Source organism: Numenius arquata, chromosome 10 (genome assembly GCF_964106895.1).
Source record: "Numenius arquata chromosome 10, bNumArq3.hap1.1, whole genome shotgun sequence".
In the NCBI taxonomy this organism is placed as follows: Eukaryota; Metazoa; Chordata; class Aves; order Charadriiformes; family Scolopacidae; genus Numenius; species Numenius arquata.
The window spans coordinates 49,095,115-49,151,806 of NC_133585.1; the positions used below are offsets into that span (position 1 = coordinate 49,095,115).

The 56,692-nt window shown below is 39.7% G+C and overlaps 2 protein-coding genes across 4 annotated transcripts; one reads left to right on the top strand and one right to left on the bottom strand.

The window, feature by feature from the left end:
• The first annotated feature begins 707 nt into the window (after positions 1 to 707).
• PCM1 (pericentriolar material 1) lies at positions 708 to 40,251 on the top strand. Of its 3 annotated transcripts, XM_074154832.1 has the most exons (38): positions 708 to 826; positions 1,413 to 1,658; positions 2,805 to 3,077; positions 3,635 to 3,805; positions 3,986 to 4,105; positions 7,510 to 7,687; positions 10,030 to 10,139; positions 10,546 to 10,762; positions 11,685 to 11,868; positions 12,168 to 12,344; positions 13,048 to 13,205; positions 13,416 to 13,630; positions 14,450 to 14,604; positions 14,686 to 14,815; positions 15,527 to 15,661; positions 17,156 to 17,346; positions 17,933 to 18,127; positions 19,072 to 19,294; positions 19,411 to 19,556; positions 20,518 to 20,711; positions 22,019 to 22,211; positions 23,693 to 24,039; positions 24,558 to 24,716; positions 26,770 to 26,942; positions 27,027 to 27,155; positions 27,732 to 27,852; positions 28,168 to 28,269; positions 28,544 to 28,677; positions 29,514 to 29,648; positions 31,162 to 31,359; positions 33,640 to 33,699; positions 35,321 to 35,459; positions 36,191 to 36,339; positions 37,293 to 37,368; positions 38,378 to 38,631; positions 38,853 to 38,945; positions 39,064 to 39,187; positions 39,906 to 40,251. In XM_074154832.1, the coding sequence occupies exons 1-38, from the start codon at positions 731 to 733 to the stop codon at positions 39,929 to 39,931; spliced, it is 6,126 nt and encodes a 2,041-aa protein (XP_074010933.1). In that variant the 5' UTR covers positions 708 to 730; the 3' UTR covers positions 39,932 to 40,251. The 3 variants fall into 3 exon arrangements, with proteins under 3 accessions (XP_074010933.1, XP_074010934.1, XP_074010936.1); XM_074154833.1 differs by lacking the exons at positions 3,635 to 3,805; positions 3,986 to 4,105; positions 33,640 to 33,699 and adding an exon at positions 17,670 to 17,672 and having other exon boundaries at positions 2,904 to 3,077; positions 11,670 to 11,868; positions 14,686 to 14,819; ... (2 more) ...; positions 23,681 to 24,039; positions 28,168 to 28,305; XM_074154835.1 differs by lacking the exons at positions 3,635 to 3,805; positions 3,986 to 4,105; positions 28,168 to 28,269; positions 33,640 to 33,699 and having other exon boundaries at positions 11,670 to 11,868; positions 22,019 to 22,202; positions 23,681 to 24,039.
• Positions 40,252 to 42,763: 2,512 nt separating this feature from the next.
• On the bottom strand, positions 42,764 to 46,388 carry LOC141469392 (general transcription factor IIE subunit 1-like). The gene is made up of 4 exons (XM_074154905.1): positions 45,886 to 46,388; positions 44,272 to 44,473; positions 43,559 to 43,785; positions 42,764 to 43,155 (listed from the first exon to the last, which is right to left on the bottom strand). Exons 1-4 carry the CDS (start codon positions 46,331 to 46,333, stop codon positions 42,764 to 42,766), a joined length of 1,269 nt encoding a protein of 422 aa, XP_074011006.1. The 5' UTR covers positions 46,334 to 46,388.
• Between the last annotated feature and the right edge of the window lie 10,304 nt (positions 46,389 to 56,692).

The window sequence follows — 56,692 nt, forward strand, 5'->3', positions numbered from 1 at the left end:
GACTAGAAGTGAAAACAAAGACTTTTAACATACCGATTGCTTTATGCTGCACAGAATGTCACTATTAGAGAGCAGCAAAGCTCCAGGAAACCCAAATTATTTTGTTTGGTTTTGCTAGAAGCTGGAATGTAAGTGGCATGGCATTCACTGCTTAAATAACTTAACCTGTAGTAAAGAAAGTGAAGACCCTTTTACTGATGTCTGTTTTCTGTGCCTTCAGTGCTCAGTTCTCAGCATTTTAGTATTGAAATAAATGTGAAAGTTTGACATAGTAGGTCTCCAAGGTCACTTACTGTATCAAATGGACATCACCCTGGACCTGAAAGTGCAGGCTTGATGAATCGCAAAACAGTCTTTCCAAGCACTGGGTAGTGTGTTGTAAAGTGAGGAAAATTGAGAGCCTCAAAAAAAAAAAATATATATTTCTTTACTTTCTAAGAGCAGGGATTAAAAAAAAAAAGGTAAAAAAACCTCAAACAAACCCACAGCTACTTCTTGTTTAATTTTTAATGCCATTATCTATGTTCTTCTCACTGTTACATTTTTAGTAACACAGTTTAGTAAACAGGGGGTTTAGTTTCCTAAACCAGCCTTGTGTTTGCGTTTTCTAATCAATATGTAGTTGTCATCTCAGATTATGAATCTTTAAAATATGCTACATAAACTGATTTTTAATACAACACATTTCTTTCAACTATTTTTTTTAGATTCTTTTTATTGATTGCTTGTCATGGCAACAGGAGGTGGTCCCTTTGAAGAAGGTATGAATGATCAGGACTTGCCTAGCTGGAGCAATGAGAGCCTTGATGACCGGCTGAACAACACGGTATAATTCATCTTATCTTTCAGTTGCCATTTTATGCTGTACGTTAAAATTACCAGGTAGATTCTGTTAGTGGCAGGTAACAATGCAAAACCCTAAGCCTTGTCAGTACAGCTTTGCAGGTAAGTATCTGTAAAACCAATAAAAATAATTGAGATAAATGTAAGCAAGCAATGAGTGTAATTCAGAGTCTGTAGATGTATTTATGGGAAGTGTTTTGTGTAAATAAAGCAGCTAGACACAAAAGTGTTGTAGGTGTCATGAAACTGAAAACTCTAATTTCAGATGAAGCTAAAATTGTATTTTTCTTCTTTGCTGAAGACTCTTCAGCAGTTTAGAACTTTTAAAATTAATGTAATGCATAGTTGGATGAAATGAGTTTAAATTTTCCTGACAAGCTATTTTTAATTTAGGCAGTGGAGAAAATTATATCTTGTAATGTGATGTTTGCTCTAGAAAGCTTAGTGCATATTTTGATATCACTTCTAAAATGAAAGTAAACTCTCTTTCACTGAATTAAAACATTTACTTTTTATCTATGTGGATAACAAATATGATGGTTTTTTTCTTCCTTCTCCTTCCCCTTAAGGACTGGGGAGGTCAACAGAAAAAAGCAAACAGATCTTCAGAAAAAAACAAGAAAAAGCTTGGTGGGGAAGCGGAAACAAGGCTGACTAATGATATATCTCCAGAATCCTCACCTGGAATGGGGCGACGGAAGACCAGAACTCCTCATAGTTTTCCTCATGCTCGATACATGACCCAGATGTCTGTTCCAGAGCAGGCTGAACTAGAAAGGCTTAAGCAAAGAATAAACTTCAGTGATCTGGATCAGGTTTGTGTGTGAATGCTCGCTCCTGCTATAAATGTGATGACAACATTTATTCAGCTATCTTTTAATAATTTGACAGATGAATAAAGAAAGCTTTCATAAAAAATTAAGGTTAAAAAAAAGAGTTTATAGGTGCCATGGGAGCCAAATCATAATTGGTTTTAAACTTGAGAAGATTATGGAAAGTTCAGGACCAGGGCTTTCCTGTGCTTAGAGTATGCTAGCTCTCTTCGCTTTCTTTCTCTCAATCATTAACAAATTCCTGTGTCCTCAGATCGGTATTTCTTACTCATTGTACTTGTCTGCCACTTGAAAATATCTGTTACCTTATTTTGAAAGTCTGTTTTTGAAGTGCCAGTTTGTGATCCTGAATGTTGTTATCCTTGTGGATTAAGTAAAAGACTAGCATTAAAAAGTACTGCTCAGTAGAGTGTGGAGAAATGTGTGGCATGAATTTTTGAGACCTAACTGCTTCTTTGGGAATACAGCACACTCATCCTTCCCTTGTCCAAAACAATCGAAAGTATGAGGGATTAATTCTTTGGTAACAAAGCGTATATTTGTGCTAACAGTTTCAGAATAGAGGCTTGTTAATCTTTGCCAAAGTCTGTTGTTGACTTGTTTGGGTTGTGAAGATTCTTTCAAATGCGATTCATTGCTTTGACTTAGAATATAAAGACTGGGCATAACTTCTTCCCCAAATGTACGTTACGGCAACAAGTTGCTATTCATAAGGTTCTAAGGAAAAGCTGAAGTTAGGAGATTACATATTCTGCAAGTGAATATATTGCCCTTTTATTATTGTTATTCTCCCAAATATACCTGGAGAAGTAGGATGCCTTTCGCTATAGTAAAGGTGGAGGCCACAGCAAGGATGAGGAACTAAGCTCTGAGGAACTGCAGAACGCTTTTGCTTCTCAGCTGTTCTGGGATAACAGGAGGGTGGGCTTACTTTCTGAAGACTACGTGGGGAAAATCATCGGCGCTGTCTTTAGCTTTTGGCTAGTCAGTGACTAATAAGGTAACTTTAAAGTTGGTCTAATAATACTGCAGAACTGGTAGTCCAAGCAGTGAAACTAATCAGTGTTGAGAATATATTGGAGGGAAAAAAAACCCCACAATTGTTCTTTTTTTTGTTTTTGTTTATAGAGAAGCATTGGAAGTGATTCTCAAGGCAGGGCAACAGCTGCTAACAACAAACGTCAACTTAATGAAAACAAAAAGCCATTCAACTTCCTGTCACTGCAGATAAACACTAACAAAAGTAAAGATCCTGCCTCAGGTTCCCAAAAAAAGGAAAGTGGGGTAACAGTGCAATGTAAAGAGTTGTTTGGAGCTGCTCTAAGCAAGGATTTCTTACAAAATTGTCAAGTCTCTGCTCAAGAAGATGGAAGGAGAGAACCAGCTATGGATAGTAGCCAGGTATTTACATGGCCTCTAAAGTCTACAGAATATTGACTCTTAGAAAGCTTTTATTTACCTTGAGACTTTTCACTGCTTTTTTCTAAATTTCTGAGAAGTATAACTATTAAATCTTTACTGGAAATGGTTATCTTCCCACTGTTCTAAAAGGCAACTTGATGAAAATGTGAAACCAAACTTAATCATGTATTCTTTAGAAAGCTGCTTATTGGTAACAGAAGCAGTATTAATTTTCAACTTAGAGGTTGGTTCTCTTTTATATGGTTCCAGAAGATGCTCTCACAGTTTAATATTTTTATATATTAATGAGTTCAATTGTCTTTTAGCCTATGTCGACAAGAAGCGCCGTGCTTCAGCCCTGCAAATTCACGCATGCATAAATCTATGCTTATAAAAGCTGTTGACTTTTAACCACTTGCAGAAGTGTGCTTATAGGATTGAAAGTACTAGTATGTCACCCTTTAATTACTACTTTGCTGTTGCTGTCACCATGTCTTGTGTCTTAAATACACTAAAGCTGTAGCTGAATGCATTCAGTAATTTCAGTGTCTTTACAGATTGTGAGCAGACTAGTTCAGATTCGCGACTATATTGCTAAGGCCAGCTCCATGCGGGATGATCTTGTAGAGAAAAATGAAAGATCGGCCAATGTTGAGCGTTTATCACACCTTATAGATCACCTTAAAGAGCAGGAGAAATCCTATCTGAAATTTTTGCAAAAGATGCTTGTAAGTTTAAGAACATAATACATTTTTTTCTGTTTCGTAAGCCTTTTTTAGGAGTTGACCATTGATGTTTTGATGGTGCTACTGGGGGTGTTGATTTTGTTTGATATGTAGTACCTTCCATAGTTCATTTTTACTGCCCCCTTTATATAGCTTTTGATTTATGCCAATGAAATATTTCAGGCTAGAGAAAATGAGGAGGATGATGATGTTCGGACTATAGATTCAGCTGTGGGATCTGGTTCTGTAGGTGAGAGCACATCGCTAAACATTGATGTGCAGTCTGAGGCTTCAGATACCACGGTAAGCTTCCTTTAAGTAATTAAGGTGCTAGAAATGAAGACTTTGTTTAGTTTTGATAGTGATAGTGAATGTTGTGATAGTGTCATAATCTGCAGTTCAATTAAAAAATAGTAAATCTCCAAACACACCATTCAGGAGGTGTTTATGCAATGCATGTGTGGATTTATTTTTTTTTTTTTAATATGGGAAAAAAAATGATGATTCTGTCACAATATAGCTTGATTAGTTTTCTTAAAAATCTTCAGTCTTTCTTCAAAGCAGGATGAAAGGTTAAAAGTTTAGTTTAGCAGAGCATGCACTGTATTAATGTAGGAAGGGATAGTTTGGTATACAATTTTTCATCTATAAGTTCGTTTCTGTTAGTGGGGAAAACTTGGTGGTGTTGGGTGAGGAGAGGGTTAGAAATGAGTCATTAGTGGGCCATTGCCCAAGCATTTTTCTAGTGATATGATGGTATTAACCTAACACAGAAGTTTCTCTTCATTTTTGGAGAGATGAGCACCTTTTACAAAATGTATTCTGAATTATGTTCTGAGATACACAGTCAGTCTTCCTTTTTATTTATAAAAGCTTTTAAATGAACATGGTAAACAATTCTTGTAGTAGATACAAAAGCATTTTAATAACAACTTATATTTTACGTCTTCCAATACCAATATACTGAGAAAAGGTACTAGATAGCTCAGTTACTACTATGAATGTTCTACAGATGAGGAGAGTTTACACGCTTAGACGTAAAACAGCAGTTAAAACATTAAGAAGTATTTGTAATTATTTTTAGCTTTGTAAGAACTTTTTCTATCCCTGTAAGAAAATAAAGGGATAGACGTGGAAGATGTACATTTAACTTAAAAAAAGAAATATATTGAAAAATGCAGAAAAAGACCGGTACAGTTTTTAAGTAGTATGCATGTAAACTTGCATTTTTCTTCTTGCCTTTTTTGTTTTTGCAAAATGAGGTTTAATTTTGATGTTTGGTTCTTCATTTTGCATCTGTTAACATGCAGCTTGAATATATTATATGCAGAATGAATACGTCTAGTCTTAGAAGGTTGATTGCTGTCTAGAGCCTTATTGTTATGAAAATTCTAGGAATGACTAAAAATGTCTTTGCTCTTTAGTAGATTTTATTTGATATTTGTTTTGATTATTTGACAAGATACAAGTGGGTAGGTTTGTAACTTAAAAATGCATGCTAAGTTGGAGCACATGTTCAAAATCTAACCTACTAAACTATTTAATAAAGGAGGTATCTTTTAGTTTGAGCATTCGGCCCCGCATTGAGGACAAACTAGGGAATTCAGCTTCACAAGAACAGGTTACAGACATTGATGTTACAGCAAGCCCGAAAGGGAAAAGTGACAGAGCTGCTCTGAATGACAGGGAAATCTGGCCTTGTAGGATTAATAGCCAAGAACATGGATTGACTTCAAAGGTACACTTCAAAATATTATTTTAGCCTCAAATAGGGTTTATACATGCTGATTTTGTTTTTTTTTTTTCTCCTGTTAACTGCTTCAAATGTATTTGTTACTTACGCTGAATGTTCCCATTTGGCCTGTTTGTATCCCGCTGTCTTTTCATTTAATGAATCTTCTTTGCTTAGAGTTGTTTTTTTTTATCTTGAAATGGAAATGTTTGACAACTTTCTCTTCTGAAATGTCAACATTGACAGAGAAAGTACAACATGTAACAGTGCAGCAGGTGTTCTGATTTTATGTAGATGATCCTTCTGGTTTTACTGTTCTCTTTCTGGGAAAACACTGTGACTTTCAGACACTAATAGTCTGCCAATGCAAATTTAAGCTAATACCACATAGAAAAAATAAGTTAGAGGATAGTAGCCTTAACTTGTTCCACAAGTGGTTGGGGTTTTTTTTATAGCTATTTATATAAATAGTTGGTGGGAAGAGGGAAGACTAAGGGGCTTGGAGTCTAAAACTTCTTTCGTTATTTGTTACCAGCTTTTTCTATGGCTTTGCCTCTTACTCTGATTAAAAACAAGAAAAAAGTCTTAAGTTTGATTATTTTTTTTTCCATAAAATTATATTTTTTTCTGTAAAACAAAAGGCTTAAATGTTTTGTCAAGGTTATTAGTCTAAATGTAGAACTAAGCTTGAAAACTTTGTTGTTTGATTTTAATGAACTCAAGCAAATCTGGTACTTTAGGTAAAGCTTGGTTTAGTTAATAGGTGAGCGAGACTGAGATGCATCCCCTTTTTCCCCTTTCTGCCCCTCATTCCTTCCTGTGTTGATTTCATTGTGTACTTTATTCTGCTCTACTACATATATAAAAGATGAAAAATTAACAGGAATAGTCAGTGCCAGCTGCAGTATGTGTTTTAGTGACATTTTGAGAAGTTTAGAATTCTGGATGCGCTCTCCTTTCTCTGCTGGAAAGTTGAGCATTCCCTGGTACCCAGAACTAGTTAATAAGATGTGTTCTTCTATTCTGACATTTGGTGCAGAATTTTTGAACTGAGAATTTTGTAGTTCAGGAACTCAGCACTATGTAGAGAGAATATGATAATTTTAAGTTAGTAATGTTCTTTTTAAATACTTGTCAACTCTAACAAAAAGGAGGCAAATTTTTCCGTGGTTTCATCCGCATAGTGTGATAATCCAACTTCAGACAGGATCAGGATCTTAACTGGATGTCTCATTAAAATACTTAATTTGCTAACAGTCCTCGAATAAAAGTTTTGAGACAAATCTCCAGCTTTTAATGAGGAAAATAACTTAGTTTTTATATATATTTTAACTGTCCAACATGCTTTGGGCAGTTCATGTTCCTTCAGATCTAATTCCATGTGTTTGAAAATATGGTATAGAGGGGGTTCTGTGCGTGGTTTTGTTTTGACACTGGTTTACCTAAATCTGGTATATTCTAGAACTTATGGCACAATTATAGCCTACAAAACTAAACACGTTCTAGGTTAGAGGAGTATAACTGCCCAAAACACTCTGCTGAAAACTTAGAAATTTTAGGCCAGTAAATCAATCTAGATCTTGTATTATGTATAGCTCCATGATACTATGCCTTATCTTGCTTAGCTTTACCAGTCTTATAGCTTCACGTGCTCTTCTATGAATTTAAGATTCAAATGCCAGAGGGATGCTTGGGTTAGTCTTTGGGGCACGTTAGGGCGGCTGAGTGGATAAGAAAACTTAACCCCCAGGAGTGGTAAGCATGAACCTTGGTGGTACAGGCTTTTCCCTACTGGATATCTAAAATTTTTAGACTGAAAAGGACTACCGGAAAGGTGAAGGTGTTTCATTTTCACCTTTTTAGACTAACTAGGCTGTTTGAATCTATTAAAGTCCTGATTGTTTTGAAACTTTTATCACTAGTGCTCAACAAATAAACTGTCATGATTATGGTAATGTTCTTCCATATCTTGCAGGCCAGAGATCCTCAACAGGAAGCTAAAGAGGAGTTGGAGAACTTGAAGAAGCAGCATGATTTATTGAAAAGGATGTTACAACAGCAGGAGCAATTAAAGGCTCTTCAAGGAAGACAGGCAGCTCTTCTTGTTTTGCAGCATAAAGCAGAACAAGCAATTGCTGTCATGGATGATTCCGGTACGTGGAATGGCTGTCTCGTCAATAGCATGTTAGCATGCTGATTGAATTATTAAAGCTGGAGTTGTGGAATAGGCATTAAAAAGTCTTTTTTTTATAATGCACTTTTAAAAAATATACTGCAAGGCTTCTATTTCTTAAAAGAGTTTAGAGTGTAACCTTGTGCAATGAATTGTCAGTTAAAAACTACACAGCTGATCTGTGGTTTACTTTTAAAATCCTAAAATTATGGATTTTTCTCCTAAAAATTGGTCTGCTACCTCAGATTAGGAGTCTGTCTCTCCTCTGCATCACTGTACCAGGCCTTTGAAGGGAAGAATCGGAGTTGGGGGATACAGAGTGTTCTCTCCCTTTCTGCGTCTTTCTGGCTGTAGGCAGTTGGTAGTGTGAGGTTTTGTTTGCTTTTTCATGGGATTCTTTGGGGTTTTTTTCAGTGGCTGGTTGCTTGCCAGTTTAATAGCCACTGTTAGATTAATGGTTTATCCAATAAAAGAACGGAGGAAGTTGCTAAAGCAGTTATGGAAGTAAATATGAAACTAGAACCCTGAAATTCTATGTGTGTAAATTCAGAGCATGGTTCTGATAATAGAGCACCACCATTATGTGTTAGCCTTCAGTTTAAAAGCATTCTTCTAATTAATTTTCATATATTCCCAATTTTTCAAAAACTACCTTTGGGACAGAGACTTCTTTTTGATAGCTCCTTAAAGGTTGTCAGCAGAATTGTTTTCTCAAGAATTCAGTCTTGAAAGGGATATGGTTGGCCTTGATTTGTGTGCTGTTGACATGTGAATTATCTGTTGTTTGTTGGAAACTCATCCTGCCCTTCACCCCTCCCTGAATCCTGTTCAGTTTTCTTTGGAAAAGGGGTACAGTTATGTGTGCGGTCGTAGGGAATGACATTTTTGCACCCAGCAGGTTCAGATTCACTCTGTGTTACTGTTCCATGACTCTTCCCCATGTTGCCTTGGGAAGGATTAGAGGGCATATGGGATAGCAGTTCTTATTACAGTTAGTTTTTGTATTTAAAATTGCTTAATTTATAGAAATATAAGCTATATTTACAAAAAGTCTCCCTTTAAGGTTCTTTGCTCTGATGAGCTCCTCTTTCTGCTTTTTCTTCTGTCCTAGATTCAATAGACTATAGGAAAGAAGATGGAACTAGTTAAGAAAACTTTAAATTTTAGTGTAGGGGGGAGAAGCTGGTAGGTAGAGAGCTTCTAGAAAGCTACTGCAGGAGCAAAAGCAGCAGGTGCCATCTAAAGGTGTTTCTTTGTTTCTCAAATGGTTTCCAGTAGTTGCTTTTCTCCTGTCTGCTCTGCAGCAGTAACGCTGTGATGGAATCTGCTTTCTCTTCTTTCCTCAAATATATAAAACTTCATCTTGATGAGGAATGTTCTGATGACGTAGGTAGAAGATAGGATTACTTATGATAAATTAGAACTACTTTGGGTTTTTTTTAATTCTTTGGTGGTGTTTTTATTTGTTTCACATTTCCATTTATGTCACTCTTAATGACAGTTTCTTACTGCTGTTTGTGTTGACTGACTTAAGGATGTGGTATGTGCTAGAACTGTAGGGCAGGAAATGTAAAGATTCAAATCCAACATAGGGCAAAATAAGTGGTTTTAAATTTGAAAATAGTAAAACTTATTGTGACTAAATCCAGTAAAAAAGCCGTGATCTATGGGGAAAATAGATAGTATTTGTGCTTGATTTTTCTTACGAAGTATTGGTTCATGTTGGCGGAAAATATTTGGATCTCTCAACTGCCAGTTCCATATCTTAGTACTGTTTGAATCTGAGTTTTTGAGGGCGGAGGAGAGCTTTCTTTTTAATGTATTCTTCTCATAAAGCTTTTTGAAGGACAAAGCCCCAAGACTGCAGCTGTAAAGATTATAACTTATACCAAGATAAAAGCTTGCCGTCTTGTTAATTTGTTATTTTAAGGAAGTAAAATTACATGAACTGCTCTTGGTTTGGCTGTACTAAGTTAACAACCATTTTGTTTTTAACAAGAAAAATGTTTCCATCAACTCTAGGCAACTTGGTTGTTTTCATTTTGCTCTCGCCTTTTTAGCAAAACACAGAATGGACTTGAAAATCCTTTTGTGTGGTTCTGCAGAAAGGAGCTGTGAGTGGCTTGGTAGCATTTCTGTAATGGAAGTAATCTTTCAAGTGTAAAGTTGGTGGGAAGGACACAACATTAAAAATAATTACTGTATTTTAAGGGGTGCAGTATATTGATGTTCTTGTTATACCAGAAATTTTCATCAAATAGCCTTTATTTCATCACTGTGGAAAAGTATTTACATTTTCTCCTCCTTCGTCTGCATGCCCAGTTGTCACAGAGACTACAGGTAGTGTTTCAGGAGTAAGCCTCACATCAGAACTGAATGAAGAATTGAATGACTTAATTCAGCGCTTTCATAACCAGCTTCATGATTCTCAGGTCAGTCCTTGCATTGTGTAAGTTTTGTCACTTTCTGTTTTTCATGTTCTTTTGAACAGTGCAGTTTAATGTTTGTCTTGCTTATTTGTGGGCGTTTGCTAGTGGAGTAATTAGGATTTTCCCAAACTTGAAAGACTATTATTTTTCTGAAGACTTGCCATCTGACTGATCTATACTTTCTACCTCTCAGTTTTCCATGAAAGTCCAGAGAGGTAGTTTCTATATTGCAATAGAATTACATGTTAACTCAATATATAGTTGGGATATCATGAGAGTGTTTTCAGTATCAGTTTCCCTGTGTAATGTTCTTTGTTCTGGTGTTGAGCCTAACAAGCCTACAAGAGGGATTTTTGTATATGTGGCTTTTTTCATAGTAGTCTGAATAAAATGAAATTACTCTTTTTAGACACAATCTGTGCCAGACAACAGAAGGCAAGCAGAAAGTCTTTCGCTCACCAGAGAGATTTCCCAAAGCAGAAACTCTTCTGTGTCTGAACACTTGTCAGAGGAGAAGGCACAGCTTTTTAACAAGATGCGAATGTTGCAGGGAAAAAAGCAAAAAATGGACAAACTGTTAGGAGAACTTCACACGCTTCGTGACCAACATCTGAATAACTCTTCCTGTAAGTAAACATAGGCAGAATTGTATCTTTTCAAGAATACAGCTTTTTTTTTTTTAATGTGACTGTTTGTAACAGGGTCTTTCAGCTTGCAACTGGTTAATGAAATGCAGGTGATAAAGCTGTGCTGGGACAATATTATATAAATGTTTTTTAGTGCTTTATAAGTTCCTGGGTTAATGGAGAGCTCTACAAGTAATGATGATGAGTGTTTTTGCTTAAAATCTTTATGTGGGCCTACTTGCTGCTCTTGCTTTCTATTTCTAGAAATACATTTGTACTGGTGAAGTTTATCCTATAGCTGGAAATTTCTCAAGAGTGATCACAGCGTATTCTGGTTAACACTAAGAATTGAGGCACTTGAAGCATGGTCCTGGAGAAGGGCAGACTGATTTAATAGTTACATTGCTATAGCCCCATCTTTTGACATGTACTTAACGCATATTATATAAGCATGTTTGGATATGCTTTTGCATAGCTGAAAAAAGCAAACATCAAATCTCAAATCTGCGTTCTATAGCATATGGGTGCAGGAGCTTAGCAGAGGCAAAAAATGATAGAATTTTTATCATGTTGAAATGTTAAATTTCAAAAAAAGCAATTCAGCCATAAATAAAACCTTAAAATAACTCTTTGGGCAGATTCAGAGCATGAAAGCTTCCACTTCTGAAGTGTGCTAAAGCTAAAAGGAACTGACTGAAGTCTAGTTTGCAAAAGCTACTTTTTACTCTGCCTGTTGGCATTGCATGCCATGAAACTTAAGACAAAAGCATTTGGTCTTCTAAGAAGAGAAGTTATTAACTGCTGTTTTCTATGTTGGTAATATTTTCTGTAGTTATATTTTAATGTAATTCAGTTTAGCAGGTTCCTTTTGGGAGTTGTTCTTACAAGCTATATGTCTTTTCTGTAGTTTTTCCTGCTTCAGGTTCTCCTCAAAGGAGTATTGATCAACGAAGTACAACTTCAGCTGCTTCTGGTCCAGTGGGCATAGTTACTGTTGTCAATGGCGAATCAAATAGCCTGGCATCTGCTCCTTATCCTCCTGATTCCCTGGTTTCTCAGAACGAGAGTGAAGAGGATGACAATCTAAATCCAACAGAAAAGCTTCAGTAAAAGTTCTTTCATTTTATTTTCACAATGTGCTTTAGTGATTTTGAGTGTTATAAGTTTGACGTTAAGAAACCATTTCATATTTTAATCTACTCAATTTAGTATTATAGACCATTTAGTAAATGGTCCAAGGTAGTTAAATGAGTTCAGAGCTTCAAGCCAAAGGTTCTTACAGCTAGAAAAAAGTCGGTAAACTTTAAGAGCTTTACATTATTTATATATATAATTTTCAACGTGATTTGATTAATATGACAAAACACATAGCATATTCTTTTTTTTTTTTTTTTTCTCTCCTCAGGAAGTTAAATGAAGTTCGTAAGAGGCTGAATGAGTTACGTGAGTTAGTTCACTACTATGAGCAAACGTCTGATATGATGACAGATGCTGTGAACGAAAACACTAAGGAAGAGGAAGAAACAGAAGAATCGGAAAGTGATTCTGAACATGAGGATCCACAGCCTGTTACAAATATTAGGTTGTCATACTTTTTGTCCTCCTAAATCTTTGTAGTTAAGTTGTAACAGGTTTCGGTCAACCAGAAGTAACTTAATTCTGTGAGAACATTAACTTTCCAAAATTTTTAATTTGAAGTAGTGTTCTTATGCAGACGATTCATTATAATCTTTTCTTGGTAACTTATTTATATAGCAAATGTAGATTAGATTGACTGTTTAGAAAATGGCTATAAGAGGCTACAAAATCTGTGGTTCCTTTGGGTTTAAGCACTGAATTATGTGTAGGGAATTCCACTAGAAGGTTAACAGGCCTAGACTAGGGAATGGGCATAAAAACAAACTTCAGTTTAGAGAGGCATTTAGAGCTATAGTCTAATAGGGCAACTGTGTGCATCTAAGCTTCTTCAATGTGCAGAAATGAATGCTAATTTAGCTATGAATCAGACAAAGCTTTCATAATATAGACATATACCTTGAGAACCTTTTATATTGTTGTAGATCTAGCAGGGGATAATTCATAACTGCTTCTGATTGCTTAAAAAAAAAATTCTATTGGAGAGATGAATATAGAGAAATACCAAATATCTGGACTATTTTATATGAGGTTGACTTTTTTTTTTTTTAAAGGGTCAGGACACATTCCTATAAAAGCCAGTTAATAAAATGACTGCAGCAAAATTCCATTGACATAAAAGTTAACATGAGTAATGTATTTTACCCTAGGAACCCTCAAGGAATGAGTAGTTGGAGTGAAATAAATAGCAACTCAAATGTACAGTGTGGAACTAATAACAGAGATGGAAGACATCTTAATACAGACTGTGAAATAAATAACCGATCTGCTGCTAATATAAGGACTCTAAAAATGTCTTCTACTCTAGGTATGTTCTAAAATCTTCTAATAATTTTAAGTCTTAGTGCAAATAATTCTGATCGCTGCACATTTGGGAAAACCTTGTTTGATGAGCAAAATGTTCAAGTGCCTAATCATGAAGCTGATGTTTTTCTAATGTCCAGTAATTACACTGGACTTCAGAAGTTTAATAATGTGTCATTGGTACTGTTTTGTTTCTTCCTCTCCCCCCTTCCAGACTGTCATAACAGGGAGGATGACAAAGATATCGACCTACCCCAAGGGGAAGACGACGAAGTGGAAGACGATAGAGTTAGTGAAGATTCCGTATCTAGCCATAGAAGTAGCCTGGGTGATGCTGCTGGAGACGCCGAGTTTGAGCAGAAGATCAATAGGCTTATAGCTGCCAAACAGAAACTGAGACAGTTACAAAACCTTGCTGCTATGGTGCAGGTATTTTATGAGTATAAATCTGCACAGAAATATAGCATTCATTATTTCCTGTGATGTATAACTTTTAATAGGGAAAAACACTATTTAGAGTAACATTTAAAAAGCTCATTTTTAGGCTGGGAAAAAGAGATTCTGTGTGATTTTTCTGCAGTCAGGGGTGATACTTCTGAAGTTCAAATCTGGAATTTTCTTGGGGGATGCTAAACTAACAGAAGAATAGTCTTAATACTTGGCACTGGATTATGAAATATGAACCATTAAGTCTAATACTTTTTTAAAATAATACTGCTCTGCATTTTTAAGCTTATAATGTATATTCATCAGTTATAGGTTTTGAATCCTAGGTTTTGCAACATTGTTCAGTCAATTGAGGAAAAATTACTTGGTTTCGATCAAAATCTTCAGATGTTGCAATATGTTTGAGTTCGGGTATTTTGGTTTGGGTTTAAGGGGGTGTTGTTGGTTTTTTGGAGTTTTTCTTTAGGCTTGAGGGCCAGCTATGAGTTGCAGTATTTTTATTTTAGAATATCTCATGCTAATTTAGTGACGTTTACTAAAACATCTTTTTATCAATCTAATGTCCCTACAGAGTGTTTACATTTGAGCACCATCTGATTCAGTGTCTGTGTACTGAATACACATAGGTCTATCAGAAACGTAAAGGCTTTATGTGAGAACTCTAAAATCAATCTTAATTAGAACTAAAGATAAAGCTATTCAGACTGCTTAGTTTTGAAAAATTAGTTTGGCAAACTAAACTTGTTACATTTTATGTATCAACTTGATAAGGGCCTAACTGCCTTTCTGACATCCTTTCAGGATGATGATCCAGAACCTCAAGCAACAATTGCAAATGCATCGAATGTTGGTGACTTGTTTTTGGGTGAGATGGAAGAGACAAAGCAACAACCAAACAATGTCCGAGCCAGCACCAACAAGTTACAAAAGGGTGCGGGACTGAATGAAAAAGCAAGGTATGCCTTTGTCAAAGGATAGTAGAATCATGCTTTAGGCAACTTCTTGCCAAGTAATATGCAGTTAACTTATTTACGCAGAGAGAAGTTTTACGAAGCTAAACTTCAGCAGCAGCAACGGGAGCTCAAGCAGTTGCAAGAAGAAAGAAGAAAACTGATTGAAATTCAGGAAAAAATTCAAGTGTTACAGAAAGCTTGTCCTGACCTTCAAGTAGGTAGAAAGTATTTCTTTGCTTTCCTAAGCTGTTGAGCAACAAACCAAAATATTTTTCTCACCATTTTTTCACTATAGAAATTGGTAAGAACTTAAAATGGGTAATCTTTGTATACTGTAAGCAGCTGGTCTTCTAAGCCTAGAGAAGAACTCCGGTTACCTCACTCCACTGTAGGTTCTTGCTCAGCGATTGCTGCATCAAGCTCCAGTTTCACTGAATTTTGTTCTCAAAAGCCTTGTTCTAAATTCTTCAAAGACAGAGAACCTTGTGTCTTATCTTTAGCCTGAAATTTTTCTCTCCATACGTACTCTAGCCACTTCACTCTTCACTCCTCTTGGTAGTCACTTGCAAGGTCTGGTACTTTGAAACAACATTGTATCTCGTAAACGAGATCAACGCTTTCTTTGTATTCAAACTTAATTGCACAATATTGTACTGTTTCTCATACTCTTTGAACTTTTTTTTCTATGAAGTGAGCAGTAAAGTATCAATACTGTGCATCTACAGCATTATAGAATAGTATATTACATAAAAATAAGTTTTGTTGATTCCTGTCTAAGTCCTGAAATAGTATTTGATTTGAAAATCTCTTTTCAATGAATACTAATTCTCCTATCTCATAAAACCTGAATGGTGTTGGGTTTTAACAGCGGGTAAATTATAGAAAGCTACTGTACTCTATTTTGCCATTTTGCTTTCTCTTCCAGTTGTCAGCTGGCCTGGGCAACTGCCCAGCGAACAGGCAGATTTCACCAGCAACCTCAACTCCAGGCATGAATGAGTGTAATGCAGCTGGCAAGCCTTTGCTTGAATTTGATGAATCTGTACCAGTAGGCAATGAGGTATTTCATACTTGATATTCTGTGACATAAGTTTAAAAAGGAAAAAAGTCTAGGTAACTTGGACACTTTTTAAAGTATTTAGCGTGGGAGTGGAGCAGTAGCCATTTTAGCAAAGTATGTATAACTACTTTGTTTCGTTTCTGAAAGAAGTGAATACTGACCCGAACTGACAAAGATCTTCCCCAAATACAGCAGTTGTTGCCAAATATTAATGTGGAAGTTGGAAGAATTTTGAATTTGTACTGTGAACATTTGATAGTGTATACCCCAGGCAAGTCATCCATGAAGAAAATGATGGCCGTATTTGAAATCTAGTTTCTTCTGTGCATCTTCTTTCCTCTCATCCTCCAAAATACATGCTTTAAATAATGATCTGGATATTGCTTTCTGAAAATTTTGCTAGCATTTGTAGGTGTGGAGGGATATGTGATGAAGAGCGTTTCCTGGCTAGACTTGACATATGAAACAAGTATCTGAAAAATACCGTTTTAAATAAACTTTGTGAGTTGCATCAGCGTTCTTGTGAATTTTTCTTTAGCAACTCAGGTGAGGACGATTGGGCAATGCCTGTACCGTTGTCATTAAAAGAGAACTTTTCCTTCACCAAGAAGAGAATTTCAGAACTTTGCCATCTTCCAAATAAGCATTATAGGACAGCTTGTCCCTTTTCACTAAATAAAGGTCTGAATTCTTCCTGCTAAAAAGAAACGGTCTCTAAAATGAATGTGCTGATGCAATTGCTAACACTCTACAAACAGCCTGGGTTACTAATTATCTAAATAGGTATGGGGTTTTGTTGGAAAACTTCTTAGCTCCAGCACCACCAACTAGTTCAGTTGCTTTCAGGCTTGAGTACATTGTCACCTGCCTGCCTCCGTTAAGTCTGTGATTGCCAGTCTAGTTCACTTAAACAATTGGTTTTGTATGTTACACTTTTTCTATGTTTGTGAAAGTATCTTGCCATTTATACTTTCACTGTATCTAATTTAAGGTAGAAAAAGGCCTCTTTCTACCTGTACGTTTCCTTTTATGTGCTCTTCTTTTAAATCACGGCTTCCTTAAATCCTGTTCAAATGTACACTGCAACTTTCTGCAGGTTGCAGAACATCCTTGTTGTATCCTCTACTTTATTATTAAAGAAATACTTGGCACAGTTTTCAGATTTCTCCAGAGGGTAGTATTCTGTCATGCTTCTTCAAGAGCTAACAATGCATAAATTATGTGATAAAACAATGTTGAATGAAACATGCACTGCTTTTCTTAAAAAATCCTGTCCTGTAATGTTTAATTCCTTCTTAGATTTTGCAGTATTTGGGATAAATAGTAAACATGGGATGTATTTTGCACCTTTCTGTACTGTAACTTCAGTTACAATGCAATACAAATACCTGAACAAAAAGGTATCAGTGTAGTATCAAATACTGACATTTTAATGTGCTTTAGATTGTATTTATTTTGTTTATAGTCTAATGTCTTCCATTTTACTGCAAATAGTTATGGTCTGAGATGCGAAGACACGAGATTTTAAGAGAAGAATTGCGACAGAGGAGAAAGCAACTTGAAGCTTTAATGGCTGAACATCAGAGGAGGAGAGAGCTCGCAGAAACCATATCTACTGTTGCTGCATCTGTTAAAAGCGAAGGATCAGAAGCTCAGCGAACTCCACAGCAGAGCAGGACTGAAAAGTAAGAATATGAGTCACTGTGTGTTAGTCAGTGGGCGCTTCTGTTGTTTAGTGAGGTGTCAGTCTTGGAGCAGTTTCCTGTTTTCACTGAATGTGATGATATAACAGAGCAGTAAATTAATTTCTTGACTTCCAAGTGACTGTAAGATGGCAACTTGCCAGTTTTATGGGCTTTCCCAGAGTATTTAGTCTCCCCTGCTCCATAAATGGTGAAAAATCACCTAGGGAGAGGAGAATGTGTGGAAAATGCCAAATGCTCTGAGTAATTTTTCTTCATCTCTACACCAGTTATAACAGTAGTAAAGTAATAATTTTCCAAAACAGTAAGTAATTTTATTTAACTGTCCCAGTATCAGAAGAATACTCTTTTCATTTTGCACTGCTGATAAAATGTTTAAATTAGTTTTGTTGCAGCTTGATTAATTGGAGATGGACAGACTTGTAATTGTGAACAGATGGTTTTATTAATTTGTTATAAACCCAAAAAAACCAACCAACCCTTCCTTTCCCAAACATTCCTCTTTTTTTTAATCTTTTTTCCTTTTTTCCTTTTTTTTTTCCTTTTTTTTTTTTCCTTCGTTCACTAGGACAATGGCAACCTGGGGAGGTTCTACCCAGTGTGCACTAGATGAAGAGGATGGAGATGAAGATGGTTATCCCTCTGATGGAGCTGGTCAGGCAGAAGAAGAGGAAGAAGATGCATCAAGTTTGAATGACAGTTTCTCTGTTTATCCTAATAACATACCAGAAAATGCATATTTTGTTAAAGAAAACAAGGATAGGTTGGTGCCATTACTTATTGATCTGTTGCTCGTCAGAGTATATTTGGAAGGGGTGGGAGAACCATTGCATTAACTCCGAGACGTCCTTTTACAGCAAAATGAAATTTTTTTCTGCTTGCTAGGGAGCAGTGTGCAGTGGCGCGTTCTTGTCCGAGTCTCTGTAGCTGAAATGTGTATGATTAATTTGATTATTTCATCTGTTTTCGGCCATATTGAATGTCTGCCACTGAGCTCTCCAGTTGTCTTGCAGGAGCTCTGTATGTTCCCATGTTCTTTTAATCAGTTTAAAAGATAATCTATATGAAACTTTTGTCATGATATTGATCAGTCTCTTCAAAAAAAGTAATTCAGAGAATTAAACTAACTCTGAAATTTTTGCTTTTAAATTGTTGACTTTTGCAGCTTTGAAAACTGTTCCTTATTAGATGTTTTAATGAACATGAATATTTTTAATATTTAATATACCTGATTGATTTCCTTAAGAAAAGGAGTAAGCTTTCTGTGACTAAATGAAAATGCCATGTTAAATGTAATGTATCTCTCTTTAATTGATTTCTTCTGTTTTTGATACCAAAATAACTTTAGTAGATAGTGGCCTTCTAGTCAGGAGCTGGGCTGCTTAATCCTTAGTGTATTACATTGGTGGCTTCTATTTTCATCTGAATACATATTATATATCAGTAATGGATGATACTAAAAATAAGACTCAGAAATATCCTCAGCAATTCTTTTTTCGACAGAGGTGGTTGGGTGGGTGGCTGTTACTTTCCGTTTGTTTAGGATAACGTTAGACTGACAAAATCACATGGGTGATTACCTCACACACTGAAATGGCCTGTGACATGTTGAGGAGCCGGTGTAATTCGAGTAACGGAAGTATCATTAGAAGAAGCTGTTTGAAATGTGAGCTTTTGTCCTCATTCTTCCTATTTTTCCCCACCCAGGTGGAAAAATTGCCGTCCTCTTTCAGCAGATGGGAATTATCGTCCATTGTCTAAGGCCAGGCAACAGCAAAACATAAGTATGCGACGTCAGGAAAACCTTCGGTGGATGTCCGAACTTTCATATGTGGAAGAAAAGGAACAATGGCAGGAGCAGATTAATCAGTTGAAGAAACAGCATGAATTTAGTGTCAGCATTTGTCAAACTTTGATGCAGGATCAGCAGGTAGATGTGAAGAACAGTTATTTTGCTGTTCTTTTTTTTTTTTTTTCCCTAAATATTTCCAGCAATAACTTCTGGTTTTGGTAATTTGGTCACTGTCATGTATTTTCTTTCCACAGACCCTCTCTTGTCTTCTACAGACTTTGCTTACAGGCCCGTACAGTATGATGCCAAATAATGTTGCATCTTCACAAGTACATCTTATTATGCATCAGTTAAACCAGTGTTACACTCAGCTGACTTGGCAGCAGAATAATGTCCAAAGGTTTGTTGGCTGTATTAGTGTTTGGCTGGAATTTGAAATGTTTCAGTAGCAGAGAACGTGGTTATGTGAATAAAAGATTACAGGTAATGGTTAAATATGAGATCATTGAACTTCTGAATCGATTACAAGCTTTTGAAATTGTATACAGTATTTTTGGTTGGTATTTTCACCACTGCTTTATTGCCTTTGAGGTGGTTCATTTTGAGTAATCTTTAGTGAAGAGAACCAGAAGTTGGCATCTCTACCAAAAATTCTCTTGCAGTAACTTCATTTGGCTTTTTTGGTTTAAACTTGCTTTCCTTGAATATGCTTTTATGTCTGTAGTCTTCGCTAGACTACCTGGCAAGAGTCTGGGTTCTAATGCTTTTATGGAAAGATGGTGCAAAAACTTTTTGTCCTTTCTTAGTGTTATCAGTCAGAACTTATGCTTACTTCCGCTCCATTTGGATTTACTTTTACCTTCTGAATAAGGATTTTTTTGTTTTTTTTTTAAAAAAAAAAAAGAAGGTAATAGTCATTTTAATTCATTGCATGAAAGCTCAAGGTTTTCAGCTTTGTTTTATATTTGGTAAGCGATATATAGTTACTGGCCTCTAATACAATATTTTAAAGTAGTTTCAATGCCACTTCTGCAACTATTTTGTGTCTTTGAGTGTTTCTATTTAAGTTTCCTTTTCAACCTGCTTATTTTTTTAGTATCTGGGATGTTTAACTTCTCTAAACATGACCACTGGTACAGAGCAGTTGATTTTAAAACTCTTCCTGTCTGCTGCTCAAGATTAAATACAAGTTGTTTTTTCTTGAGGTTTTTCTTTTTACTAGCTAAATGGAGTAGTTCTTTATGTACGTTACATGGGGCAGGTGAAATAATATGAATCTCAAATTACTTGAGTATAAATTTACAGCTTTCCCTTAGCATTCTTTTTTTTTTCCCAAGTGCTTATTTTTCCTTGTTTTCAAGGTTGAAACAAATGTTAAATGATCTTATGCGCCAGCAAGAAGAGCAACAGTGTCAAGAAAAGCCATCCAGAAAGGAGAGAGGCAGCAGTGCACCACCACCCCCATCTCCTGTTTTCTGTCCGTTCAGCTTTCCTCCGCAACCCGTAAACCTCTTTAATGTACCAGGATTCACGAATTTTTCTTCCTTTGCTCCAGGTGAGTATTACTGAAGATGTGAAAAGTAAGATGAGTTTTGAAAATTTCCATTCCCACATTTAGTTGAAATCTTAATGTGAACTTGCTGGAACTCTGTGACTTTGCCTTTATATTAAAATGGTCTTAAACAGTACTCGAATGAGTCTGTATTATCCTAGCAGAAGTTTGTTAATGTTTATTGCTGAGCAGTTGTAGATTTTGACTTCAGTAGGAAAAGCAAGACTTTCTCAATAAGAAGTTGGGTTATAGTCAAAAATACCCACGATAAAGTTAACATTTTAAATGTTCTTCATCGAACATGAAAAGTAATGTTTGAAACATTTTACATACCTTCAGCAATCACTTAGAACATTACTAAGTGAACCTTCTAATTTTAAGGTAGCGCTCGGTAAATATTTCTTTTCATTAGAACTTTCAGCGCTCAGTTTTGTTTGAAATGCCTGGAGGGTGTTGCTAATTTTTGCTCCCATCAGAGGTACAGGGTGACTGTTGGCTTGGATACAGCGTTCCTAATCTCATTACCAGTAACCTGGTAATACCAGGTATTACCAGTAACCTGGTGTCCTTGTCCATAGCGGGGTGGTTGGAACTGGATGATCTTTAAGGTCCCTTCCAGCCCAAACCGTTCTGCGATTACCAAATCTACTTTTACTGTTGAATTTGAAATGGGAGAAAATACAGTATTTTACTATATCACTAAAAGTTGTTAAAGCTGGCTTAATATATTTCAGCTTTTTGAGGAAAACAGGAAAATAGAATAGATGTAGATTGTAGCTTCCAGATTCTAAAGTTTTCTGTGAAGGATATATTTCAAATTACAGAGAACCTACACAGAAGGATAGTTATGTTCAATTTCCCACTACTGTAAAGGTTCTAAAGTTAAAATAAGTATTAGGAATTTATGACTTCTTTAGCCCTGTGAATACTTGTATAATTGGAACTTCCGTGTTGGTTTGGTCGTTAAAAGTATTGGTAAGTTCTTCATGCAGACAGAACTCTACCTTTTTTTGGAATTGATGTCATTTTTACCTTCACTTTCAGGAGCTTTTTATTGAGGGGTCTTAAAGTACCTTTGTCTCTTCACTGATGGGATTGTAGTGGCATGTGTAGTATCCAGCAATGTTTGAAACCTGCTTTTAAAATAAATTCTGATTATTGCAGTACTTCCAGGATGAAAACAGTTTTTGCTTGCTTCCCCCCTGTATCTTTGCTTTATAAATTTGTTGCCGCACAATATGTCTCAAATTTTACTTTTATCACACAGGTAAATGAGGTAGTATCTCATGACTCTCTTTTTTATTTTGTAGGTATTAACTATAATCCAGTGTTCCCTTCTGGTTTTGGAGATTTTGCACACAATATTTCCCCACACAGCAGTGAGCAGCAGCAGCAGCAACATCCTCTAGATCATAATGTTTCTGGGAAAACTGAGTATATGTCATTCCCCAAACCTTTTGAAAGCAGTTCCTCTAATGGAGCAGAAAAACAAAGGTATTTAATGTCACAGTGCAGCTCTCCTTTAATCGTTTTTCGTCCCCTTTCTGAGGCTTGTGGGAATTCATCATTCTTTTAGGGAGTTTATTGTAGTGGAATTGCCAAATGAGCTTTACTTTTGCAGTTTCTAGTTTAATTTTTTTACTTTTTTTTGCACTAAAGTGTTCTGCTTTTCTGTATGTTAACTAGTGTATCGTTTCATGGATATTTTAAGATTGTATATACTGTTGGAGTGGTTTTGTGATACTTTTTGTAAATGGAGGAAGATTTCATTTCCATCTTTCGTAAAACAGCTCAGTTTCAAAGAATCATGGAACAGTTTGGGTTGGAAGGGACCTTTAAAGGTCATCTAGTCCAACCCTCTTGTAATAAGCAGGGACATCTTCAACTAAATCAATTTGCTCAGAGCCCTGTCCAACCTGACCTTGAATGTTTCCAGAGATGGGGCATCTACTACCTCTCTGGGCGACTTGGGCCAGTGTTTCACCACGTTCACAGTAAAATATTTCTTCTTTATATCTAATCTAAGTCTCCCCTTTCAGTTTGAAGCCATTACCCCTCATCCTATCGCTCCACTCCTTGATAGAGTCCCTCCCCATCTTTCCTGTAGCCCCTTTACGTACTGGAAGGGGCTATAAGGTCTCCCCGGAGTCTTCTCTTCTCCAGGCTGAACAACCCCAATTCTCTTAGCCTGTCCTCACGGCAGAGATGCTCCAGCCCTCCGAGCATCTTTGTGGCCTCCTGTGGACTTGCTCCAACAGGGACCTGAGGGCTCCAGAGCTGGACGCAGTACTCCAGGTGGGGTAGAATCCCCTCCCTCGCCCTGCTGGCCACGCTGCTTTTGATGCAGCCCAGGATGCTGTTGCCTTTCTGGGCTGCAAGTGCATATTGCTGGGACATGCCCAGCTTTTCATCCACCAACACCTTCAGGTCCTTCTTGGCAGGGCTGTTCTCTATCCCTTCACCCCCCAGCCTGGGTTGATGCTGGAGGTTGCCTCAGCCCAGGTGCAGGACCCTGCACTTGGCCTTGTTGAACCTCATGAGGTTTGCATGGATCCACTTGTTGAGCCTGTCCAGATCGCTCTGGATGGCATCCTGACCCTCAGGTGTGTCAACTGTTGGAATAACTACAGGATATAATTTCAGTGAATGCTTAGTTTTTGTGCCACAGTAGATTGTAATGAATGTTGCTTTAAGAAATGTTCTGTCCTATGCCACTATGTGAGCACAACAATGGCTGCATAAGTGTATTCAGGTTGAAGACATTCACATTTATTGCTGATTCCAGACATCTTCTGTTTTCCATTTGCAAGGATTCTCACTGTATGATTATTTTTTTTTCCAATGGTCAGTTGATGACTAAGTAACTAGGGCAGGTAACTTGCATTATGGATAAAGGTATTTGCCTGGTAATACATCCTTCTTCTATCTAAGAGACTGGGTTATATATTGTGGTGTTTCCTTTTTTCTGACAGAAAGAGTCATAGACAACCTGAAGACGAAATGGAAAAAAGATCAACTTGGCTTAATGATAGCCAGGAAGTGAAAAAAGATGATCAGTCTCAGCTGAAAGCAGGTTTTGCAGCTTCAGTGCAAAACGTTGCTTCCGGTCATAAAAATCAGCCTGACGTGAGCAGGAGAAGAGAGTTTGATGAAGAGTCTTTGGAGAGTTTCAGCAGCATGCCTGATCCAATAGACCCCACTACTGTGACAAAGACATTCAAATCTAGAAAAGCATCAGCACAAGCCAGCTTGGCGTCAAAAGACAAAACACCCAAATCAAAGAATAAAAGAAAGAGTTCTTCTCAGCTAAAAGGCAGAATTAAAAATACTGGTAGGTTGTAAAGTAGTCTTAGATACGGCGGCAAACTCAGCTTGGATTATAATCCAAGAATTTACTCTCCATAAATGGTACCTATAGTAATGAAGATAAGTAATTGAAATACAAATTCATTTTACATAACATATGTAAGGTTTTTTAGTATTTCAGTAAATAAAAAGCATAACTGATGAGGACATCATGGTTTGAATGGATAGTGGATGCAGATAGACTTAAGATTTGGAGTAAACACCAGGAAAATCTTCCTCTTCATTACGTTTTCATGTTCAAACCGGGTGACTTGCTGAAAGATGTGCTTCAGTGAAATATGAATGAGAAGAGAGGGACAGTGCACGTATAGTACTGTTGGGGTCACTGAGGATTTAGGGCTACTGTATGGCTTCAGTGTACAGAAGAAAATTTTTGGCTTATAAGAGCATCTTTGAGATTGCCCTTGAATAAATTTTGAAAAGTAATAAAACATTTTGTACGCTGTTTTTTTTTTATTTCTTCCTTTCCTTCTCTCCCATTAGGTTATGAAAGTGCAAGCGCTTCTAGTGTGTGTGAGCCCTGCAAGAGCAGTAAAAGCAGACACTCTGAAGAGGTGGTTCATGCAAAGGTGTTCAGCAAAAGGAATCGGGAACAGTTGGAAAAAATAATTAAATACAGTAGATCTACAGAAATGTCTTCAGGTATTCTTTTCTGAATGTCACTAGTTATTTTGTGAACTTCTCTGGGTAAAAGACCTCCAGACTTAGTTGCTAGTGTATTATTTAAAAGCAGTGTACTATGACAAGGAGACAATACGGAATATTTAGCATCTGGATTTTGCTTTTTAATTTCTAAGGAAGCATAAAAGTTTGTAAAAAGTTGGGTATTGATTGCTTTTGGGTGTTTTCTGTAGATTAGGTACTTGATTAAAATAATTTAGAAGCAAACCTGTTACTGTAAAAGAAACAAAAATCTCGCCAACCAAAACCGTCACCCATTTGTTGGTGGTTTTGTGGGAAGTAACTGCACAACAGGTGACACTGTTTAGTGTTTAAACTACATTCCCTACTGCGTACATTTTCTTTCTGTTCATGCTTAAAGGAGCTCTATCAAATACCATTCAAATTCAGTCTTATAACATCACATAAACCCTTACATTTTTGCCATCTGCACTGCTTTTCTTGCGTCTAGATCATAAAAATATTCTCTTCTATGTCTTTTTAGGTTCTGCCAGTACCTTTGTTTTGTTTGAAAGATGCAGAGATTTTAGTCACTGTAGCACGATGTACAGCTTTGTCGATGTAGCTGTGTCCATACTAAGAGCTGTTTATTGACGTAATAAACTGTTAACCAGTCAACTTCTCGCAATAAGCAGCTTTGCTGTGGTTTGGATCACTAAAGCAGTTTTCCTCCTGCTGTTTTGTATAGACCCTGTCTTTATTTCTGGTGCGCATTTTTTGTGTTTATCACTGTCTATCCCCACTTTCCTACAGCGCATGCTAGGAGAATTCTGCAGCAGTCTAACAGAAATGCATGCATTGAAGTGCCAGGTAATGCATTCACTGCTCAGCTTCAACAATGTCCTACTACTTTTATTTTTTTCCTCTTAGCTTTGGGCCTATAACTCAGACTGTTTAGCAGATGTTCAAACTCGGCATTATTGCAGCACCTTCTCTATAAGCAAGGCAAGAGAAAGATGCTTGTAGTTTGCCCGAAATGCAATGATACAAACTCTTTTGAATTGTAGTTGTGAAGAATGTGTTTATCATGTTTTTAGTCACAATTACAAGTGGAAAATAGGCAGGTAGATGCTATAAAAAAATTCAGTAGGCATTTTTATTATGTTTAAAAGCTACTGTTATGTTTTATTAATGGAGGAGGGAAGCAATTTCTAGTGACTTATTCAAGGTTCAAAAAGCTTACCTCTACGCTTAAAAATAGTGGTAGACTATTTGCAGATAATGAAATTGCACGGTAACATTTGCTGTATCGCTAATAATTTTATTAACTTGAATACTAACAAATATGCATCTGTTAAACTAAGCTGAGTTTTCCAAATGTAACTTTTTTCCATTCAACACTTGCCAAAATACGTATGTAATAACTGTTGTGATGCAAGGATAATCCTTAATTTTCAAAGGAATGGGAGATTCATAGGGGAACACATTGGCTTCTCATACATATGTAATAGGGCTTAAGGGTAAGAGGTTTTATGTGAGTCTCAGAAGTGATATTAGACATGTATGAGAACGTAGGATTTACGCTTGGGGGGGAGGGGTGGGAAGCAGTGCCTTTCTTGAATTCAGTCTAGAGCTTTCTTAATGTTGTTGCTTGTGTTGCAAGAATATGGACTACTTGCATTATGTAAACTTGAGACCTTTGGCTATCTCATTTGAAAGATCTTAAAACTCAATTTTTGGTGTTGAATACCTATTCTGAAAGCAACACTGTGTGTGCAATATTCTCTTTAGTAAATACTTTCTAAAGGTATTGTTCAGAATTGTAAAGAAAATAATTTCTGTGAATGCTTTACATTTTATTTCATATGTGAAGGATTGCATGAAGTGTTATTTCAGAATGTTTACATCTTCGTTGCCCTTCAGCAGATGAGTAAGCTTTAAAAAAACAGCTATATAATGGAAGCTACAATAATTGAGAGATGATTTGGGTACCTGTAACTTGCATACCAAATAAACAGCTTGCTTTCAACTGGCTGCATGTCAAGGACTTAACGAGTTCCTTTTTTTTCTGCAGAAACTGGTAGTGATCTTTCTATGTTTGAAGCTTTACGAGACACAATTTATTCTGAAGTGGCAACACTTATTTCTCAAAATGAGTCTCGTCCTCACTTTCTTATTGAACTTTTCCATGAGCTTCAGCTGCTAAACACAGATTACCTGAGGCAAAGGGCTCTATATGCTTTGCAGGTACGCATGACATTTTTGATCTTGTGTGTGAATCAAACAAATCTTAGATCCTTTTTTACAGTATAGATTTATTATCTTTTCCAGGATATAGTGACCAGACATATATCTGAGAACAACGAAAAAGGCAAGTGCACAAAATCACTGAATTCTGCCACGTGGATGGCATCAAATTCTGAACTCACTCCCAGTGAAAGCCTTGCTTCTACAGATGATGTAAGTTTTCAAGTTCAGATGCTAATTTCCTGTCAAGTTTTCCTATCTTTTCAACTTACGTGCATGTGTAACGTGTACCGAAATATTCATACTAGCGATCAAATTTTTCTAAAATTCATATCAACTTACATGGACTTTTCTAAACAAAGAAATGCAAGAGAATATTAATGCAAAGGGGATTAAACACACTAGGATTCTCGATGCTGGAAATGAGTGTGTCAGGGAGGAACAGAATGTGGACAGAGACACAGATTGGAAACTGATACTCAAAAAGAGTCAAAATCCTCTTGTGAGTAAGGTCAGGGCAAGTATTGATCACAGGATTCCCAAGGAATTTTTGCTTTTTTGTATTTAAGAAATCAGTGATACCTCTGTACAGTTTCTTACATATTTTATAGTTGAAGTATTTGAGACAAACATGGTAGAATCACCTGATGGATTTATACCCTGAAAGTAAGGTTATTTCCCAGTCAAGCAGCCCAGTGACAGGTCTTGATACCACAGCTGGCTTGGTCACACATCTGTGAGAGGGTGGTGCATTCCTGCTTTGTATTCAGTTCTTTGGTGTTTTTTTAGGAAACTTTTGGCAAGAACTTTTCTACAGAAGCATGTCAAGATTGTGAACAAAATGATGCAGACAATGGGAGTACTATGTCTACATCTTCAAATTTTGAACCCTTTGCCACTGATGACCTTGGTAAGAATGATGTGATTTACAGTGTTGTGTTAGTCCCTCCCTCCTAAAATGCCTGCAATTGTCTACTCTTAAATAGTCTAAAAATTCCTTGATTTTTTAGTGTGTAACCGCATTTTATAAAACAACACTTAGAGAAATTAGCCACTTGTGAAACACTTGAGTTGTTCGAAGTGTGTAATAAAATATTATAACTCAACTGTGGTTATATGTAGATTTCAAAAGTTGTGGCTTTGAATTCGTTTTTATCATTGTTTACTTATGTATCAATTGAAAACTTTTTATTTAGATTAAAAGGTGTTTTTATTCTAAATATAGGCAACACAGTGATTCACTTAGATCAAGCTTTGGCTAGGATGAGGGAGTATGAGCGTATGAAAATTGAAGCTGAAAGTACCCTTGACTCTGAGGGCTGCTCTAGTAATTTTCAGGGTGCTTCTGCTGCTAAATTAGAAGGTATGCACATATATACATATTTTGCTTAGTTTTAGAAAATAATTATTCTAAATATCAAGAATCATTTAATTGGCTGACTTGCTTTCCTCTTCATTTCTATTGAAAACTTAGCAAAGTTTCAAAGGATCTTTGCATACTTAAGTATATCTGATTTATTTTTAAAAAAGGAAAATATATATTTTTGGATTTGGTATTTCTTTAATGTTGAGTGTCTTAAATGTACGTTTCTTTTAACGAGGTCCAAGTACCAGTGAGTGTCTTCCTGTGCCGGAGTCAAGTGACGTTTCTGCTGTTCCGTGTCCTCGTATAGATACTCAGCAGCTCGACCGGCAGATTAAAGCGATTATGAAAGAGGTCATTCCTTTCCTGAAGGTAAAAACTTTTTTCAATAATGTGTGAATTGGGAGAACAGGAAAAGGACCTGCACAATTCCATAGAAGAACATTATTTTAAATGGATAACTTGTATCTTAGCAACAGCTCCAATAAGTATGTGTTAAGGTGCAGACCTTGCTGAGGATGAGGTAAGGATTAAATACTCCAACAGAAAGGTTTTTAATAGGAGAAAGAAATGCTAAGGTTTCTGGATTTGGTGGATTTGACATCAAGAATAATAGAAATTTGGTCTTTGTTTGGAGCTGACCAAATCAAATAGAAATGTTTGAGAACGTGCTTTTGAAATATCCATGTAATCTCCATGCTCCCTTTTACAGTATGTGCAGTGCATAAGCTTAGCTTTGATGAATAAGGTACTTTTTTGATACAGGTTTTAAAAACTGTCTATATTGTTGACACGCCACAGACTCAGTGCACAAAGGCTTCTGTTTTGTTTGCAATTTTAAGGCAGCTTACAACAATAGATACTTAACATAAACTTTAATACACCTGAGTACACAACCACAATGTATGAAGATTCTTAGTTTGTCCAGACGTTAAAAGGTGGCATGTACTTATGCATTGGAGAAGTGCAGCAAAGCTTTGTGTGTCATGGCCGGTCAGTCATTAATGAAGTATATTTGCTGTAACTGTGTTCTAGTTAGTTTGTTTTGTGAGATGGGTTAGGACCTGTTCATGGAGTGCTCCTTCAGTAGAAAGGTGATTTTGTTTGTAACTGAATTTCAGTATTTGACTCGATGGCTATTTTTTTTATTTTTTATTTTTTTTTAATTTTTAAGTGGTAACTAAGCTTGTTTTATGATACTTGTTTAGGAACACATGGATGAAGTATGCTCTTCTCAGTTACTGACATCAGTAAGACGTATGGTCTTGACTCTTACACAACAGAACGATGAAAGTAAAGAATTTGTGAAGTTCTTTCATAAGCAGCTTGGCAGCATACTGCAGGTCAGTAGTTTTTCGGTGGTGTTTTGCAGCACTGTTGCAGCTTGGATAATGAGCAACAGATAAACCATCTTCCCTGAAGTTACATTTTACAACTGCTGTTCTCCTTCAGGTTTAATACAGCAATGAGGTATTACCTTCTTTTCTAAAATTAAAGCTTTACTATGCACAGAACTTATTTTCCATCACTGCCAGATAGTGAGAGATTTATCTCCTGCCTGGTGCTGTCATCAAGGAGAGCTCTGGTGATGCTCTTTGTTGGACGTTTTGTGTAAATTCCTGAAAATCAATAGACTTCTTTTTCTCTCCCTTTCTCTCTCTCCCTTTCTCTCTCTCCCTTTCTCTCTCTCCCTTTCTCTCTCTCCCTTTCTCTCTCTCCCTTTCTCTCTCTCCCTTTCTCTCTCTCCCTTTCTCTCTCTCCCTTTCTCTCTCTCCCTTTCTCTCTCTCCCTTTCTCTCTCTCCCTTTCTCTCTCTCCCTTTCTCTCTCTCCCTTTCTCTCTCTCCCTTTCTCTCTCTCCCTTTCTCTCTCTCCCTTTCTCTCTCTCCCTTTCTCTCTCTCCCTTTCTCTCTCTCCCTTTCTCTCTCTCCCTTTCTCTCTCTCCCTTTCTCTCTCTCCCTTTCTCTCTCTCCCTTTCTCTCTCTCCCTTTCTCTCTCTCCCTTTCTCTCTCTCCCTTTCTCTCTCTCCCTTTCTCTCTCTCCCTTTCTCTCTCTCCCTTTCTCTCTCTCCCTTTCTCTCTCTCCCTTTCTCTCTCTCCCTTTCTCTCTCTCCCTTTCTCTCTCTCCCTTTCTCTCTCTCCCTTTCTCTCTCTCCCTTTCTCTCTCTCCCTTTCTCTCTCTCCCTTTCTCTCTCTCCCTTTCTCTCTCTCCCTTTCTCTCTCTCCCTTTCTCTCTCTCCCTTTCTCTCTCTCCCTTTCTCTCTCTCCCTTTCTCTCTCTCCCTTTCTCTCTCTCCCTTTCTCTCTCTCCCTTTCTCTCTCTCCCTTTCTCTCTCTCCCTTTCTCTCTCTCCCTTTCTCTCTCTCCCTTTCTCTCTCTCCCTTTCTCTCTCTCCCTTTCTCTCTCTCCCTTTCTCTCTCTCCCTTTCTCTCTCTCCCTTTCTCTCTCTCCCTTTCTCTCTCTCCCTTTCTCTCTCTCCCTTTCTCTCTCTCCCTTTCTCTCTCTCCCTTTCTCTCTCTCCCTTTCTCTCTCTCCCTTTCTCTCTCTCCCTTTCTCTCTCTCCCTTTCTCTCTCTCCCTTTCTCTCTCTCCCTTTCTCTCTCTCCCTTTCTCTCTCTCCCTTTCTCTCTCTCCCTTTCCCTCCCTCTCTCTCTCAGTATAGAGTTTTAATCAGTAACTTGATAAGTTCTGTTATGTGACTAGAGACTCTACTTAAAATCTAAGATGTTAAACCATATCTTTTAAAAAGTATGAGCTAATATATACCTAAGTAATACTGAGTTATTGGGAACATGACAAGTACTTAGTCTTTGAAGTTTGAAAGCCTGTTTCAAAAACTGAAGAATTATTTCTCTTCACAGGATTCACTGGCAAAATTTGCTGGTAGAAAACTGAAAGATTGTGGGGAAGATCTTCTTGTGGAGATCTCTGAAGTGTTATTTAATGAATTGGCCTTTTTTAAACTCATGCAAGACTTGGACAACAACAGCATTTCTGTAAAGCAGAGATGTAAAAGAAAAATAGAAACTACTGAAGTGATACAGTCTTACACTAAGGAGGTTTGTTTTATTATATTTTTGAAAAATGTAGCTTTTCTGAGTTTCCTGAGTATCTGTATTTCCTAAACTACTTTGAGTACCTTAGTTCATGAGTTGTGTATATGTCTTTTTACAAATTAGGGCTGTGTAGTCACAGTAGTGCTTGTGTTAGAAGCATGAACTATTTTTCATCAGTAAGGGAGATGTCCTGTATTACAGATGAGTGTCTGTTAAAGGTATCGAGTTGCATAGAGTTTTTGTTGTTGCATAGACCAATTGTTGTTGGTAATTCAGAGAAAATGTGGTTTAATGGTTATATGTGCACATAGTAAGGAATAGTCAAGTCTTGAAATAGTATTAACATCTGGAGCCTCTGAGGAGTTGCTGTGGTTTAACCCAACTAGGCAGCTGAGCCCCACGCAGCCACTGGCTCACTCCCCACTGGTGGGATGGGGGAGAGAATTGGAGGAGAGGGAAGACTCGTGGGTTGAGATAAAGACAGTTTAACAGGTAAACTGTGTGCACAAGCAAAGCAAAACAAGGAATTCATTCTCTACTTCTCGTGGACAGGCAGGTGTTCAGCCATCTCCAGGAAAGCTGGGCTCCATCACGTGTAATGGTGACTTGGGAAGACAAATGCCATCACCCTTCCGTCTTCCTCCCTCAACTTTATACACTGAGCACAAAGTCACATGGCATGGAATATCGTTGGGGTCAGCTGTCCTGGCTGTGTCCCCTCCCAAGTTCTTGTGCCCCCCCAGCCCACTCGCTGGTGGGGCGGTGTCAGGAGCAGAAAAGGCCTTGATGCTGTGTAAGCCCTGCTCAGCAATAGCTGACACATCCCTGTGTTATCAACACTGTTTTCAGCACAAATCCAAACCATAGCCCCGTACCAGCCACTATGAAGAAAATTAACTCTATCCAAGCTAAGTATTTTGACAAGTGGTGGTTCCAGTTCATCATCTCTCCTGTTATGCCTACAGCTTTCTTTGCAGTAGCTTAGTCAAGCACCATCTTCACCAAAGCTGAATAAGTCCTATGAAGTCATCAAATAGTTGGGTTGTTGGCATGTGTAGAAAGTATCACTTTCTAGACTTAAAGTGTAAAATATATAAAAACTTTTCAGAAATATTTGAGACTGTAGTATGTATTCTGCTCTAACAAAGTTAGAGTTTGGGTTGGTTTTTGCATCATTTACGTTATTAAAGACATTGCGTCACCATTTTCAATGTCAGTATTGCAGGTTTGAGGAACATAGCTTTATTTAGTAACATGAACTATTTACAAAACAAACACTAAACCAGATCATGTTCATATACTTAAATGGGACAGGTAACTACCTCAATGTTTCTTCTTGCTTAGTATAGTTATGACTTCAGTGTCCTTTCATCTTTCTTTCAGAAACATAAATACCAAAGCAAACTTCAACTCATTTAAAAAGATCAGTGGAAGGTATTTTGTGAATCTGTCATAAAGTCCTTTAAGTAGTTTTAAGCATATCATCAGCTATTCAAGATAGTTGAACTTAGATATACCAGTATTATGGCTAGTGTGTGAGAGACTGTGGAGTGTCTTGGAAAGAGACTGGAGAAACACTCTGAATCCAGAATGATTTGGATGTGACCTCTTATTTTATCTGAAGTTGCTCATTGGGTCTTTGTTACATAGTTCATAGACTGCTATGAGAGTGCACGCAGCCAACTTACATCTAGCATTTCTTCTCTTCTGGAAGACAGAGAGTTAAGGTCAATGTTTGCCTTGTTGCTGTGGCAGCAGTTCAGACTCAACAGAGCCAGAACTGGTAGGTCCTGGTTACTTTGGACAGACTCACACAATTATCTCTATGTGGTCTTCTCACAGCTTTCCAGTCTGGGATCCTGATGTGGACACATCTCGTCTTGCTTGATTTTGTGGCTGCCTTGAGTCCAGTAAACTGACTGGTTTTAGATTTCTCACTGACAAGCACAACTCTGTCTTGACCGGAGCTGGCCTGTCTAAATCTATATGTTAAATCTGATTTAACCCCAGACTGGAGAATTATCCCATGTAAACATAATTGTTTTAATAAAAAGAGCCAACACAATTTTTGGTAATATCTCGCAACTCTAAAAACTCTAAAATTTTGAAGACATCTATGTAAACATCTCTCCTAGTGTAGAAGTCCCCGTGACTTGTTGCCATTTTGAGATAGCGGTTCTTGTAAGATTGGCCTTTCTGCCAGGCTTTCATGAAGCCTTAGTTTGGATCAGTATTTCAAAATCATTTCAGTTTAGAATTGAAGACAGTTTGTGTTTCTTCTAGGCAAAAAAAGGTCTCCAGGTGGATGTTTGTTCATCTGCTGAAGATGCCGATGAGGACAAAGTATGTTTATGCTTCTCAACTGTCTTTATTCCTCAGATAATTTCACAGATCACTTAGTCTTTCTGTTTTCTGTCATATAAATCCACTGTCCATAAGTAGCCCATTTCCCAGTGTTTGTAAATTTATTAAACATCATGGGTTTTATCTCCTTTCTGTTACTTTCAGTGATTTACTTGATCAAAGTAACAAGGTAAATGATAAATTCCCTTTTTTAATTTGAGTTGATGGTCTGGAAAAGGACTACCAGAAAAATCTGCCTTCATCAATAAGTCTTTATTATTACATGCATTCAGTAAACATGACATGGATACCAGCTCCCTGGTTGCTCTGGGTTTTATTCCTGTTTCTGCTGCTGAGCCATTACCAGATAAACACTGTTCGATGCATTTCTTATAAAATATTATCTTGTTACCTTTCAAGAAGTGCACTCAGATCAACAAAGAGTATTAAAGATGCTTTTATTTATTGTTGGTGACCTTTATGTGGCATGAGCTTTGCTTTAGGGCTGACAATTTGAAAGTCTAAGAAGAGCAAAGTTTATGTTGAATGCTACGCAAGTGAAATAGAATAATTTGTGGTACTTGATGAGCAGCTTTAGGATAGGATCTTGTTTTTCCTTTCAGTATTCATTTTCTGTATTTTAAAGAAGACAGACCTGTTCTGAAGGTGTTTACTGTGGGATTTGGTCTGGGGCTGTTGCCTGTATTCTCACTCAGAATGTAGTCATTCCTTGAAGAATTAAGTGACAAGGCCAGTAAATGGAGACAGTGTTTAATTATTTTTAGCAATTAATATTTTCTTTTTTAATGATACAGAATGAGTTGTTTTACTTTTCAGTAGAAGGCAGATATTCTGAGTTGGGACAAATGGTACTTGAGGTCTTCAGAGTCCAAGTCTGTGTGTGCTCTGAGTATTAAATATTAGGGCCCAAAACGTCTCCCTTTTCTCTTTAAATTTGTTTTGAAAACCACTAAGAAATGATTGTGTTCTGTCACACTGCTTTGGAAGTGAAAGTGGGAATCTCTATGTCACTTCTTATGGTTGCCATAGTGGAGAAGAGTCCTTTCAAGATTTGGAGCCAAACTCAGGGCTTTAATTGGGGTTTGTATAGACTGAGCAGAATTCTCTCACTCAAGGTGTTCAGCAAATCATTCAGTCGAGGAACTGCTGAGTAGCCATTGCCAAAGAAATGAGAAGCAGCAGTTAGGAATATGCCTAATTTTTTACTAGAGGTCATTTAGGAGAGGCAGGGAAGTCACTAGAAGGTAATAACGCAAGTGTGTCTGTCTTCCTCCTGACAGTGACAAATCTAATTTAAAGAAATGTTTTTAGCTAACATGCTGATCAGTGTGAACCTTTCCAGATAATGAAATACTGAGTTACGATGCCCTTGATGGCTGTGTCTGAACAGTGCACGGTCTCTTCTAGTAGATTCTGATGCTCTGCTTCAGGAGTAGCTTTGCAGTATTTATTTCAAGTCCTTAAGGACTACTTAAACATTAGTTTTTTAGTCTGTAGATTTTCAGTTTTGAGAATCAATGATGACTCTTTGATGTAGAAACCATAATTTAATCTTTAGACAAACAAACATGGAATGACACAGGATGCCTTGTTTTCCTAGGACAAGGATGAGACTGAAACCGTTAAACCGGTACAGGACTTGGAAATGTACAGTGGTAACGCGGTTCCTGAAAGTATTAGATCTGATGCGTCTGATCAAGAAGAAGATGAGGAAAGCGAAAGCGGTCCCGTGGCAATAAGTAAGTGGTTTTTGTAGCTCATTATTCAATGTTTTCAGTGTAAGTTTTGACCAACTAATTTTACATCAGGATTTGCATGAAGTACTTCTGTACTTCACCTTACCTCACAGATTTTCTAGTTGTGTCTTTTCTAGTGGAAGTTTTCCAGTACTCTGTTTATTAGTGTCGTGTCAAGGGTTAAACATTCCAGTTAGAGGAGCTTTTGTTCTTTGTAACCAGTAGATCTGTAGAAACACATGTTGGAATCTGATTCACTGCTTAAGTTACACATCCTGTCTCAGCTAAACTTAAAGTTTCTCAACCTGTAACCTGAAGGATGTGAAAGCTGCTGAAATTTTTTGCAGTTTTGCATTTAAATGATGGTTTTTGAATGTGCTTTTCTTTAAGCTTGCATATTTTTAATAAATTTTTTGGTCCTGTTTGTTGTCTTACACCAACTACTCATGGCTTTGTTTCCCTTATATTTACATTCTTCACACTAGCTTGTTTAGTAACTTAGATACTTCACACCAACTCAGTGGTGTGTGTTGGTAATCGAGCTTATGTGGAGCATATGGATCTTTTCAAGAAAGTCATCATTGAACCTTAATTTAGAAGAGTGTTTTCAAGTATGAGTTATAACTGATTGTTGCAGTAAATTCCCCAAAGGAATTTGGATTTTGTTGCCTGACTTTTGCTCTGTCAATATGTTAATCCAATATGGAGATTGTTTTACGTTGATTTGCTTTCAGGTTTATCAAAAGCAGAAACCCAAGCCCTGACTAACTATGGCAGTGGAGAAGATGAGAACGAAGATGAAGAAATAGACTTTGAGGAAGGGCCTGTTGATGTGCAGACATCACTACAAGCCAGCAGTGAAACAACAACTGAAAATGAACAGGTACACCAGAGTTGTGAACACAGAGCAAACCTATTTTCAGACAAATCTCTGTATGTAACACTGGTTTTTCTTGTTGCACTGTTCTCATACTAACAAAAGTAAAAGAATGATATAAGGAATCACATGAAAGCCATAGCTGCTACATGCGAAATATCTACTGCTCATTCCCCACCTGAATTTATTATTGGTGTGGCTGATGCCAGAACTGATGGATGAATGCACACGAAATTACTGTTTAAATTTGCTTTCAGAGAGAGAGAATGTTAAGCTGCAGTAGAAAAGGTTAACTTTTAAAAAAAGCATCAAGTTTTAAATTGTTTACTGGTTCTTCCTCTGTTTGCTAACATTAAGTTCTAATTGGGCTTTCCTATGCAGAAGCCATTGACTCTTGTATTGTAGCATGACTCTGCCTTTCTCTTTCCTCTTCATTGTGTAATACATTTTTCTAGAACAATGGTGAAATGTTATTGGCTTTTCTATTGTCATTTCACTGTTAGTTTCTTTCAGAACATTTGGATGTGTGTGACCTGGTTCTGGAGACATGTCAATTCTTTACATTTCAGTAAATAAGATTGACTTCTGAGTCTTTTGAAACTTCGGTTTACTCAAGAGCTACTAACATTTAGGCAAGGATGTAACTGGAACATTTTACTTTCAAGGCTAAAACAAAAGATCTTTTTCAGTGGAACTGAAACCTGGGAACTACTATACTGAAAATAAAATTAAATTCTTAGATAAAACACACATATTGGTGTTAATAGTTTCTTAAACGGTGGTTGACCAGCTGAAGAGCAGAGTAGAACTTGCTATCTTTATTTCAAACTAGTTGAAAGACAAAGGCATGGAGCAAGTGTACAGTGTGTTTCTAGTTAGCAGGGAAGAATAAATTAGCCAATAAGCTACGAAGCTGATTAGTTGAATTTGTTCTAACTTGTTTTCATCTTCCTCAATAGACTTCAAACCAAGAGCTGAGTAAGACAAAAAGCAGTGAGATCTTGTCATCAGAACAAGAGTCTGTTAATGTTAAAGGTAAGCCGAGTACACAGTAACTGAGAAACTAACACTTCTGTATGAGTTTGTGTATTGTGAGAATTATCTTGGACAGTGCCTGTGAGATATATATATAAGTAAGAGAAAGAACATCAGTGTTGCAACAGTTTACTGGGCTGGGTTTTCTTCATGGAACTGTAAAAGTTGACTAGAAATATCTGTGTTGATACAGACACAGCAAACCTTTTAGAAAGAAATAAATGTGGTTTTGCTGCTTGACAATAGTGTGAATTTCAGTTGATTGTTGCAGCCTTTAGCACACAACTGTAGCAGAGTTAATTTGTCTGTTCCAATATTTGGATGTTTAGATTTGTCTAGTACTTGCCTTTTCTGCTACTACCATTTCCTAGCAATTGAAATCGCTTTATATTTTTCTGTGAGAAGATTATATTCTGCCTTGTAACTGATTTAAGAACCAAGAAATCATTTTCTGCCAAAAGACAGAAATGCTACCATGTGGTATGAATCTTACTTATAATCTAACTGTTGCTACCTCCTTTTCTTGTGTTTTTCTGTTGCAAATACTGGTTTTGTTCTTGGTCTTTTTTTCGTAGACTAAAGCAGTATTTGAGTAGATTCTGTGTTGCCACAAGAATGTGGCAAAATGCTAAGGAATTTATTGTTTTGTATTATATCTCTTACTGTAAAATATTCATTTAAGGCATAAAGTCATATATTTCTGGATGTTGGGTTTTAGTTGGTTTGGTTTGGGGATTGTTTTTTTGGGGGGTTTTTTGGGTTGTTTTTTTTTTTTTTTTAAAGCTGTATCAATTCAGAAGTTTTTAAGTCAGATACTGTCTTGTGATACTTGCTGATACTTCAGCGTATGAGAGTATTAGTAACTGATGTTTTATGTCAGACTAATTCACTTTCTCATTTGTAGCTTTGAATAATAATTTTTTTTAAAAGTAATAATAATCTGGGATTTTCGTATGCTCAGAATCTTTTATTATCTCTGCCTAGTTAAAATGTAGTTTTGTGATTTTAGGTGAACAAGATGTGGCTCCAATTTTGCCTCATTATCTCAATGTCATGGAGAATACGCCACCTTTAACAGTCCATACCCCGGAATCCTGTATAACAACCAGTATGAAAACAGAAGAATCGAGTTCATCTTCACCAGGAAAGGAAACTCAAACGCTGGATACAACGTGTGTAGGAAACAAATCATCTGCTGCAAGTTCTGACAGCTCCATGGCCGGCAGCCCTGATACAGAGTCACCTGTGTTGGTGAATGAATTTGTACGTATATTTCAGAGAAGAGACATCCAAGAGAAAATAGAAGCTTTTTTCTATTTCAGTGTTACTTCTAATTTTCCAGTCTTGTTCAGTTGTCATTTGCAAATTCAATATGGGCACTGCTTTTTGATTAACTCTATTACACTAGTCAAAAATCTAGTTTTGGAGTGAAAATAAAACAAAGTAGCCCTATTCTCTGAAACATCACTATTTTTTCTTAACAGGAAGCTGGTTCTGGGAATGTCAGTCAAAAATCTGATGAAGATGATTTTGTGAAAGTTGAAGACTTGCCCCTGAAACTTGCAGTGTATTCAGAGGTATTTTTCTATTGATTGTGGGGTGGTTGTTTAGAAGTGCACACCCTAAATGTCTTAACTTTTACTGCTGTCTAGATAATTATCTGGAATTTTAAGTTTTGCTTTATCTGTTACAAAGGCAGATTTAATGAAGAAAATGGCAACGGAGGCTCAAACCAACAGTTTGTCTGATGAATTACTGGATGGAGGTGGAGCTCAAGATCAAGAATTAGTAGGAGATGCCCAAACTCTGAAAGAACCTGGTAAAGATGATTTTCTAAATCCTTTACACCTACACGGGAAACGCTTGGCAGTGGCCTAGAATTTAAATATCTTGTTACCGCTGATTGAAGTAAGCAGTTATCGTAGTGCTGAAAGAAGATGATGCTTTTTTGTTATCATGCATTTGAAAATGATATATTGATATGAAGGGATTTTGCCTTCCATGTTCCTTCTATATACTTCTGGTTAGATTTTGTGGCTAATAAAGCAATAAAACTTACCATATTTAAAATGCATGTTATAATTTAATGTTTTTGAAACTTATTAAAATGGAATAGTAGTTTTGTTCCTTGTAATACAAGCTTGGGTTTAAAAATATTACAAATTCTAATTGTTATTATCTGATTTAATAACACTCAATATGATTTGCTGTCAGACTGCTCACTGTTTTTGTAATAGAAAAGTTCAAGAGACTTTTCAGAACAGTGAAATAATCTCTTCAGGGAAAAGAAAATTATTTTTTTATATGAAGCACACAATGAGGTATAATAAAATTCCAGTGTGTATGACAGCAATAAACGTTTGTCTCTGTCATGAAACAGTATTTATGCAGCTACAAGAACTTAATGGTAATGCAGGTCAAAGAAACTTTTTCTTTTTTAAATGTTGATATTGTGATGCTTAGAAGGAGTTGAAATGTGATCAAGAGCTGCGTTTGCCTTGTCGCTGACAGACAGTAATGAATGTATTCTTTTACAGAAACTTTTGGAGCTCAGAGCGCATAAGAATAACCTGAAGATACCTGCATTTATAGACTCCATGTATACAAAAGCGTATGGAAGATCAGCACTAATTTCCCAGAATTCTGGAAGTGTATAAAAATGTAAAATTTTGGACACACTGCCTCTTAGGCATAGGTATGCTAACTTCCGCCTGGGGCAGCTGGGACAGCTGGAGCTGAATCCTCTTCTATTCAGTTTTGCTGCACTGTTCTTTTTCCGTCTTAATCTTTTTTTATTTTTTATTGTGACTTGTTTAGTAATTTTAAAATTGTTCCAAATGGTAGTTTTAAATAAAGTTGGACTTGTCTGTAAATTTGTCTTTTGAAAAATTTTCCTCTGCCTTAACAAAACAGAGTGCAGAGTTTGCTGTTGGAAGCTAAGTGGCTTGAGGCGTTGGCGTGTTTGTAGTGGTTTGTTACTCCTCTTTAGAGAAACACTGCGGACTTTTCTGGGACAAGAAATTCTTGTTTCTTCTTTTCCAACTTCTGCAAAGGTGTCTACACCTTCTATGAGGTGTAGACACAGTACACACCTACATATTGCCTTTGTAGCCTAAGTCTGTATAAAAAGAAAACAAAACTTCCTCTTCTTGGCCTGTGGAATTAATTCCTAGCAGCACATTTATCCAAGATGAAGTAAATTCCCTTTTTTTTGTAGTTAACTGCAGAAACCATCTGTGTTTTACTGCATTTTCTGCCTTGCGCTTTCAGTATGCAAAGGGATAAACCTGTCTGAAAACGTGCGTATCCTTTCACATGTAACACTTCAAATTGCTGCAGTTGAAAGCCTGTAGGACTTGTTCCTAAAGTATTTGACTTTGTAAAGGGTTTTCACGTAGGAAGGAAGAAATGTAGGAAAATACGATTAAAGTTAATATTTAAATACAACAGTTAAAATCAGCGCCTGATGAAGTCTCATGGCAAAGGCGGAATTAGGACTGCAGAAAAGTAGATGAGAAAGCTTGAACCAGAACAAAAATTTCCTTGCTTTTTTCAGATCAGAGTTGGAAATAACAGTAAGTTGTAAAATCAAGCTGGAAATAGCTTATTCAGCAGATCCACTGCATTAGAGAGATCCTGCTTACCTTAAGCAAGCAGAAGGCTTTTCCCAAAGCAGTTCAAATGCAACCGTCACCTTGAATTCAGGCCTGTCTTCCTTTGAGGTTAGTGTAATAACAGGGCTCTGTGCTGTGGGAGACAGGCTAGTGCCAGTGAAGCCAAAATATGCCTGAAGTTTGAATAAAATGAGTGAGATTCTTCTGTGATTTCTTTTTTTTTGTTTGTTTGTTCCGAGTGGCTCCAGGTTTTAGGAGTGAATTTTGAAATGGCAGATTACAATCACATAACCTTTAATCTCCAAAGAGGGAAGTATAATAAAAGGTTTGAACGTGTCTTAGTTACTGCGCAGGCTTTAAACTCATGGGGATACTGTATGCAGGAAAAACTTGACAATTTTGAGGACAGAAGAAATATGTTGTGCCAAAGGCAAACCTGTGAAAGTGAAACAAAGCTTTTAATCACTAACTTGGCACAAGAATCATTCAGTAAATTTAAGACTATATTTCCATAAAGAATAAGAAGAATATTTGTGCATATTTGAGAGAAATCTAGCTTATTTAGTAAATCATTAAACTCTAAAGCTCATGAAATAGCATGAGCACATACCTTTCCTGAATTCTTGCCCTGAAATGGTGTTTCTTTGGTCATGCGTTCTCTCTACCCTTTCTTCATAGGGTGGTTGAGGTTGGCAGGGACCTCTGGAGGTCATCTTGTCCAACCCCCCTGCTACAGCAGGGCCATGCAGAACCGGTTGCCCAGGGCTATGCCCAGGTGGCTTTTGAGTACCTCCAAGGATGGAGACTCTACAAGGACTTTAGGGAACCTGTGCCAGTGCTCAGTCACACAGTCAAAAAGTGTTTCCTGACATTGAGGGAACCTCCTGTGAGCATTGGATAATGGAAGTTGACTACAGGGGCACAAATAATGGAATTGCTGAAGAAGTTAAGTGCTCTCTTACATTCTGATGTGAGTCCTTCTATGCATATGTAGTTCAGTTCAAGTAGAATGTGTTTTTCAGTGGTAGTAGAGAAGGTTTTGCTTAAAAAAATTATAGGAGAGTGTGTGTAGGAGAGATGAGCAGCAGAGTCTTCTGGTTGATCCATGGCTTGCTTCCTTACTAATCTGTGCCACATTTCACTGTCCAGTATCCATTGCACAGTTCGTGACTTCAGAGACGGCTCTGGGGAGCAATGAGTACAATGATTTTTTTGAGATGGAAGTTAAGAGGCCAGAGCTGGTTTTCTTCTGTAGCTGACACAGTTTAGTGACAGCTCGTCCCCTGTATAACACCCACCTGTTAACTGTTGTGCAGCAAATGACCTGACAAACAACAGAACACAAGGTACAGAGTGAAACCAAGCCCTGTTGGGCTTCTGTTCATTTTCAGTACTGGAAGTGTCTGCTACTTCTGGGAGGGAGGTGGAGTCATTGATTTCTTCCAATAGATTGCAACGGTGCTTTTGAAACTTTTATTTTCATCACACCCCATTGTATCCCAAAATGATTCATGCTCCAAAACTAATTACAGCATCCACAAAACCTAAGCATTAAGACAACAGAAAAACCCATCGTAACTTTGGGTTGCTTTTGCTGCAACGCTAGTGTTTTGAACTGTAGTTATTTCTACAGGATTGCTACCTTATGTAACAACAAGGAGTTCAAACAAAACTTAACCCTTCACTGGTAAACTTTGAAGAACATAAATTAAACTGTAAGACACTCTTATTTCAAGAGAAGCCTTCACCCATTCCCTACAGGTTTGATATTCATGGAGTATTCATTCAAAGACCGACTGGAACATTTCTTGCCCAACTTTTATATAAGCTTCTCTCTCTTCGTTTGTCATGAGGGACACAAGCTCTGGGTTTTCGCTGACTTCGCCATATGACCGCAGCTGACCGGCCACCATCAACATTGGGCCTTGTGTCTCCTGTTCCTCTTGGTCGGAGCTGCTGCCTCCTGCTTTCGCTCCTGCTCCTCTTGAGCGCTTGGGGTCTTCTTCAGACTCGCTGCTGTCACTGCCCAAGGCGGGGAGGTCGCTTTTGGTGACAGGAGCCTGGTCTGTGCTGGACGATGACTTGGATTCGTGGATCAGAAGAGTCTTGATGATTTCGTTATCGGTGACGGTTTCTTTAACGCTTTCTTCAGTTTCTTCAGAAGCCTTTACTCCTAATACACAGCACTAAGTGTTAGAGGTGTCAGTAGTTGACAGTTACCACAGGCGTCCTCCGTACACTGTTTTTTCTACTCTGGATCTTATTTTACCCACACTTTAGAATTCTCCTGAAACTGCAGATGGTTCCAAGAGCTTTAAATATTACCACTGTACGGTTACAGTGCACAGGTACAGCCAGAAATTTCAGGACCTGGTACCCGACCTCTTGGCTTTGGGAATACTACCTAAATCAGCCTAAAGACTAGTTTTTAGAAACTAAGATCTGATTGCCGCTGGTGCAGAATTGAAGCATTACTCTACATTCTAAGCCAAGCTCACTACATTTTTGATAGGAAAGCTGTATTTAAGTATTTGCTGAAAGCTGAACTTAAGTAATTGATAATGCTTAAAACTTACCGACGCTGTCGCTGGTGACTGTTGTTGCTCCTTCCACGGTGCTCTCTGACATCCAGATGGGTTGCTCTTTAGTTGCTTTCTCTCTCGTTTTCTTCTTGGGCTCAGAGTCTTGGACGTCAATGACCAAGTTTTGGGTGTACATATTGCCGAAAGAGGAACTTCTGGTAGCCCATTTTTCAGGTCGACTGCAAGATTCCAGCACGCTGGAGCCCGCCTTCTGATCAAAGCTGAATGAAACGCCACCCGTTTTGGACAGGTTAAATACAGGCAAGACACCCTTCCCTCCAATTCCCAGTCAAAAAAGACCCCCAAAAAGCCTGTTTTGTCAGCAGACTGGCTTTAACGAGTGCTCTGTATTAAAACAATTTGCATTCCCATCACCTCATCCCAGAGATAACTGGTTTTGGCATGGTCTCTTCCCTGGATGGAGCACACTCATACAGAATCATTATGTTCTCCCAGGAAGAACATATTAGCCAAAGGAGAAGTCTGTAAAATTACTCCTTAAAACCAAAAATGCAGCAAAATTAAAACTATAAAAGCATAACAGTAATTTAGAATGCCTTGAATATTACAGACTTCTTCATCGAGCAGCTGACAGCACCGAACAAAGCAGAATGGAGTGGAAAGTAGGTTGCATTTCAAAGATTTTACAACTGGAAGGCTGTTGGGGGGTTTTGTGTTGATGAGAAGCCCTAGGGTTGTGTTTATACCTTTCTGATAATTCAGGTATTTCTGTTGGCGGGGGCTCCAGCAGGTCGTACGGCAGAACCACGTCCTCGACCTCCCGCAGCAGCATGAAGACGGGCTCGATCTGCTCGTTGAATTTTGCCACCATGGTCCGAGCGTCCCTCTTGGGAAGGGCTGAGGCATCTTCCTCTACCTCAGTGTTGCAGTAGGTGCAGCGGAAAGTCTCTGCAACGTTACCCAGAGCGGAAATTCTCACATTCAAAGGATGCAGGAGATGAGCAGCACCTTGTCAAGAAATCCACAGCCTGGACAATCACCCAGATGTTCTCACTGCGCTGGACTTTATCCAATTGTTCACAACAACAAGGGGAACCGAACTAATACAGGCAAGTCAGGGGGTGAGGAGGGGGATGTTTTTGTTCTCTTGGGTTTGTTTTTATTTATTTTATTTCTTGTTAGGAGGACAGATATTCACACACTTGCCATGCAAGACAGAAATATCTATATTGGGGGGGAGGGGGGGAATTAAGATGGAGTGCCATCAGGTAGTAAGGTTTATTATTTTTTTCTTCTCCGATCTCATCTTTTTCACAGTTTGTAACGTAAGAAAAGACATTTGTGAGGATAAGTAGCATCTGGTTTTAGCTGTTAGGAATTCTAAAGCTCAAAGAGACTCATTTAGAGTCACAACAAATGCTAAAAACATGATATTTTTTTTTTTTTGCTTATAACATAAATATAGAATTAAAGCCTATTCTGTTAAAATCTGTCAGCAGCCTCGACGTTTGCATTTCAGTAACTTGCCAGAGTCCCTCCATTTAGAACACAGGGGTGATTTTGGTAAGTGACATCACACCAACTTCACCTCTGACCTTTGAAGTTGGTCACACGGAGCAGAGTTCACCCTCCCTGGCTCTGGCCTCCGTTCCAGGTACCGTGACCCAGACGTTAACACCGCGCCTGCACTGTCACGTGTTACAATATGATGGCATTTCAACCCATTTTGAAAGAATGCTCTGTATTTGGTTATTTTGATTCCAGAGAAGAGAAACCCGCAAGCCCCGATGCTACTTCTGCCGTGGATGCATCATGGTGCCCTGGGAGGAGCCTGAACTTCCTCGTTCCCAGCAGAGGAGGGACAGAATGATGCTAATTGCCGCTCCTGCATGGTGCTGATTGCGGTAGGTGCCTGCAAAAGGCTCTCTATCCATCTGGTCCCACTCTTCCCTCAGAAGAGCTGAACACAGGAACAGATTAACTAATTCAAAACAGGGTAAAAGGAGTATCATGTTCTCATTTCGTTATGAGGAAGTGGGACTCGTGAGACTGGGATCTGAGTAATCTCAGCCGAGGTTAAGCATCTTGTTCCCAGCAAAGCTGAAGGCCTGAGAGCTGATGCCCAACCCCAACTCACATATTCAAGATTATTCTTCCTCTTGCTTGGCCTGTTCTACGGAGACGGCTTTTTCTCCTACCCTCACCTCCCAGCTTCTCCCATCCCAGGCCCATGCCCACCAGCAAACAAGCGGTATATCCAAACAAATACAACCTTATTGCAAAGTTCACCCAGGAGCCAGTTTTGTGCAGTCAGAGCTATTCTTTAAGATAAGGGCAAATAAGCAATATAAGGGACATACCTGTGAACACATCAAAGAGCTGATTGACTTCCAGGTCCGTGTAAGTGCTGGAGCAAGACGGGCATTTGAAGGAGGACCTGGTGGTTGAATCCCGCTCGTCCGCCTCGATTTTCCGGCGAATGTGATCCAGTTTGTATTTCACCACGTCCACCAGCACCTTGTAGTTGATGTAGTAGTAATTGTGCCTCGTGCTCTTCCCGTTGGGCCCCGTTTCCACTCGCATCCGCAGCTTCACCAGCTTGTCCGCCTTGAGGGTGTTGAGGACGGTGCGCAGTTGCTTCCGCTCGTACTTGAGCAGCTGCAGCAAGTCATCCTCCTTCACGCAGGGGTAGCGGATCAGCACATCCAGGGCCAGGGAATACTCCACTCCGTAAAAACCACGCACTATGTATTTGGCCAAGCGCTTTAAGGGTGCTGGCACCTCCGTGATAACGCTTTGCTCTTCCATCAGGACGCGAAACGCTGTGGGGAAAAAGGGCTGTGAAACAAAGAGAAGGGAGAGGAGCCACAATGAACCCTTCTCGGCGCTTGCAGGCAGGTAGGGAGCAGGTCATCTGCTGTCTGCACTTCTGCAAGAGTCCCCACCGAACAGGTAAATCTAAAATCCCCAACCAGCATCTGGGGACAGGCAAGGTATCGATAGATTTGTTCCACCACATTACATCACGGTGGAACACTTGCAGCAGAACGTTTTCCTCCTTAGTGTTCTTCTCCCCTGTAGAAATAAGGTTTCTGGCAATAACCTATTCCCATTAACTAGAATGTAACTCATTTTCATCAGTCCAGCTGTCCTAACTCTTTCTTATTTGTAAGGAGTGGAGGGAGATGAAAAAAAATTGAGGTATGTTTCAATAAAGCCACATCCCAATTCCCTTCTTTGAGGCATGTTAAAATCCCACAGTATTGTTGATACCACAGCCTCTGGCCAGATGGCTTTGCAGGGAACCATACGAGGTGCAGCCAGATGGTGCTGCTGGAGCCACTGGGTCCAAGGGTGGGCTTGTGGTGGGACGGTGTGTTATGGCATGGTGCATGGCCAGCACTGGCACCCACTGCTGAGGGGCACCTTGCTCAAGCCCAGGTAACTGCATATCACTACATAGAGCTTCCAGATGACCATCAGAAAGGCTGGTTAAACCAACAAATCCTGTCTGCAGTAGCCTTGTAGTCAAGCCGTAACTAAATTTGCCTCTCAGAGGGAAAGCGCTGCCTTTGGTGTAACCCAAACCAAACGTAAGCCTGCTGGTCTGAGGCTCAACACCCCGAAGGCGCCAGCACCACACTGAGCTGGATTTCCCACAGGAAGAGTTGGGGAACACTGGAATAGGCTGCCCAGGGAGCAGGTCGAGTTTCCCTACTTCAACTGGAGAAGAGCCTGAGCTGGCTGACCTGGCCTTGTGACTAGTTGTGCCATGAGCAAGGGTTGGACCAGACAGTCTCCAGAGGTCCTGGCCAACCTAAATTCTTCCATTGTGTTCCAAGACAGTTAAATGTAACCACAGTCAGGAGAGAAGCTTTGGGAACATCAGTCAGTCCCTGGGGAGTCCTCCTCAGACTGTAAGAAGAGTGCTTCTGTGATGTTTTTCACAAAAACCTTGAGGAGGAAGCAAATTTTTTTGTTATTATTATTATAGTTTTACTCTTTCACTTCTCCTTTGCCCTCATCCTCAAAAGAGTTCTAACTGAACAGTGCTCCTGACTGTCATGTGTTGGCGTAGCTCATCGCATGACTAGAGAGACAAGATTCCCTTCACCGGGTGGGAAAGCACAGGACCTTGAGCTGGTGTTCAACCAAGTCTCCCAGAAGCTAAATCCTGTTCTTGCTGCCAGTCAAGCCCCAGCAAGGGTATGACACACCGTCCGAGCATGCCCATGCAGATGCATCGCTGGTGGGGCAGGGACATCCTCTAGTCAAGAGTCAGGAACTCCATCTGCTGACAAGAGAAGTTTAATAAAATCTTTGTGACTGCAATCACATCTCCATCTCTTTCCTTGATGGATGGGCTGCCTCAAGCTGCCGGTGCCTTTTCTGCCAGATAAAACCCTGTGCAGACCTGCTGGATTACAAGTCCCTGAGCACAGTGGTTGTCCTTGAGCCACTTGACGATGTTCACGCCCCAGCTGTGCTCAGCAGCCAGTTTTCCTTTCCACAGCAAGGGCTCCTTGCTCTCAGAGCTGCGTAGGCTTGAAGTAGGATAAGGGGATGCAGAGGAGATGATCTATTGAGAACAGCCAAGGAGCCAAGGACAGCAGAGGAGCTGCCAGTGTGCAGGAGAGCTTGGATTTACTGCTCTGGACCTGGGGCTATGGGCTGGATTCCCACATCTGGATTCTCCAGCATTTTAACCCCGGGGCTCTTGAGCATAAGACACAAGATTTCTGGAGCACAGACAAACATCAGACTTCTTCTGCCAAAGAATACACTAATTTATGCTAAAGACTCATGTTTTTCCTCTTTCTGGCCTCACAAATTCAGAATTTGTTTCTATGCAGTGGCTTATACTCAGCAGGAATGTCCGACACACGGTGTTCTCAGCCAGCTCTAGAGATCAGGAGTGTGGCGTTGAGTCTCAACAGACTCTGGAGAGCCCTGAGCCTTGTCCTTCTCCACCATGGTCAAGTAGCCCAGAGAACGGAGGCACCGAAGCCTCCAGTACGAGCCCAAGGAATGCAGCCATCACCTGTTTCTGTGGTCTGATGGGTCCAGCCCCAGCATCCATGTGGGATACAGTACTGGTCACATGCATCAGTCTGGGCCAGCATCTCCAAAAGGGCTGAGGTGGCCCCTGTGTGGGTCAGTTTTATATGGATGCCATTTGGATTGTGGGACTACTCAAAAAAAGAACAAAACCACTTCTGCACCCAGTCCTTGGCTAATGGGGGCAGAACCCTTGACGCTCAAAGGACTTGCACCAGGAGCAGGTCTCATGACTGTTTTTTTTTCTTACCCCAAGTCAAATACGGAATGAAACCATTTCAAAGGGAGCGTGATAAGTTGATAACATCGTTAAGGAAGGAGCAGGACCTGAACTGGAAGCCTGAGGTTTGCTGACCTATCAGTTCTCCGGATGTCTCCTTAGCCCCGACTCGCCTTGTGTACCCGCATCTCTACAGCTCTCAAGGGCCGGGAAGTCTGGGCTGCGCTCAAGTGCTTCCTGGCGCCTTGATGTTAAAAGCTCTTCAGGTCTTACAACCAGGTAAAGTATTCAGGGAAATGAAAAAAAAAAAAACACAAACAACAAACCCAACCCAAAACCCCAGAATCAAAAACCACCCACAAAAAACCCCCACCACCCCCGCACAACAGAACCCTCCCCCCCCCCATACATACACACCTGGTGTAAATATCATTAATAAATCCTGGAAGAAAAGCTTTTCTCAACAAGAAATCCATAGAGCCCACTGTCCATTGGCTGTGAAAATTTAGCTGTGCAAAACTTTGATTCAATGTAAAAGAAAATGGCTTTCTTTTACAAAAATGGCTGAGTTTTCCCCAAATAAAGAACATTCATAGAAAATACAAACCCCTCCGTAAGTGTTCCCTTAAGCTGCAAAAGAACCAAAACTGTATGTGTTTTAATAGTAAAAACTACATAAAACCAGAACTTGGGGGGAAGCTTTCTCTACGTTGCAGTGGTTTATTTGAGGCTGTATTTCTCCAGGCCATTGAAAAACCTTTCCATTTTACAATCTGAAGTCCTGCAGTTCAGGAAAATGGCTGATTTTTTAAAAGCTGTTGCATAGTTTCCAGTTTGCCGGCAGCAGTTCTCCTCTAAGAGGAGCTTGAGGCCCCACACCTGAAGGAGGTGAGGAGGAAGAGGAGCAGCTCCCTGCAGAGAGAGAAGGGCTTTAAACAGGAACCTGCTCTGCAGCTCAGCTGTGCTCTGCATTAAGGAGACAGGTATTTTGCTACTTGGTAGATTTTTTTTTTTCCCCTTTTTCCCAGCTGACAGCATGTATGGACAAGATATGTTCCAAATCACAGCCTATATTCTAACTTTAGCTGCTTTTAGAGTACTTGTTTTCTCAAAAGTAGGGGCTACCTTCTTATTACATCAATTATTTTTAAGATTCTTCAGTAACTGAGATGCCCGAGAGGCCCTTCTGCTTATAGTTAATGTGGAGCCACTGCAGTCTTCATCAAGGGGAGAGGAACGCAAGGCTTTGTTTCCCCACAAGCAGGAACTACCTTTAGGATCCTCTTTTTCCTTTGGGAAACCCACACGGAGTTGCTCGTTGCGTTGGCGGGCAGCTACCAAAAGCAGAATTTCAAGTTAACAGGCATCATCCAGAGCAAGTTCTGCAAGGTTCCTCTGAAGCCAGTTGCTTAATTAACATTTTACTTGAGCTGCCTGAGAAGGCGAACTATCCATCTCCTGCTTTTAAAGACACTAAACCGGAAAGATTTATTGAAGTAATCTTTTGTCGGCCTTCATATAACCGTATCATTTGGCAATAAGTGTAAATAACCTTATTGTTACCTCTCTTGCACAGGCAGAAAACATCAGGCTGGCATCATGGAAGAATCACTCCTTTCCCAAGAGCTCAAAGTCACTGCAAAACAAGCTTAAGTATTTCCCAGCCTTTTCCTAGACCTATCAGTGATAAGCCCTGATTACCACCCAGCTGCAGCAGGAGGGTCCCCAAATCCCATTTCATTAGCAACCGAGTGAATCCAGCCTGGTGTTGCATCATGATAAAGTTATAAATCCTATTGCTCAACGAAATCCACCTACAAGGGCTGAAAACGTAAGTGACTGCAATCTCTGATCAGCGTTCCCATCAGCGTGACTTTGGGAGACTAAAAGAAACATAATAATTAACTCTTTTTTTGTTGTTGTTGCAAACCGAATATTTAGTATAGGGTAACTTACACGATTTGTCTTTAGAGGCTTTCATAACCAAACCGACCTGGAAACCTTGCAAACACAAAAAAGCTGGGGTTTATATGCTTACTAGTTTTTGCATTTTTACTTATTTTAGTTATTTTTTTCAGGTGATTTATATCTTCAAAAAGAAGCAATTTTTGACTGTGTTTCTCTAGAAGGTAAAGTTATGAATGCTGTTATTTCCTTTTATACACAGACAGCTGTGTTTGTAAACAATAGCGAAATCGGGTTGCCAGACACTGTGCAGTCTGGGGTTAGAATTCTGGGAATTCTCTTAGGTTTGTAATCATCGTGTTCCATCTCAAATCCACGTCTCTTGTCTTTTAATGTATGCAGAGCGGAGGCTGGTGCTCTGCAGGGATGTGACTTAGGTCTCCTGGGTACGTGTTGCAGCATGACCTGTGCTTTCCTCCCCTGCTGCTGGGACTCCCGACTTTCCAGCTTCCCGTGGGGAGCCCCGAGGGTGCGGGAGCCTCTCTCGTCTGCGCGGGGCAGGCTGCGGGACCGGCGGCTGTAAACCTCGCTACAACAGGTAGCGCCTCTGAGAAACGGTCAAAACCAGAAAAGAAACCTCCCGTTTTAGGAGCTGTGGCAAGAATTTAGATTTCAAAACGCTTCACAGCTTCGAGGCTGCAGTTCAGAAACTGCGGGAACGGGTGACTATGAATAAAACCCCTGAGATTAGCTCTGCTCCTGCTTGTGGTTTATAGTAGCAGGGCTTGGTTTCGTGCCTTATGCTGGGGAAAGAAAAAACCCTGCTACTACTCTTTTCTGTTCCATTAAGTAAGAAACTATTTGGCAAGGACTCGCAACTGAGAGGTATAATTGGCATAAATCTGCAACTTTAAAATGTTCACACAAGTGAAATCCAGCGGATGTACCTCATCCCGTATCGTGGTTCTCCGGTATGCGCCTTTCCTGTCGTGTTACGCTAGACAAAGGAAGCAGCGAGACGACCTGCTGGTGCCTGTTGGGTTTAGTCTGTGGGGAATGTTTGCGGTGAACAGTCCCCGCGGGTTTCCTCCCCGAGCGTTTTAAACAGGGAAAGTGGCGTGTAACCTCAGTGCTGTGATTCCTGTGGCGGTTCTCAGCCTGCGCGTGGAGGCGTGGATCCGGATCGCAAGAAAACACAAAACAGCTTTATAAATTAAGGAGGGTGACGGTCTGGCTGGTAGCACGGCGTTCAGACAGGGGAAAGCACGAGCACCCATGCAAGCTGCGGCTGAGCACACCAGGGCAGCCCTGAGGAGAAGGACTTAGGGGTGTTGGTGGATGAGAAGCTCAACGTGAGCCGGCAATGTGCGCTGGCAGCTCAGAAGGACAACCCCATCCCGCGCTGCATCAAAAGCAGCGTGGCCAGCAGGGTGAGGGAGGGGACTCTGCCCCTCTGCTCCTCTCTGGGGAGAGCCCACATGGAGTATTACATCCAGCTCTGGAGTCCTCAGCACAGGAAGGACATAGACCTGTTGGAGCAGGTCCGGAGGAGGCCATGAAGATGCTCAGAGGGCTGGAGCACCTCTGCTATGAGGACAGGCTGAGAGAGTTGGGGTTGTTCAGCCTGGAGAAGAGAAGGCTCCGGGGAGATGTTGGAGCCCCTTCCAGTCCCTAAAGGGGCTACAGGAGAGATGGGGAGGGACTCTTGATCAGGGAGTGGAGCCATAGGATGAGGGGTAATGGATTTAAACTGAAAGAGGGGAGATTTAGATTAGATGTTAGGCAAAAATTCTTTCCTGTGAGGGTGGTGAGGCACTGGAACAGGTTGCCCAGAGAAGCTGTGGCTGCCCCATCCCTGGAAGTGTTCAAGGCCAGGCTGGATGGGGCTTTGAGCAACCTGGTCTAGTGGGAGGTGTCCCTGCCTGTCGCAGGGGGGTTGGAACTGGATGATCTTTAAAGTCCCTTCCAACCCAAACCATTCCATGATTCTAGGGCTGTTTGACAAGGACAGTCAACCTCCCTGCAGCAGAGGTAGACCTCCATGTAGCAAAGGTGCTGCCCGGTATTATCAAGTTGACAGCCCGGTGGCTGCCTGTTTGGCAGTTCTGCAGGGGCTTGTGCTGGGCTGCCTGTATCCTGCAGGAGCAGAAAAGGAGAGAAAATCACAAGCGAAAATAAAAAAACAAAAAACCAAAAAAACCCCAGAAAAAATAAAGTGCGGTTTGATTCCTGACTGCGGGTAACCCTGGCACCGAGGGCCGTGGGAAGCGGGGCTGCTGCCCGTGTGTTGTTGCGACGTTGTGTAACAGGGACGTTACTGAAGGCAGGAGCTGGAGACGGGGCTGGGCAAAGTCTCCTGGCTGCCTCTCAACCCCAGGTGGGTGGCCTGGAGGCTTCTCCCCAGCCGTGTGGGCAAGCGCCACGCTCACAGGCTGCCTGCTGAGGGGGAGGCAGGTAATTAACTGAGCAGTCTCAGGTGGGAGAAATCAAGGCAGAGCCTGATCAGAGGGTGAAGGAGAAGGTCGAAGCGGGTGAAGGTATAATCAAGATCCTGCCAGAGCAAATGCAGAACGTTTCTCCTGTTGGCAGGGCAGAGGTGGGTGTAGATGGCCTGGCGGGAGGCTGTGATCTGCACCTTGGGCAAACGGGAGCTCTTACAACTTGCTTTGTTGTCCTCTCCAGGCCCAACAGCTGCTGTTCTGCCTTCCCCGGACAGGAACGTGGTACGTTCTGCTGTGTCTGATATTCTCCACACCGATACCCAGCCCTCAGGTCAAAAAATACAATCTCTGCTTGTACACTCAAAACAAGAGAACACCAGGGTCACAGTTAAGTGTCCGCATGGAACCTTCTCAGCCAGAACGTGGGTCGTTAATGTTCAGCATCAGCCTGTGGCCCTGAGCCCTGCTTATGGTATGGACCATCCAAAACTCGCACTGAGATGATGATTTTTCTTATCTGTTTTCCTGTGGTGCTCTCCCGTGTTACCTGATTCCATGATCCTTGAAGGCACGCTGGAATCGAACTTTGTTTGAGGGCTTTGGGCCTGTTTTCGGATTAGTTTATGTTGTCATCTCCCTGGTATCTAGTAAGAGAGAGGATATCGTGCCTGAGGATATGGAGCTCTGAGGTACAGAATTTGAAACCGAGATCGCTGAGTAATTCTTTGAGAGCCTGAACTGGGATGTAAAAAAAAAAATTAGGATACATTTTTCAGTACTTTGATCCAGTTGCAGCACAGCTCCCTCCGTCCCGATTGCTGGTGCCATCAATACTTCCGAAACACAGCCGCTGGTGTCACAGGGCGGGCAGGGGCCAAAGACCCCAACCTGGGAGTGAGAATTGGGTTGTCCCAGCAGGTGCTCAGCCCTGCCTGGTCCGTACCACCATCCTCTCTCTTGCAAGGCATTATCTTGTTTACTGCCTTGAAAGCTGGAAGGAAGCAGAAGCCCCTTCTCCATTATTAAGCCACCCCCAATCAGCACAGGAGCACAGCTCGGCCTGTGCGGCGAATGAAAGGAGGGATTTCTCTAAAAAGGAATTTTGGGATCCTACAAAGAGGCTGTATCCCAGCCAAAAAGAAAGGGGAGTCGGCGGCTGCTACGCTTGTTGGCTTCTGGATGGTTCCCTTCACAGCCTTAGCATACTTTTAACTTATATTGCTTTTAAATTTAAAGAATGGTTGCTTGGGATAATAAGTATTTTCAATTTCAGTATTTTTTTCTTAGAGGATCAGGTTAGATTGACTGTCCCTCAGCATATAAACATTTGAAAACATCTAGTCCCAGCAGCTGCTAACCACATGGGCTGCTGTGGGTGGGGAGCACCCCGTTTTGGTGGGGGTTTCGGGTGACTGCAAAGGATGCTTGGTTTGGGGGGTCAGGAGAGGTGGATACTGCAGCTGGGACATCTGCGTATCATAGAATCTTAGAACAGTTTGGGTTGGAAGGGGCCTTAAAGATCATTGAGTTCCAACCCCCTGCCATGGGGCAGGGACACCTCCCACCAGACCAGGTTGCTCAAAGCCCCATCCAGCCTGGCCTTGGACACCTCCAGGGATGGGGCATCCACAGCTTCCCTGGGCAACCTGTTCAACTCCCAGCTGTCTTACTGTTCCATTTTTCTTCTCTCTCCTCTGACATCTCCTGGAGCTCTGGCTCCCGCTCCTCTCTTTTCTTTCCGTTTCCCCTTCTCCTTCCCAGTTCCTTCTACATCTTTCTACGTCTGGTTCAGTCACCTCCTGCAGCGGGACACGGCTGCCTCAGCAGGGCTGTTGCCAGCTCTCGGGACATGCTGCGTGTACATCACGGGAGGCATTCGGGAACGTTTCGGGAATTAAGCTGATGCAAATCATATGTAACTACTCAGTGGCTTAAATACGGGTGTAATGGGGATGGTGGGTGTAGCCTGAGAAAAGGCCACGTCTAACCCAAACCCTCCAGGTACCTCAATTAAAGTTCCGCTTTAAAAACAAGATGGCACTTCAGCACCTCGCTACAACTCAGTGCTCATCATCTATTTGATTTTTTCCTATGGATAAAAATTATTTTCTTTATTTTTCTTCGAGATGAACCATTTTCACTGAAATATAAAGAGAGGAAAAGTCTGTGATGATTTTTTTTTTTTTTTTTTTTCTACATTGGGCATCTGCCTCGTAGCTAGAGAAAGCTGAGCAAGATTAAAAGCCAAGACTAATGGTGGAAAACCTTAAATAAGCCTTATAACTGGAGCTGCCTTAAATACAGAGCGCCCAACAGAGGCAGCCTCACTACAGGGCTGCTTCTACTGCTCCGGCATAAAGGAGAACAAACTTTGCAAAACAAATTAGACCGAGAGAGGTTGTCCCATATACACTTAATATAATTCAGGGCTGATTCACTGCAGATCAGAAAACGTCCCGAGTACGGAGTGTCTCTGTGTCAGCAGACTTGCTCCTTTGTAATTAGCATCCTCTCTTCTAAGTCGGGGAGTGTGGGAGCAGAGTGAGCTACAGAAAACCTTTCAAATCTTTGATACCGCAAGTTATGACGCTCTGAAACTGGCAGGGAACAACCGCGTGGTCTGCTTGCGTCTGGTCCTGGCACCTTGTGCTTCCAGACTTCCCCTCGAACAGTCAAAAGCAGCTTCTTATAAAATGCATGAATATCTGGAGGTTTCTTCCCAAGGCAAACTGTGGTTTCTGCCACCACTTTGACTGAGCGTTATTCTTTCTGGCTCATCTTGTTCTTCTGGTGCAAAGGATGAGAGGTTTTGCTGCTCGGAGACCTTGGGTGTGCCTTTCTCACCAACACTTCTGCTCCTCCAAGAGTAGAAGACAGTCCAGCTGATGATCCGTGGCGTAAGCAGGTGGCCTGCTGTTGCCACTAACAGGAAATTCAATTTTTTGAGCTTTTTCTTTGCATGTCTTTCTTTCTCCTTCCACCCGTAGCCCGCAGAGCTGGCCGTGTAAAGGTGGGACGGGAATTTGTGCTCAGAGGGAGGAATATTTTGTTGTTCGTTGTGGTGCCTCCCTAAAGATCTCAACCCTAAAGCCCATGCCTGCTCGCTCTAGCTCAAGTCTCCTCTTACTCTTGCTGCTTCCTTTGTAGGTACTTCCCAGGTCATAGAATCATGGAACGGTTTGGGTTGGAAGGGACCTTGAAGATCATTGAGTTGCAACCCCCTGCTGTGGGCAGGGACACCTCCCACTAGAGCAGGTTGCTCAAAGCCCCATCCAGCCTGGCCTTGAACACCTCCAGGGCTGGGGCAGCCACAGCTTTGATGATTTTTTCATAGCATAACTGGGAAAGCCGTGCAAATCACTTATGATTTAAACTTAGAAGAGGAAATACAAATGGTTGCTTACTCGACCTGGGGAAAAAAACAAACCTGAAAAGAGAGAAATGAGAGCGCTCTCTCAGTGTTTGTACCTCAGCTATGGCTAGAGCAAATGAATATGAAGAAACATACACATTTTTGTTCTTTGTGTCTTTCTGTTTAAAAAA

Excerpts from the sequence above, each read along its gene's own strand:
- PCM1 (XM_074154832.1), top strand. The coding sequence starts at position 731 with ATGGCAACAGGAGGTGGTCCCTTTGAAGAAGGTATGAATGATCAGGAC. Across the intron at positions 22,212-23,692 it reads GAAAAACAAAGGTATTTAAT|ACAACCTGAAGACGAAATGG; the intron begins GTCACAGTGCAG and ends AAAGAGTCATAG. Across the intron at positions 38,946-39,063 it reads AACTTGCAGTGTATTCAGAG|GCAGATTTAATGAAGAAAAT; the intron begins GTATTTTTCTAT and ends TCTGTTACAAAG.
- LOC141469392 (XM_074154905.1), bottom strand. The coding sequence starts at position 46,333 with ATGGAAGAGCAAAGCGTTATCACGGAGGTGCCAGCACCCTTAAAGCGC. Across the intron at positions 44,474-45,885 it reads GCTCTTTGATGTGTTCACAG|AGACTTTCCGCTGCACCTAC; the intron begins GTATGTCCCTTA and ends GTAACGTTGCAG. Across the intron at positions 43,786-44,271 it reads ATACCTGAATTATCAGAAAG|CTTTGATCAGAAGGCGGGCT; the intron begins GTATAAACACAA and ends CGTTTCATTCAG.